The sequence below is a fragment of the Papaver somniferum genome, chromosome 3, assembly GCF_003573695.1.
Source record: "Papaver somniferum cultivar HN1 chromosome 3, ASM357369v1, whole genome shotgun sequence".
In the NCBI taxonomy this organism is placed as follows: Eukaryota; Viridiplantae; Streptophyta; class Magnoliopsida; order Ranunculales; family Papaveraceae; genus Papaver; species Papaver somniferum.
This window is the reverse complement of record NC_039360.1, coordinates 199,975,896-200,047,984: the sequence shown is the minus strand read 5'-3', so window position 1 is coordinate 200,047,984 and position 72,089 is coordinate 199,975,896. Positions and strand designations below refer to the sequence as shown.

The window sequence follows — 72,089 nt, the reverse complement described above, 5'->3', positions numbered from 1 at the left end:
CTTGCTGAAAAGGAACATGCACTTAGAGTATCTAATCATATGGTCGAGTTAAATGGATGCTTCTCTCAACTATTGCACTATAAATAAGAATCCTTTGACGACATTTACAAGTATTGTGGGTAACATCTTTCACTTTAGTCAACATTTGCACACATCACTTTTCTATTTCCATTCTCTTATCTATTCATGTGATTTCAGTATGCGAGTGTTGTGGAAAACATTGTAACATGTACGATGACTATCTTAGCAGAGTTTTGCAACCAGGTTAAATGTCACACGTACGTAAGTAATTGCTTGTTTGTGATGATTGGAATGTATGTGGGATGTTTGCATCTAAATAACTTATGCAAGCTAATTATTTGGCTTTCTACTTTGTATCTATCCTTAGTGGTTCTTCCAGGGCAAGAAATTGGAGTAGGTTTTGTGGGTATACCTCTTGTAACCCTCAGGAGACTATAACTCGTCCACTAGGGACACCTAGGGGTTTAAAGGCTTGTAATACATGCTAAGGGAAAAATAGAGGGTACCCAAATATACCTCAAGCTAAAACTTTTCCTACCTATAAGTCCTTTCTCCGAAAGTGATTGTCTATGGACTGAGTCGAGACAATACCACTAATCGGTTCACACTTAGTGTGATATTCTATGGATACGAGATCGAGACAATACGTCAACGAAGTATGTTTACTTGATACAAAGGTTCGGACTTAACCAAACACAATAGGATTGCTTATCAAGTAAATAGGAATTAACGTTTGTGTAATTTACTTTAATCATAATAAAACAATTATAATGCAGAAAATAAAAGTAAATGACACAACAGGATTTTGTTGATGAGGAAAATTGCGAATGCATAAAAACCCCGGGACCTAGTCCAGAATTGAAAACTCTCAGGATTAAGCCGCTGCACAAAATTACACTAACTTTGTATAGTTGAGACCAAGTAACTAACCCTATAGTCCACCTAGTTCCGTATGTATTCCCACGCCTCCAACTTATAAATAAGTCACGTACTTGGATCAATCCCTTTGGTTCGTATTCCAAACAGTAAGGGAACAAGAAATATGTTTGGTATCAACTTTATTCAACCAAATGATATGAGTCGGACAAAGGCTCTTCCGTTTATCTCAACATAAACTCCTTCGTCAGATCTAAATCTATCTTATGTTCAATCACCCAAAGGTAATCGATTAAGATTAAGCCAACAACACCTTTAATCCGAAGAACTGTGTTGATGTCGATCTACTCAATTAATTAATCCAATCTACCACAAGGATAAACCGATTATTAATTGGATCCTCTTTTACCGAAACAAGTATTGTGCACATCAAAGATTGTAAAACCAAGTCAGACCTTCAATATCTTCTTTGTCTTCAAATCTTCTTAAATCTTCAATAAAAACTTGCATACAATCAATTGAATCTCTTGTGATCAATCACGCATAGAACGGAGTCTGTTAACAATGGATTATCACAAGATCGTCTTTAGAACTAACAACAGTCTAAAGATCCCTGTCGAAACTCTGAACTAGTTTGAGTGAATCTTATATCAGAAGAGAAGATTCTCAAGAATAAATAAACTAGGTGCAATCAGATTTCAACCGCCGGTAGTCAATCAAATCAATCGAAAACAAAGATAAACCGCAATTATCTAGTTTCCCACAAACGGGTCGCGCTAGAGCTTCTCAATCCCAAATAAGACTTTAAAATGAGCGGTCGTAAGAGATTTCACCTAATTAGATTACTCTCCACTCCGATAGGCGGCTACACCAGTAACAAAGACAAAAGAGGAAGTATGTTGTTACGAAGGATTTGTTTGCTAGAAAGGCAAACTTCGTGTATTTATAGACAAAGAAGTTTGGACACCAAGGAATTTCCAAAACCGAAAATATTCTCAAGATATTCATTAAAGCACAAATTCGGTTTCCATAATTCCTGGAAATGCTCTGTCCAAAAATAACAATCAAAATCTCTCGGAAAATCTAATTAGTAAATGCACATTACTAATTCTGTAATTTCCCTACAAAGTGAATTTAATAACCTTAATTAAAAGATTCTTAAATTATTTATGTTTCGATCCTGAGATTCTCTTCCCTTAGTCGTTAAGGAATATCTTTGAACAATTATAAAAATAAACATTCACAGCGCGTGTTCAAAGTTTGTCGACATCTTTACTTTGTAAGTTCTCTTCCACACTTACAACCTTGAAACCGATTTGCCACACTTCCAAACAAGTTTAGAATTGGTTCATCTGACTTTCAAGAACTATGTGATTGATCAAACCAACATTCAATCACAATCATGGGTTTACGGTTCTACCAAAACAAGTTTCGGTTATACCTCCATGTGAGTACTACCCATAGTCACACTAGCTTCCCAAAGATTCGGTTGACTAGGTACTAGGACCGGTTCCCAACATATATATGGTATCTAACTTATATATGTTGCACATGTCCATAGGATCGGTTCCCCTTTCTGCTATAAACCTAGCTGCACCCCATACAAGGATCAGTTCCCCTTAATGTACTGCACCCCTTACTAGGATCGGTTCCCTTTCCCTTACTAGGATCGGTTCCCTTTCCCATTAAAAGGATCGGTTCATTTTCCCTTACTAGGATCGGTTACCTTTCCCCAAGGTCAGACATAATCCAATCATACAACGGTGATTACTTTAGATTGGTTTTACTAATAAAAGATATGCAATGAATAACAAAACCAATAACTCCTGGAAATTTCCTTTTCGGTTCACAAACAAGTTTATGAACTTACTTCCTTAGAACACATGTAAACATTGTTCCCTAGGATGAAATCCTCACCTCATACCCATACATAATCACAACAGCATTCAAATGATTATGGCGATGTCTTATCTACAAAGTTTAATGGTTAAGCAGTAAACCTCGTATTATATTCCTTAATACTATGTCTATCTAGAGTTCATATATACTTCGCAGTTATGTTTTCAATATGCACGACTTTAAAGATACGTTAGGGAATGAAACAATTCAAGTCAAATATCACTAACCTCAAGTGGAAGGATGATTGTTGTCGTTGTAGCTCCTTGATTATTCACATCTTCAAGACTTCGCAATACTTGTAATGTCTCATATCCTAATACTTTCAAGCTAACCTATACGAAGTTTAACTCTAGTACATAATCAAGCGACTCTTAACATGAGTTTTGATTCACTAAAATATGACAACCAAACTTGACATACCAACGCTTGGTGGGTTCAACCGAGCAATGCTCTAACAATTTCCCCTTTGTCAATTTTAGTGACAAAACTCTTACATCATATGAATAAACAAATTACAAGAATTCATTACACTCCGCTTGATTCCCGATTCAACAACACAGTAAAACTGCTTATATTCAATCCTTGAAAATGCCGCTGTTGACATTATATTAACAAAGCAAATACTCCCCCTAAGGATGATATGTATATATTCAATCCGCGCGTCTTTTTTATACCAATCAATATGACATGTTACTCCCCCTTAGTCCGTGCTTTCACTCTTTCGTTAGATAAAACATTCAAGTACCAATGTTCTTTCCCCTAGCGATGCCAATCAATATAAATATCAATGCCAGCATCACCTGTTTACTCCATATATTTCTCCCCCTTTTTGTCACAAAAATGACAAAGAAACGAAAAAATAAAGGACAACACGAAAAGAATCTTACAAATCTCAGAATAGACTTGCAAACCTGTAGAGTTAGGCACGAGGGTTCCACACATCATGTTCTGATAACCAATATCAAAACCGAAACTACAAGTAGTCTTATTTTGATATGTTACCAAGGAAACAATTATCCGAAACAGTTTTTCCCATTTAGTTTAGCAAACCAAAAACAACTAATCACATTAGTCCCTTTGCTAAACCGATTGTTCAAAAACAACCGCTTAATTCGATAAGACCAAAATAAAGATAAACTCCATTTTTCTCATCAGGTTCTAATTATCCATAAACTTAGAGCTTTCAATTTTAAACAAGCCAAACACTAGGTTAGTTAACTGGCATTTCCTTGTTTAGGCATTCGATTCGACTTGAATAACCGAAACCTCACTTTGTTAAGACAAACTAAGATCAGAATTAACTTAGTTTCTTATCCGGAATCGAATTGGACTAAACAACTCATGCCGTACACATATTATTTAGTTAAGCCATAAATAATTCATACAAACTAAAATAAATCAACTTGCATAATTATTCACCTCAACCGGAAGCAATTGAAACAACATAGATATTAAAAGCACCGCAATTGCACCGTAATTTTGTAAGCCTACACAATTGATACCATACAAAAGCAAGATAACAATAGTATTTCTTAACCGGAACCAATTGAATCACACACACATCAATTGTACCGAAATTTTGTAAGCCTAAATGATTGATACCACACAATAAAGCAAGATAACAATAGTTTTTCTTAACAGGAACCAATTGAAACACACATCCACACACACATCATGGAATAAATATCAATTGAACCTAAGTTTTGTTAAGCAAAAGAAACAAATATATATAATATAAACTCAGGCTTTTCTTAAACAGGAAAACAATTAACTAACAAGATTGTTACCTCAAATTTCGCATCCACTTCTCCAATATGATAGCATCTTCGTTCAGGGAGAATTGATATCGAAATATCACCACGTTGTCATCCTTATGCATAAACAAAAGAATAACAACACACCTCAACCTTTACCAGAGAAAGGTTGAAAACCGGTTTTAACATTTGCAAGCAAAAGTTGAAAACCGTCGAAACACATATGCTTTTATGCTAAACCAAAACCGATTCAACATATTTTGACTTTTTCACATACTGTTTCTATTAGAACCACTCATGATCCTTTGATAAATTCCACCTACTAGGGCTAGAACTTAATCCCGCTAAATCAAAAAGTCACCCAAATCATAAGGGTTCACAATATATGAGATCGAATATTAAGGTAGTAAAACTGAAATCAAACATCCCATACAATAAAGGGTTTTTATAGTACTGAAACATCATAATATTACACATAAACCCAGAACATATTTTTAAAGTCTTACAATACTTAAGATAACATGTTCAAAAGAAATTAAAAAAAACAAAAAAAAATATGGTTACAACAAGAACCAAACATAATTAGACACAAGTCTAAGAGCTTGAACTAGTGTCGCTCTGGTCAAGAACTTCATCAGATTCAGTGTCCTTATAGTTTTCAGCAATCTGAGAGAGTTCTGAAACAATTTCTGGATGCATGAGAGATGCCAAGCTGACTTGTCGTTCCAGACATTCATTTCTCCTACTAAGTCTTCGATAGTAGGTTTCAAGATCAATATCTTGCATAGAAGTGCTATGAGAAGCACTTGTGCTTGGTCCACTACGACTTTGACCTCTCATCCTATTGATGATAGTATGGTTATGTGACTTTCGAACAAGTCTTTGAGAGTCATTGGCAGCAATCTCACAGGTGCTGCAGATTCTTGTGATAAGACATGGAAAACCCATGCTTTTTCCATTCTTCTAGATTCTTATCATCTGTCTAATAATAAACCCACAAAAATCAAAGTTTGGAGTACCAATTACCATGTGATAAATTAGTTCAGCCACTTCTGAACTCCATCTCACTCTATGCATATTACTAGGTGATAGATTGGGTACAATGAGTTTACCAAGAAACTTGAGATGTTCCGGAATATTATCAAAGCAAAGACTATTACCTTTCCAAATACTTCCTCTGAGAATTTCAGCAATATGTTTTTTGTTGAACTCACTGCTCCTGGGTAAACATACATTCTCTAGATTGCAACTAAGAAGATATGCAACAATGCTTCTATTTATTTCAAAGTGACGTCTCCTAACCATTGTGAAAAACTTGCATCCTTTTTAATCCACACGATGTATATTAGTATAAAATTCTCTAGTGAACTCTGGAGACCCAGAATAGGTGCCGGAATGAATATCACCCCAGTCATTACGACTTTGAATTAACTCATTATAATCCTTCAGATCAACATACACATATTTCTTTTCACAAATAATTTGTTTATCATGCATTGAACCATATTTCTTGAAGCAACTACGATCAACAAAATAAATTCCAGTACTAACATCAAAATAGAGAGATGGAAGTGAATCGATAGTTACATCAGAAAAGTTCAAATATGGTGTAACTCCTCTATGGGTTTGACTATAACCTTCTCCTCTTGTAAAATCCCAATTGTGCATGTTGCTAGAATACACAAGTTCGAAATAGAGAAGAAAACATTTACAATCAAAGATAACTGTTGAAGTTCGGACTGCACCCTTGGTCGTGAAGATGACGAAGATGACAAGTACCCTTTGAAATATAAGTTGGATCGAATCAAATTTTTGTTTCGAAATTGGGATACAATCAAGAAGAAAAATTTGTGAGTTCGGATTGAACTGCTCTCTTTCATTCGGTTTGTACGAAGAAGAGAAGATGAGAAGAAAACTTTCTTTCTTCGTATATATCACCAAGACACGTGTTGTTTCATATTCGGTTTCCCAAGAACCGGTTTTCGGGTCCAATCGTAGATCCGAACCATTTTCGTCAAGTGGGCTATCCATTATGGGTTCTAAAAGCTTTGTGGTATTGAGGTATGTTGGATTTTCAACGATACTTTCATGAGTTTCGACAATTGTAGTCGTTTGTTTCTCTTTAGAAACACTATCTGTGAATTGTATGTTGACACAGATGTCTGGCATGTTTTCAACATCCTTTGGACTCAACTCCATATTTTCTAGAGAAAAATTCATACATTAGTCATGAAGATATTGACTTCTTTCAGACATTGGTTCTTTAGAGGCTTGTTTTATGGAATCCAATTCCAAAAGAAAAGTATCCACTTCATCCTGTAGCTTCTGGCTATCACTGAGAATTTTAAAAGTCTTTCTAAGAGACTCATCTTCCTTTAACTCGTAAAGTTCAAGTTCTAAAGAAATATCACTGATTTGTTTTTCTATTTCAGCAAACTCGATGAGTTTTCTACTCATTTTTCTTTAGGGTCTTCAGTGAGTCTGAGATATAATTGACATTCTTCTACATACCAAATTTCTTTGGATCGTAGACACTCAACAATTTCATTATCAGACATACCTTCAAACAATTTTGAGTCATATACTCTTGCCATCACGTTAACTGAATCATACATTACATTCAATACTTATAGGTTGGATCGCACTAAACATAGATTGTTAGATATTTTCGTGTTTTCCAGCTCTGATACCAATTGAAAAAGCGAGACTTCCCAAATATACCTCAAGCTAAAACTTTTCCTACCTATAACTCCTTTCTCCGAAAGTGATTGTCTATGGACTGAGTCGAGACAATACAACTAATCGGTTCACACTTCGTGCGATCGTCTATGGATACGAGATCGAGACAATACAACAACGAAGTATGTTTACTTGATACAAAGGTTCGGAATTAACCAAACACAATAGGATTGTTTATCAAGTAAATAGGAATTAACGTTTGTGTAAATAACTTTAATCATAATAAAACAATTATAATGCGGAAAATAAAAGTAAATGACACAGCAAGATTTTGTTGACGAGGAAAACTGCAAATGCAGAAAAACCCCGGGACCTAGTCCAGAATTGAATACTCTCAGGATTAAGCCGCTACACAAAATTACACTAACTTCGTATAGTTGAGACCAAGTAACTAACCCTATAGTTCACCTAGTTCCGTCTGTATTCCCACGCCTCAAACTTATAAATAAGTCACGTACTTGGATCAATCTCTTTGGTCCGTATTCCAAAAAGTAAAGGAACAAGAAATCTGTTTGGTATCAACTTTATTCAACCAAGTGATATGAGTCGGACAAAGGCTCTTCCGTTTATCTCAACAAACTCCTTCGTCAGGTCTAGATCTATATTATGTTCAATCACCCAAAGGTAATCGATTAAGATTAAGCCAGCAACACCTTTAATCTGAAGAACCGTGTTGATGCCGATCTACTCAATTAATCAATCCAATCTACCACAAGGATAAACTGATTATTAATTGGATCATCTTTTACTGAAACAAGTATTGTGCACACCAAAGATTGTAAAACCCAAGTCAGATATTCAATATCTTCTTTGTCTTCAAATCTTCTTAAATCTTCAATAAAAACCTGCACACAATCACTTGAATCTCTTGTGATCAATCACGCACAGAACGGAGTCTGTTAACAATGGATTATCACAAGATCGTTTTTAGAACTAACAACAGTCTAAAGATCCCTGTCGAAACTCTGAACTAGTTTGAGTGAATCTTATATCAGAAAAGAAGATTCTCAAGAATAAACAAACTAGGTGCAATCAGATTTCAACCAACGTTAGTCAATCAAATCAATCGAAAACAAAGATAAACCGCAATTATCTAGTTTCTCACCAACGGGTCGCGCTAGAGCTTCTCAATTCCAAAGAAGACTTTAAACTGAGCGGCCGTAGGAGATTTCACCTCATTAGATTACTCTCCTCTCCGATAGGCGGCTACACCAGTAACAACAACAAAAGAGTAAATCTATTGTTACGAAGGATTAGTTTGCTAGAAAGGCAAACTTCGTGTATTTATAGACAAGGAAGTTTGGACACCAAGGAATTTCCAAAACCGAAAATATTCTCGAGATATTCATTAAAGCACATATTCGGTTTCCATAATTCCTGGAAATGCTCTGTCCAAAAATAACGATCGAAATCTCTCGAAAAATCTAATTAGTAAATGCACATTACTAATTCAATAATTTCCCTATAAAATGAAATTAATAACCTTAATTAAAAGATTCTTAACTTACTTATGTTTCGATCCTGGGATTCTCTTCCCTTAGCCGTTAAGGAATATCTTTGAACAATTATAGAAATAAACATTCACAGCACATGTTCAAAGTTTGTCGACATATTTACTTTGTAAGTTCTCTTTCACACTTACAACCTTGAAACTGATTTGCCACACTTCCAAAAAAGTTTAGAATTGGTTCATCTGACTTTCAAGAACTATGTGAATGATCAAACCAACATTCAATCACAATAATGAGTTTAATGGTTCTACCAAAACAAGTTTCGGTTCTACCTCCATGTGAGTACTACGCATAGTCACACTAGCTTCCCAAAGATTCGGTTGACTAGGTACTAGGATCGGTTCCCCACATATATATGGTATCTAACTTTTATGTGTTGCACATGTCCATAGGATCGGTTCCCCTTTCTGCTATAAACCTTGCTGCACCCCATACAAGGATCGATTCCCCTTGATGTACTGCACCCCTTACTGGGATCGGTTCCCTTTCTCTTACTAGGATCAGTTCCCTTTACCTTACTAGGATCGGTTCCCTTTCCCCAAGGTCAGACATAATCCGATCATACCACAGGTGATTACTTAAGATTGGTTTTACTAATAAAAGTTATACCAATACATAAGTCAGGACTTTGTGAATAGTTCTACCAAGAACACAACAAGTTGTGAGCGGTTATACTCTATCACACATATTGGTTGTTCATAAGATATGCAATGAATAACAAAACCAATAACTCCTGGCAATTTCCTTTTCGGTTCACAAACAAGTTTATGAACTTACTTCCTTAGAACACATGTAAACATTGTTCCCTAGGATGAAATCCTCACCTCATACCCATACATAATAACAATACCATTCAAATGATTATGACGATGTCTTATCTGCAAAGTTTAATGGTTAAGCAATAAACCTCGTATTGTATTCCTTAGTACTATGTCTATCTAGAGTTCATATATGCTTGCAGTTATGTTTTCAATATGCACGACTTGAAAGATACGTTAGGGAATGAAACAGTTCAATTCAAATAGTACTAACCTCAAGTGGAAGGATGATTGTTGTCGTTGTAGCTCCTTGCTTCTTCACATCTTCAAGACTTCGCAATACTTTTAATGTCTCATATCCTAATACTTTTAATCTAACCTATACGAAGTTTAACTCTAGTATATAATCAAGCGACTCTTAACATGAGTTTTGATTCACTAAAATATGACAACCAAACTTGACATACCAACGCTTGGTGGGTTCAACTGAGCAATGATCTAACACTAAGTGTAACCATTTTCTCAATGAAAGAGAGTTGTTGTATTTAAGATTAGTTTTATTTAGTTTGATCGAGGACTAGCAAAATATAAGTATAAGGGAATTGGATAAGTGCATAATTCATATGATTTTAGTGGCCATTCCATACTTGTTTAAGCTATTATTCTTGCATATTTTCGTATTAGTACTCTTGTTTTCTCTTATTTGCCTTTATTAGGTGAATCATCCAAATAGGAGCTACAAAGTGCTTAAGATAGCTAGGAAGAGAAGTATTCCAAGTATCCAAGTCTAAGAGAAGTGGAAGAAATGCGACGAAAAGAAGCAAAACACTCAAAGTCAAGAGAAGGGCCAAAGACCAAGCTTAACTCATTCAAATTCAGGATTTCTTATCACCATCTTGAAGAGAATTGAAAGAGGAAAAGAATGCAAAAATAATGAGGTCATTCCATGTTCGGACGAAGAAGTTGTGGGCAAAACAAGTTTTTTTATCGAATATCGAAGACAAGCAAGTATGCAAACGGGTATGCATACTTATTTCCCTTGGATTTAACTGAAATTTAAGTATGCAAACGGGTATGAAACTGGTGAAGGCCAAAACTCACGGTTAGGGTCTTTATTTCATATTTTCGGGTCGGGTTATTGAACTGAATAGATACTTGTAGGCCAAGCAATGTAAACCTATTAAAAGAGGTATTAGGTCATGAATGAAATATCATAAAGAGGTCAAGAAATAGTAAGGCTTGGAGAGAAGAAACATCACACAGAGCGAAAGCTAGGGTTTCAGAGCGGTTCTTCAATCGTAACGATATCTCTTAATTTTTCTCATATGTATATCATGGGTGTTTCTACATCCATGAGTAGATAAACACCTATTGATTGAGGATGAATTCTAAGTCGTAAACAAGATTTGATTTATTATATTAATCTACTTTGAAGTTCTTCATATGATTATCATTTGTTTATACGATTATGAATATTTATGATTGATTGATGGATTGTTTAGGTGGCCAACTGAATTGATTTGTCGATTCAATCTATTGTTATTATTGAGTTAGGAGATAAGTAATCGTCGAATAACTTATACACAAGTAGAGAACACGAGACTTTACAGAGGGATTCTGTGGAGCAACTGTGTGTATAAACAACACTAAAAACTGGACCTTGATCTAAGAGCCTAACTAGTAGGATAAACCTATAAATTCACAAAAGTTAAAGCATTCGACCAAAATACACCTTGATTGATCTACTACTAAGTGGTTTAGACGAATAAAATTTGGTAGGCAAGAACTTCCGTATCCAGTGATATAAGGAATTAAGGGGATAACACTGATCTAGCCGTTATTCCATGGTTGGTGATAATCTATGATTAACGACGAGTAGGAAACTATAATAACTCATTGACGGTTTATTAACGAAGAAGGATTCCTTGATCGTATCTCTCTCTATTGATTACAATTCAACTTTATTTTCTTTGGTTATTTATTTTGTTTAAAATCTAAAAAAAAACCCTTTGTAACACTTTGACAACTAAAACTCACTGCTGTTCGTGGGAACGATCCTTACTTCCATTATATTACCAGTTAATTGTGTGGACATAAGTAATTTAATTTTATTCCACTTACAACAGCCATCAAACATCTTAAATGATTTATGTGAGACTATCATTTGATATATGCTCGGAATGTTTCGTATTGATCATTCGATCACTTGAAAATTGCTTTGAAGCTAATAGTTGGTGTGAGACTTCTATTCCCGTATTCTAAGAATGTTTCAATGATTGAAGTGGGAGTTAAGAGCTAAACCCCATGTCTGGATACATTACGGTTTGTGTACTTAGTGTATGAATTGTTTCGTCGGAATTCAATGCCGGAAGTTTGCATACCCGTTCGCAAACTTATTCAACTGTTTAAGTCAGGGTACTTAAGTTTGCATACCCGTTCGCAAACTAATTTAACTGTTGTAGTCCGAGAACCAAGTTTGCGTACCCGTTCGCAAACAGTTTCAACTGAGTTCGGTCTGAAGCTAAAGTTTGCGTACCCGTTTGAAAACTGTCGGCATGTGACTAATGTCCGGAACTTAAGTACGCATACCCATTTCGCAAACTTAAGTGGTTCAAGTTCTTAAACCGGTTAAGTATGATTTCATACTCATGAACAAATACATTTATAAATTAAGGAATGCAATCTTTGCAAACAGTGGCTAAATTGTTCATCAACTGATTCTTTTGAAATAATCCGATTTTGCTTCAATTGTGTCTTGTATACTTCTATGAGAATCTAAACAATTGAACAACTCTATGAGTAACACAATTAGATTAATTTAATTATCAATTGATCTACAAGTGTTAAGATAAACATGGTTAAGAGAAAAGTGTTCATATTGCTAACTTCGTTTAACTATTATTAAGCCAACTCAATATACACGTTTAGGTACGGTTACCCATATCAAATTGAAAGTATATTTCATTTGTGTGTAACAATCTAACACCATACAACGGTGGAAGGATATTAAAATGAATCTTAAATCAGGTTTCATCTAACGATGAATATTGATTGCTTTGATCCAAAGTTATCAAACCTTGATTTGAAGACTATATAGAGGAGAACTCTAGCAACTGGGAAACCTAATCTGCACACCTCCTGTGTGATACTAGTTGCGAATGGAGTCGATTCTCCTTTAACCTAGGCTTTTCCTAAAACCGTTATAGGTTAACGACTTAAAGAATTCATTGGGATTCTGAAGCCAGACCCAACTATTTTCTCTGTAGTTCCGTGTTCTGATCTGACTTTGTTCTATTGTATTGAAAACTATCTTCTCTAAGATTTGCTAGAGATTTATCTCTGATAGGTAATATATAAAAAGTAATCATAAAGCTCTTCGTCTCATTCTTTGTGATTCCACAATAACTTGTTTTACTACCATATAGTTAAGTTATTGTGAGGTGATTGATATTACTAGGCTGTTCTTCGGGAATATAAGACCGGTGTATCAATTGGTTCCTGTTCACCTTGATTTATCAAAAAGTGGAACAAAAACTCTTAGGTATTTATGTGGGAGACAGATTTATCTATTCAATAGACTTTTCTGTCTGAGACAGATTTGTTTATCAAGTCTTCGACTTTGGGTCGTAGCAACTCTTAGTTGTGGGTGAAATCAGCTAAGAGAATCAAGTGCGTAGAGTCCTGCTGGGATTCAGAGGCGTAAGGAACGCGACTGTACTTTAATCAGTACGAAATTGGTTAGGGCTCAACTACATTCCATTCCATAGTTAACTTGTAGTAGGCTAGAGTCTGTAGCGGCTTAATACAGTGTGGTGTTCAAATCTGAACTAGGTCCCGAGGCTTTTCTGCGTTTGCGGTTTCCTCGTTAAAAAAACTTCTAGTGTCTGTGTTATTTATTTCCGCATTATATTTTCTATATAATTGAAATATCACAGGTTGTGCGTAGTTCAATCAATTGGTAAATCCAACCTTTGGTTGTTGATTGAAATTGATTGACACTTGAACATTGGTATTTGGTACCGTTCAAGTTGTTTCTCATAATAATCAGGATCACGAATTTCTATTTGTTTGATTTGCTGATTACATTGAGAAACAGAGATATAACTCTTGGATATATTTTCCTTGATTGAGTCTGACTGTCTAGTTGATTCTCTTGGAATTATATTGGAGTTAGTACATACAGATTGCCTGAAAGAAATATTGGGTGTGGTTGTTAGACCCCCCGCTTTTTCGTTGGTATCAGAGCAAGCAAACACGTTTAAGACCTCATAAGTCTGTGTTTGTAGCAATCTGAATCTGTGGACAGAATATTGTCTCATTCTTATGCATACAAAAATGTCTTCCAAAGTTTTTGACTATGCCAAATGTCTTGGGATTATACCCCAAAGGATAACTCCTTTGATGTGACATTTGACACTTTGTCAGAAGCTGAAATGGAACTCACCATAACTTTAAAAAATCTGCTGAGATTATTTATTTTTAATATTCTAAAATAAAGTCTCTTGAATAAAAACATGCTCAGCTCATTCATGAACTTGAGAAGTCTCTTGACCGATAACGAGAACTCTACAGTACAGTTGAGTCCTTCTCTAACAATATCAAAAACCTTGTTCAAGAAACTACTCTACAACGTGAAAGGATTGGTGTTCTTAAATATATTATTAAAGAAGATTCAGTTACAGAAAAATGTTTGATCGAGACTCATTCATCATATCTGAACAACATTTGTGTTGAAAAAGAGAAACTGGTTGAATCACTTCTTCTAGCCCAGGAACAGTGCAAATCCTCGGAAAAGGAAAACTCTGTTTTAATGAGTAAACCTTCTTTTGTGTCAATATCTAATTATCATATGAGATTTTAGTACGTGAAGAAAATTACTCCAAAGGAAAAGTCTGCTGAGAATTGTTTACATAACTTGCAATCTTCTAATAGGGCTACGAATCTAAAACAGGTTCCTTCCTTTGTCTCTCTTCCACGAACCTGTTCCTTATGCGGGAAAAGAAATCATTATGATTCACATTGTTTTACTAAAAAGAACAGATTTATGATCTTCAAAATCTACTTCTTTTTACCATCGACAGAGTGAATAGTATGACGACATCTACGATGGACTTCATTCCTGCAGAAAACAAGAATTCTCATGCACAAGGTTTCCAAAGTCACCCCTCTAGAAATAGCTACAGGATTCATGTCCCTCTTAATGGTGCTAATATTTATGCTACAAATGTACACATTCCCAGTGCTATGAGAATAAGTCTGGTAGACCTAAATCTAGGAGATGTAATTTTCTCAATTCTGACCTTCTGGAACTGATCTCTAGAGGTCCTAGATTTAGTCCTCAAAAAAATCCTTCTGATGGATACTCAAAAAGGTTTATGTCTTATTTCTATGGAATAAGAAATAATCAAAGGAAGGTAAGGAATACAAGGCTCAAACATTCAGATGGTATTTACAACTCATCTCTCAACATTTATGGTGTGATTATATCTCACCTTGCTACCTAGCTCTAGGTAATTTCATCCTTATATCTAACTTGAGAGTCACAATGATATTTGCGAGATGCTCAAGTTTACTGTAGGTTACCATTCGTCTTGTGTTTGAAATAACTGTGTTCTTCTTTTGTGAATGTTGAGTCATATCTTGAGTCCTAGTAACTTTTGTATATTTTCTCACATGCTCTGATTTAAAGTAAACCTTTTTATCATTGAGCTATGAAAATATGATATATATGAAAACATAGTGTATATCCTTATTATTGGATCCCTTTTGATCCATTAACCTTCCATAATTGGTCCACGAACGTTCGTTTCTTATACTTGGGAGTTTATAGGGTTTCCATAATAAGGGTGTTCTTCTCTTGTTCGTAAACATATCTATATATATATATATATTATTGTTTCTTCCATCCCTAATTAAAAAAAAATGGAGAACTCCTCAAGACCTCAGGAAGTGGTGAATCTTGAGATGGAATAAGACATCAAAGGATGCGATTCAGTTCAAGAACTTGTCCTGAAAAAGATGATTGCAAGGAAAGAGTACAACTCTTGTATTGGTGAATCTGTCAAGGATTTAATTTTTTTTCATAATGACTCGAGGGTCGGATTTGCAAATCTTCAACTGCAAATAAATCAGCTTATTGATGGTCAGACCAAAATCCTTGAAAATCATAAGATCTTGATTAGGAATAAGAAGAAACTCATCGTGGACTGCGTCAAAGCTAGGCAGTTTGCCCACATTTTTGATCGAAAAGTTAATGTTCTAACCCATGAACATGGAGTCTCTATGGTCAAAAGAATCAAGGATACCAGTGATACCTTTTATGATGGAGTATTTCAAAGGTATGAAGTTAACAAAGAAACTTGATTTTCTTAATGTCTAGGAAATTTCTTATGAAAATTTATTCTTGTGTTTTAAGAAGGATAACTAGGGTTTGGAATAGCATATATTGTGATTACACATAGATATTGCCAACGATTTTCATCTTGCAATGTTTTTAGATTTATTTATTTAAATTCTAAGTTATTTGGAAGATGATTTTGCAGTATTAGTCTTTATTGGTTTCATATATTGCAAATAATGTTATGGGATATGTGTGTTTACGTCCGTGAACTATGATCGTCCCATATATGTCAAAATTTAAGTCTATTATGTCATTATGCAAATATTAATGAAAATAGAATGAACTTTTGATGTCAAAAGATTAAGTCTATGGTATCATTATGCAAATTTTGATGAAAAATAAAATGAATCTTTGAATATTCCGCAGTATTGATCTTTCCCTGATCCACTTCCATGTGAAAGTATTGTATGGCTCCGTAATTTTTTCTTATGTTGATCATTTCCAATTAAACTAATCATTAAGGTTTTTTGTGGTTAATTTAATTGAGTTTCTGGGTAATCATTCATGTTTCATGTGATTTGTTAATGTCCAAAGAAATCCTTCTTTTCTTGTAACAGTAAGGTCGCTTTTGTTGTTCTTTCGGGAATGACATATTATGGGGGAGAGTTCTTAACTGAAGTTGCTCTTAATTGCCAAATCTTTGTGGGGAGTACGGCTGTGGAACATTCAAGGAGTTATCTTGTATCTTTATAAACTCCTTGATGAATACACTAAGTTTCGACTATGTGAAATCATCGAAACAAAGTTGATATGTTCTGTTTTAGTCATGAAGTATCTCTTTGAGTATTTCATTATGATCCCGCTAGTTTTCGTACCTTTTCCAATTTATATTGACAAATAGGGGGGGGGGGGGAATTATTTTGTAGTTCACACTACATATACATATGGTTTACGGATCATTATGTAAGAGGGAGTGGTTTTCATTGTGATATGAAGTATTGACTAAGGGGGAGTGATACATATCACCATATTATTATTGTCAAAGTTGTAATACAATTGAACTTCGATACTGTGTAATAATACTATGACACTGTATAGCAATAATTGAGAACATCTGTTTTCTTATTGTTATGGCTACGGATCTTCAACAATTATGATGCTGAGTTGAACACGTTTAGAATCACTTGAGTACTTGGAGTGACGAAGAATTCAAGGAATGTTGAAGAACCAAGGAAATCAAGCATTTGGATGAGAAGATACAAAGTTTTTTTATTTTGTAATCCATATATATCAATAGTTTTGTCACTAAAATTTACAAAGTGGGAGATTGTTAGAGCACTGCTCGGTCGAACTCGCAAGCGTTTTTATCTTAAGCTTGTTTGTCAAGTTTATTTGTCAAAACTATAAGTCTTGATTTCTAGTCTACTTATAGCTATGTCTCGGATTAGGATAAAATGTGTAGTCGAGCTTTAGACTTCACGGCGTTCATCGATTCAAGACGAATAACTACTAAGGGGATCTTGTGGAACTTCATCAACAAAAGGTATGTGGAGACTTGAACTCATCTATCACTGACAAGACTATTTCTATTCTATCTCCTATTGAGACAAAAGTCGTATAGCTATATAGACTTTATATTATACACATTTGATATTTTAAGCTGAGTTTAACTCTCTTATATCTTTCTCGAAATATATGTTGAAAAGCTTTTTGCTTTAACTATGTTCATCATTATTCTTGACGAAAGTCAAAAGATGATCATGCGAAAATCACCTGGTAACATCTTACATGATTTGTGTGAGACAGTCATTTGATGTAGGCTCGGAATGTTTCGTATTGATCATTCGATCACTTTAAAATTTCTTTGAAGCTAATAGTTTGTGTGAGACAGCTATTCCCGTCTTCTAAGAATTTTTCAATGATTGAAGTGGGAGTTAAGATCTAAAACCCATGTCTGGATACATTACAGTTTGTGTACTTAGCGAACGAACTGTTTTGTCGGAATTCAGGACCAGAAGTTTGCATACCCGTTCGCAAACTTATCCAACTGTTTAAGTCAGGGTACTTAAAGTTTGCATACCCATTTGCAAACTGATTTAACTGTTGAAGTCCGGGAACCAAGTTTGTGTACCCGTTCGCAAACGGTTTCAACTGAGTTCGGTCGGAGCTAAAGTCTGCGTACCCGTTTGCAATCTGTCAGCTAGTGAACAATGTCCGGAACTTAAGTTCGCGTACCCGTTCGCAAACTTAAGTGGTTCAAGTTCTAAAATCGGTTAAGTATGATTTCATACTCATAAAGTATGAGGTTTATGATTACATAATCGTTATGAAAAAGACTACATCCACTGCCAACGAGGAGTCTAATTTATTTATTTATTTTTGAAGGAAAAATGCAATGCCTCTTAATTTTATTCATATGAAATTTTGATTACATCATAAAACAGGATATAACAATTAGTACTAAATTTACAGATTTAAGAAACAAAAAACGAAAATTGTACTAAGATTTTACTATCTGCTGAAGAAATTGGCATCCCGTTAATGGTTTTAAACCATTTCGTTTCTTGATCTTTTGAATCTTGATCATTGACATCATATATGTCATATGCTTCCATAAAAAAGAAGTAATATGTGCAAATTGATATCAAAGCGATCAAAGTCAGTCTTATTTGTCGAATTAGATCGTCTTCTTTTAAAACATGCTTGTTTATAATGCAGCACCACCACCATAAGACGCCATTAACGCTATTATATAAAAAATCTTGATAGCATAGATATGCCATCAGACCCATGAGAAAGATAAAAACCTAAAATCTTTACAATTAACCAAGATCGGGAACAACCAACTAGGAAAACTCCTAGTCCCATTTGTATTGATCATATTGGAACAGATGTTTACAGAATTCCACTTCACTTACTAAGATAAAAAAGAACGTTACCAAAAGTGTGGTGTTTGTTGTATGAATAGAATTTAGTAACCTTCTTTCAAAAAAATGATGAAATCGAGCTTTCATTGGTAATTGTGGTGCTTAGGATAACATCAACATTATATATATATATATATATACTTTGTGAGTAAAATAGGAAGAACTTGTCCAGCTTGTTATGCATATTTCCCTAATTATATTCATAATATATATACAGAAACATTTACAAAGGATGCAAAGATAATTTTGTATTTGCAGAGAAGACTGAATATCATAGTTTTTAAAGTGAATGAAGTGAAAATTGTAGTTTGCACCACAGTATACGTGATCAATTGTTTGTGCACCATATTTCAAAGTATAAACGACGTTATACAAGTGCGAAGAAGGAGATATTAATGTGCGATTACGGTTCTATTTTATGGCCACTTTTTTGTAAAATTAAGCATAACGCAAATTTGCAATTTGATAAAAAGATTAGAAATGGTTTGGTGGTAGTCTTTGGGACCTGAAAATCCTGAAATGTCCCTCCCTTTTAATATAATTATTTATAACTCCTTACTATCCTATTTTTTCAGGGGTATAATTGTCAAGCAAACTAGAATATAACATATCTAAAAATATGTGCCTTGGAATTTTACAAATTTTATCTCATGGAAATATTTTAAAAACATCTAGACAATGAGTATAAACGATAATTTCAAATTTTGGGTTTTTACTAAAAATTCGTAGGTGTTTATCCTTTAGACACAATTTTCGAAAATTAAACGCATAACCATTGCGCAAACCGCCACAAATGATACATAACACATTATGCATCCATATTTTTATTTATGCATGAACTAATTTCCCGTTGCAACTAATAAAACGATGTTCTACCCCCGTTTCAGGAAAAGTGATATTTTCACTTTAGGCACAAATTTCGAATATTACAGCTTCGATCGGCCCTCCCTACCGTGGTAGCGATGTTCTAGTTTATTAGGTTTTCCATCACTATCTTAAATCACCATTTTTTTTTGGGATTTACACCGAATATTCCATATTACTAAAATGAGATGTATTTTAGAATTATAATGAAATATGGAATGAATATTTTCATGTTTATCTAACTTTTTTTTTGAATATAATATACATTCCGAACATAACAAACTAAAATAAATAATGAGCTCTTAGGAAATATCCAAATAGTTTTTACTTTTCCACTAATTACTTAGGTCGGCTGGGGTGGCCCGGACGGTTGGATCATAGGTGTAACACAAAAAAAGGAAAAAACCAAAGGTTGGCTAGTTAAACAATGACTCAACATTTAGTGGCAACACTATCATGTTGATAAACTAAATTGTACATTTCAACATAAAAAAAAAAATCCAAATACCAAAAACAAAAAATAAAAAACACAACTTAGGAAAAAAAAAACAACAGAAAAGAAGCTACATAGATAACCCAAGGAATGTGTTAGTGACATGGACATCATGAGTACACGTTTCCGATTGTCCACCAAAATTCTTCAACGAGATAGCGCTCCTCATGTGAGGAATAATTTCAACCCATGTTTACCAAGGTAGTTTCCCCCAGATTTCCGTCCAAGTTCTGGTGAGTGTATTGTAACGCAATAAACGCCTATTCTGCGACAATAGGAAGTCGTTGTTATTTCCAAAGGCTATCGGGCCTTAAGTCGTCCATTCATCCCCATCCTCTTCCAAGAAAATGCTCATCTTATGATTCCAATTCCATTCCCCTCCAGGTGCCCATGTATGAATATTTTCTTCGGAAATGGGAGCCCAGAAATATATCATGGGCGCCAGATCAACCCCCTCATGGATGTAGTAAAATAAAAGGCGAACTCCGAACATATCCACTCACATAAGTGGTTTACGTCACTCTAAAATGTATGTATCAATCAAGATGTGTCTTTTCCAGATCTGTTGTTTCGCAAAATTCCACGGAGCAACATAATGATGATGACGTGTGCCCTAACCAGATTATTGTGCGATAATTAAGAGACTGAGGTGCGGTTACTTGGCGAAACCAATGCGTCATTTCGGTTTAAAAAAATATATCCACAAAGTATGAGGTTTATGATTACATAATCGCTGTGATAAAGATTATATCCACAACCAACGAGGAGTGTAATTGTTTTCTTTTGAAACATCCACTCACTTAAGTAGTTTACGTCACTCTAAAATGAATGTACCAATCAAGATGTGTCTTTTCCAGAGTTGTTGCTTGGAGAAAGTCCACGGAGCTACAAAATGATGATAACGTATGCCCTAACCATATTATTGTGCGGCAGTTGAGAGACTGAGGTGCGGTTACTTGGCGAAACCAATGCGTCATTTCGTTTTAAAAAAATATATCCACAAAGTATGAGGTTTATGATTACATAATCGATATGAGAAAGATTATATTCACTGCCAACGAGGAGTCTAATTTATTTATTTATTTTTGAAGGAAAAAGGCAATGCCTCGTAATTTTATTTGTATGAAATTTTGATTACATCATGATCAATTACATCATAAAACAGAAAGTAACAATTAGTACTAAATTTACAGATTTAAGAAACGAAAAACGAAAATTGTACTAAGATTTTACTATCTGCAGAAGAAATTGACATCATGTTAATGGTTTCAAACCATTTTGTTTCTTGATCTTTTGAATCTTAATCATTGACATCATATATGTCAGATGCTTCCATAAAAAAGAAGTAATATGCCCAAATTGATATCAAAGCGATCAAAATCATTCTTATTTGCCGAATTAGATCGTCTTCTTTCAAAACATGATTGATTATAATGCAACACCACCACCATAGGACGCCATTAACGCTATTATATAAAAAAAATATGATAGCATAGATATGCCACCAGACTCATGAGAAAGATAAAAACCTAAAACCTAAAGTCTTTGCAACTAACCAAGATCGGAGACAACCAACTATGAAAACTCCTAGTCCCATTTGTATTGATCATCTTGGAACGGATGTTTACATAATTCCACTTGACACCAATGCATCATATCGCTTTAAAAAAATATATATCCACAAAGTATGAGGTTCATGATTACATCATCGCGCTTATGCTTAGTATATGATTAAAGTTACTGTACACAAAATTATATACAGTAAAAATTGAATTTTGCACCACATTTTACATGATCAATTGTTTGCGCACCATATTTTAAAGTATAAAAGACGTAATACAAGTGCGACGAAGGAGACAAAATGATGATGACTTGTGCCCTCACCAGATTACTGTGCTACAACAGGGAGTCTGAGGTCCGGTTAAACTGTGAAACCAATGTATCATTTCTCCTTAAAAAAATATATCCACAAAGTATTAGGTTTTTGATTACATAATCACTATGATAAAAATTAAATCCACAGACAACGAGGAGTGTAATTGTTTTCTTTTGAAACATCCACTCACTTAAATAGTTTATGCCCCTCTAAAATGAATGTACCAATCAAGATGTGTCTTTTCCAGAGTTGTTGCTTGACAAAAGTCCACGGAGCTACAAAATGATAATGATTTGTGACCTAACCAGATTATTGTGCGACATTTGAGAGAATAATGTTCGGTTACACTGTGAAACCAATGCATCATTTCGCTTTAAAAAAATATATCCACAAAGTATGAGGTTTATGTAATTTGGCTTATGCTTAGTATCGGAATCAGGTAAATCTATGTTATTATTGATGTTGATTTAAGTTACCATACAAAAATATATACTCTGCGACACCAATGCATCATTTCACCTTAAAAAAATATATCCACAAAGTATTAGGTTTATGATTACATAATCGCTATGATAAATATTAAATCCACTGCCAACGAGGAGTGAAATTATTTTCTTATGAAACATCCACTCACTAAGTAGTTTACGTCACTCTAAAATGAATGTACCAATCAAGGTGTGTCTTTTCCATAGCCATGGCCGCTGAATTTAGGCGGCTGGTTGCCTAAAAGTTGCCACAAGTCTATCAGTTTGGTGGCAAACTTGGAGGGCTGAGATTGCATCTCAGGAGGAAGGATAACCGTCGATTATGACTACCTTCCGTAGCCATTGACGCCTTTAATGCGTGCCAGCGGCATTGCGGCATGGATGGCACTGTTCGTGCATGCCATTGGCAGCGGTGGCGCCTGACGTAGCCATGGCCACTGAAATTTTGGCACGTTGGTGTGGAAATCTTGCCTAAATTAGGGTTTGGCTTGTCGAAACCCTAATTAGTATATATGGCATGTCGCATGTGGTGAGTGGCCATGTTTGGAGCGTTTGGCATGTGTGACTGGTATGCGCGTTTGGCATGTGCGCGTTTGGCGTGTTCGGCATGCCGTTTGGCATGTTGGCGCGTTTTTGGGAAGCCAGTCGGCTTTGCGGCCATCTGGCGCGGTTTCTTTCTTTTCAACACTGTGTCGAGTTTAAAGCAATCTGATTGGTTAATGTAAGAGGGCCGGCCAGGCATGGGCGTGGCTACACTTTTGTGTGAGTGTGGAGGGTTTAGAGCGACCTGATTGGTCGATGGGAAGTGGGGCTGGCAAGCTAGGGCGTGGCCACACTTCCAATGCGCTGTGGCGGATTTAATCGCCTAGTTTGGCTAAGCATAGTTTTTCGACCAATTGGGTCTAGTGTATTGCGCAGGGCGTGAAACCCTGATTTTGCAAATTATTCGGGTTTATGAGTTTTTTGTGAGTTAGCACAATAATTGGCTGGATTTTGTATGCTGCCACAAAAATCCTTATCTACAGAATGCAGTGTGCTTTCCATCTGAGCATTTCGTGTGATGGCCTTAACTTTGGTATTTGGAGGTTCATGCTACTCCGCTTTGAGTGAACATAAATCCGTCATGACATACCGATATTAAGGGTTCTACCGGGGAACATAGCACAGGAAAGTACTAAATGAATCTTGAATTGGCGAGTTGCCAAAATTTACAGAGTGTTTGAGATGGTTGCTACATTCGCCAGTCTGGATAATATTTCATGTAAATATATTGAATGGCTCAATAAATATGCCGGTGGAGAGATTAGCATTCACGGCACCGTTTCCTCACAAAGTGACGTCACATTAGATGCGAGGTTTTACGATTTTAACCCTAAGCTAAAAACCACCATCAACATTAAGTCTCCTACTTAGCACGTAACAGTGGCATTGTTGCGGGGTAAGCATGAGATGGTGACCGACGAGAGTAAAACCGAAAGAGAAAGACGTGGAGATATTTCCAAGGAAATTCAACTAACTTTTGGTGGAAGGCATGAGGAATCTGTGATCCTTGTGTTGGTGGCTTTTGCATAAATTCGTCTTGGCCATGGGATGTTGGCACCAGTGCAGCATCTTTGGCTACTGGTTGAGGAATGGTTCATGGCACTGCTGGCTAGGTCATTGGTTAGGACGCTGTTGGAGTTGGCTTGGGTTGCAGATGGCACTTGTCAGGAACGGAAAGGTTGGCGCTGAGAAGGATGCAAGTTGTTGGTGCTGGCTAGGGCGTGGATCCGTTGGCGTTGCTGGCTTGGCTGGCTTGGCTTGGATTGGCTTGGCCATGAAGCCGTTGGCGCTGCTGGCTTGGATTGGGCGTGAAGCTGTTGGCATTGCTCAGGACGCGCGCTTGGGATGGAAAGATGGCGCGGGATAAGTAATAGAACGGTAGGGACGGCTGCTGACTTGGATGCCAAACCCTAATTATCCCGTACAAGCAAATATCTAATCCAGCTGGTATCACGCGTTTGAAGCCTTAATTCAAGGATGGTAAAAGGGTTTTCCTTCCCAGGCTTCATCAATCCTCTGAATATAAGAGGTGATCTTGAACACTTCGTTCATACAGATCATCGCAAAATCGTGTCCACCCTCTTCGCAAGTACTATCTTGTATTTCTTCTCCTAGTTCCCATTTTGTCTTCTTCATCATGTAGGTTGCCGGTGCAGACATGGTAATTTTTTTTTTTTTAGCATATAATTGGATCTTCCAGTGACGATCGTACCTCTGACTCTTCGGAGAGAAATTTTGAAGGCGACAAAACCCAGTTTTCTTCTCATGAGGAGGCATTAGACAGAATTGATTCTCTGTTCCGTGAGGCTGACGAGATTATACAAGGCATGTCTCTCGCCCATCTATGCAGAGTGCGGACGTGTATTCAAATTATCATGGCTTCGATGGATATGGAGGAAAAGTGGAGACATGATGAAGCATTTGAGCGTGTTGGGAGATCTCAGAATAATGAAGTTTCTCTACAACCCAGTGTTAGGGCTGGACGATTCGCCTCTCGGTTGAAACGGCGGAAGACTGAGTCCATGAAACTTTTAGGTGAGATCCAGTTTAATTACCCTGTCCATGATGGCATCGTAATCCTTGACTTTGATGCGGACGAACCGGGACATCCTTAAGAAGCTGCTGGAAAAGCTCCTGAGGAAGATGTCGACAGGGTTTGCGAAACTGGAGCAGCTTCTAGAGTGGACGCCGAAACTGCTGTCAGGGACGTTGAAGCGACTGCCGAGGATGCCGTCGAGGCGGAGGAAACATATGTTGGAGCCATTGGAGAAGTCATGGAAACATACGCTGGGATTGTTGTTGAAACAAACACCGGACAGGATGTGGAAGCTTCAACTGCCGAAGCGGCTTCTGGATGGTATGCTGAGGTCGCTGCTGTTGAGGCGGCTTCTGGATGGGATGCTGAAGTTGCTGCTGCTGAGGCGGTTTCTGGATGAGATGCTGAAGTTGCTGCTGCCGGCGAGGCGGCGTCTGGATGGAACGTTTGCTTCCAGAGAGGGTGCTGGGAAAATTGCTTGAAAAAGCTCTGATGGAGGCGTTATTGATCCAGGCGTCTGCCATTGACGACCAATTTTTTTCACTTTTTCTATTTCTTCCTGGCGTGTAGCCGCTTCTGATATTTCAAAGATTTACTTTCACTTTCTTGTTTTCATGGCGGAGTTAGGGATTCGCCAAGTAACATTCTGTTGTTCCGCTCTTATGGTTTCACATCTCTGAATGAATTAATAAAAACTTCATACTGAAAAGATCCAAAAACCCTTTATGCGAAAATAAGTCGCTCGACCCTCCCGGCCATCCAGTAGACGGATAGAACCCGTACACAAATAATATGGATGAAATTTGCCACAGATACTAGCCGGCCTGCTGCTTTCGTAGCCAATGCCTCCGAACGCTGACATCACCCATAGTAACTCAAAACATGGGAAATAACAACAATGGTTAAAGGTTCGACCGAACTGTTTCTTGGCTCTCCCTTGTAGCATCATCGTTGTCACACATCCCAAAAACCAGAGGAGCGTTAAGTGAGATTTGAAGACGGATATTTTTGAAGAAGATATTTGTTCTGCCGCCTGATGATCATCTTCCTTGCATATTACCTTCTTCAGTATTTTTGAATAGATTTTTTTTTTGTGGTGGTTTGGTTTCTTTGGCTTTCAATAGACGGGTAATGACTCTGTGAGAGTTTGGGTTTAATTGATATTTTTCCTTTAAGATGGTTTGGGAAAACCTTTTAAGGAAAGACGTTCTTTAATTGAAATTGAAAACTCTACTCATGAATGCAAACAGTGCAATCATTTTAGAGAAGTTACAAATATTGCATGAAAAGGAAAAATGCCGAAGGAAATGCTGAAAGGGGAACGCTGGAGGTGAAGGTAGCACAAAGTTTTAGGTATCGAAGGGTTTGAGCCATCGTGAATGAATCGTCACACCTTCCAATTTGTCGGCATTGATGAGCTTGCAGTAACCACCCAAGATAACATCTGCCACCAGATATGGCTCATCTTCCTTTTCTTTAGGCGGACCTGGTCGAGTGGCTATCTTCACTGTTATGTTTCCAACTTGAAACGAGGTCGTATTGACTACTACATCTCCAATTCGAAACGGGTTTGAGCGTCGTGCAACCACTTAATTTTTGAACTCGTCATCTTTGACTGTGACAGCTTCCAAATTTTTGACAAAGCACTTGAAAGGCTCAACGTCCCATTCACATCTCCTAATGATGCCTGGGTTGATAATCGGACCGAGTCCCCTTGCCTGACCGAGAGGAGGGGTAAATGGGTGCATAAAGGGTTGTTTAACCAGACTTACTTGGTTTCAGAATCTGCGGATGAACGTCGACGGGCTTTCTCCAGGCAATTGAGTTACATTGGTAAGTTGTTGATGCGGCTACATGTAATCTTCAAAGTTGGACGGATTGTTGGAAATTATTTCGGGTATCAACATCGGCAGAGGGGATACTCTTAACTTCGCTTTGTTGTCGTGTACCCATGCGCGCCCCAGAATCATGTCGTAATTTGAGAGTTCTTTGACAATGTGGAATTTGCCATGTGTTAGAGTGTCTCCCACCTTGATTTCAAGGTTGATATAGCCATATGCGTCCATCGCCTATCCTTCCAGGTTTTTGACCATGGTTGGGGAATGGGTAGCCTCCTGCTTCGAAACTCCCGCAGCTCTCAGAATTTTGATGGTAAAGATTTTGAAGTCAGAGGCCGCGTCGATTAATGTGTTGTCGAGCTCAGCGTACCTCAGATAAACCATGGTCAGCAGTCCCCAGTTGTATTTTCTAGCACCGCTTCCCGAGAGAGTTTGGGGTTCTGGCGTGGTTTCTTCAGTAGGAAAGAGTCGCTTGCCCGATACGACACGATTAAGGGCTGTAAAGATATCTTGACGCTGTGTCTTAGAGAGATAGAGAATTTCGCACACATGTTGCATCGTTGATTGCATAGTTTCGTGTACAGTGTCCCTAGAGACCATGCAAATCCTGACTAGAAGTGGATCTCTGTGAACTCTTTCATTGTCCAGTCGAAGCTCCCCTGCTTCTATCCTTTCTTTGAAGATATGCTTTAGCTTATTGCAATCACTGGTCGGGTGGTGGAAAAATCTATGGTAGCGACAATATTTAGGGTTTGCCATTTCCGCTTCGGTTGGTGGGCGCCTGGTAGGAGGTAGCCTGATGGCATCGTCTTGGATCCACGCTTCCAAGAGTTCAATCACTTCCTCGATTGGGAACGGGAAATCCAAGACATTTTCTCCAGCTTCTTGATGTCGCATGGGAGCTTTAGCGATGGTATTCCGTGGCGGAACTTCCTGTCGTGTTGGCGCTGCGCGCTTGGATTGCTATTCTGCAGCTGGAGCCTTCCTTTTTCCTCCTTTGTCTACCACGTTCATAGAGGAGGGACCAGTGTTGTATTTCTTATTGATGAGGCGTCTATTTCCTCGGGTTTCGCGTGTGTCCTTGCCTCTGGTTAGCCTGGTTCTTTCCAACGACGCTGGTGCTATTGTGGCCGACCGTTTCGCAGCTTCATGAAGTTCAGAGAATGTCTGGAATCGCAGATTTTCTAGTAAGGTGCGGTAGATGAGAATTATGCCATTGATGCAAGAATCCACTAATTGTTGTTTGGTCACACTTGGGTCATGACAATCCAGTGCTTGAATTTTGAATCTTTTGACAAAATCATTCGGATGTTTGTTGTTTCGTTGGAACATCCATCCTAGATCTGAGAAGGTAATTTGCTCAGACACAAAGAAGTACTTCTTGTAGAAAGCCGTAACCATATCAGACCAGTTGGAGATGCTGCCTGGTGTAATGCTATTGTACCATGTGTATGCTCTTCCAGTAAGTGATTTCGAAAATTCCCTCAAACGGAGAACATGATTGTATTCGTGCTCTCCCTGGGACTCCAAGAATAGAGAAACATTTTCACGCGCATTACTGGTGACGTCATACAAAGAGAATTAAGGGGAGGAGTACCCCATTGGAAGAGGGATTCTTTGTACTTCCGGAGGATACGGGGGTTGATGCTGATGCATGTACATGGAATCACTTTTGTCCCGGTTTAGGAGAAGTCGTTCCAAATCTTCTCGCATGACAAAATTGGACGGTTGATATCTCTTTGCTGGAGTTCCTCGGCGAGTCTTTTCGTCTACAAAGGTGTGCCCTGTTGATGTGCTGGCGCCAGGGGTATTGGAGATGTTCCTCGTTGGCTCTGGATGGCGTGATTCTTGTGTAGACGTTCTGTTAGTGTCTTGAGAAAAACAAGTACCTCCTTCTGTGTTGAGGCCATGTCCGTTTGGGATCTAGCAAGAACCTCCTGTTGACGGAGTAGCTGTGGCTCTGGTGACGGTTGGAGGTGTCATACTTGACGAAACAGTGGGAGCAGCAGCAGCGGCTCTGGCTCTAGTGATTGGAGGTGTAACACCCGACGGAGCATTTTTCACGGAAGAGGCTCTGGCTCCGGTAATCGAAGGCGTAACGCCTGAAGGAACATTCTCCATGTTGTTGGTGTTGACAGGTGGCGTATTAACACCACTAGAAGGAACATTAACACCGGGAATAATTTCAGCGCCAGTGTTCTCAGGGTTTGTTTCTGATCCGGACCTGAGTTCTACCATCTTGAGATCGGGGTTGAAAGATAGAATCGGGAATTGAGAAATTGATATTGTAACCGAGAGATTAATATCCCACTGTGGTCACCAATTGTTTACGGGTGAAAACCGTTTCTGCTGATTTTGGTAATTTTGGGTGTGTGGATGAGAAACGAGTCTAAACCCTAAACAATGTACTGCACGGGAGTACTTTTGATTCGAGAGATCAATCTGTACAATCCTGGCCTAAACCAATAAATGTCCGTTCCAGGCTTGCTTCGGACACAAAGTGAAGGAGAAGGGTTGGTCTTAGGGAGGGACGCGAAGAAAGTGTTGAGACCAGAATAGTTGATTCTGGAAGTGTGGGTGTTTCATGACTTGTATCAGAAAGTTGAACTGGCTAGCTGGATGAAAAGCTATCATATGATTTCTGGATGTTGTATTTTTCTCCTAACCAAAACTTGTTGTTTGGTGGAAATAGGTGAGACCTATTTATATAAGTCGCAACAAAACGTACCCTGGTCTCGTAGGAAGTGGAAATGATTGAGTAGTAAAAGAAGGGAGTAACGAGTAACGCCTGGAATTTATGTTTCCATAAAGAAGGATACGTTTATACCATTACTTATTGCCATTACTAACCGCCCCGCTTTATGACACTTTCCTGTAACGGGCTTATTGCACGCCGCACGCTGTAAACCGCCAGTTTGTGACATGTTTTGATGTCTCGAGTATTTTTGTGGAAAACATGTAGCACTTTTCTACGTGTGGCATTAGAGGTTTGCCGCAGGTAAATAGCATGTGATGCTATTAGGCTCGTCTTGGATGGCCGCCTAAAACTTTCCACGAGCTTGCCGGCTCGGTGGCGAACTTCGGTGGCCGAGATCGCATTTTATGAATAAGGGTAGTCGTTGATTGTGGCTACCTTGTGTTGGCGCCTGAAAATGGCGTAGTGGCGTTTTGGTGTACGCCAGTGGCATTGCGGCATGGCTCGTGCATGCCAGTGGCACAGTGGTGCAAGTGGCGCCTGGCGTAGCCATGGCCTCTGGATTTAGGCGGCCGGTCGCCTAAAGGTTGCCACAAGTCCATCAGTTCGGTGGAAAACTTGGATGGCTGAGATTGCATCTCAGGAGGAAGGGTATTCGTCGATGCGAATACCTTTTGTAGGCAGTGGCGCCTTTAACGCGCATTGGCAATGTTGCGGCATGGCTCACATGGTTTGTGCATGTCATTGGCACAGTTGCGTAAGTCGCATGGCGGCATGGCAAAATTTGGGATTTGGTGCCGTGACCAAATTAGGGTTTGGCACTGTGGCCGAAATTAGGGTTTAGCACCGTGGCCAAATTGGGATTTAGGTGCCGTGGCCAAAGTTTTGGCGGCATAGCTGGCATGGCTCGTGTATGCTAGTGGCGCAGTGGTGCAAGTGGCGCCTGGCGTAGGTATGGCCGCTGAATTTAGGCGGTTGGTTGCCTAAAAGTTGCCACAAGTCTATTAGTTTGGTGGCAAACTTGGAGGGCTGAGATTGCATCTCAGGAGGAAGGATAGCCGTCGATTATGACTACCTTCCGTAGGAAGTGGCGCCTTTAATGTGTGCCAGCGACATTGCGGCATGGCCGACACGGTGGCCCCTGGCGTATCCATGACCACTGAAATTTTGGCACGTTGGTGTGAAAATGTTGCCTAAATTAGGGTTTGGCTTGTCGAAACCCTAATTAGTATATATGGCATGTCGCATGTTGTTGATAGACACATTTTTGTGTCTAAGTTGTCCTCAATTTTCTATATTGTTGGTACTCAATTTCGTATTTATTATGATGTTTTATGTGTTTGTAGGTATTTTTGGGAAATAAACATTTTTGGAAATTTCGGCTCTAAAAGTTGCTCTGGGCACCCCCGGAGGACATTTGCTAAGCGGATTCCAAGTTTGGATAATATGCACCCTCATTCCCAGCACCCCGACTATGTTTAGCCCAAATTCATCTTTAGCACCCATCTTCCTCGTTTTAAATTCTGAAAATTGGCGGGAAAATGGAAGTAAAAAAACTGGCATATTAGGGTTGCGATTTTGAAGGCATTTTAGAGAGAATCAACGGTTGAAACTCTTTGGGATGACGTGATTGGGATTACCAGGCTTGGTAAAGGTCTTTGGTTCGATTGAATTTGGCTAGATAATCCGAGAGAAGAAAAACATGGCAGCACGTCAACGGGAGAAGTGTTTCACGGGATTTCGTGTGGTTGCAGTGAATATTAATATTTCTACAACGTTTCTGGAACGTGTGGTGGTATGTTTGGAGTGTGTTAGCCTACATGCAGCGCAAGAAGTAGATAAAGAAGGAAATAATCATGTAAAACGGAAAGATTTTATTCCCGAGTAATGAGAAGAATTAGAGACTTTACTGCGAGATTTCTTGTTCCTGTTTGCTACATAAAGAGTCATCTGAGGTCAGAGAAGGGGGAGGAGAGAATTGAGACAGTTTTGAGCATTACAAAGCCGAGAAAACCAGAGTTGCAGAGACGAGTTTTCTGCTGGTGTAGTGAAGAACACGAAGAACTTTAGACCCAATATAAATGTCGTTTATCAACAGTGACAACGACAACCTACCGAGGGTCGCAGCGCTACGGTATCATTCTGTAATAGTATCACTTGTAACAATTATAAGTGTTACGAATCTCTGTTTTCATACATTTTCATCCTTGTAAGCACATTTTGAGCAATAAAATCATACTTTGAGCGTGTTTCCATCATAATGAGCTAGACCCAATCCTTGGGGCGACGGAAGAAGCCATCTTTCCAATGAAAAAGTGGTAATTCTTAATTATTTAATTTGTGCAATTTTTATTTATGATTATTTGCCTAGATTGAAAATAGATTTTATGATTTTTGTTAAACAATTGTATTTTTTTTTGATGGAACATGCTTAGCCTAGGGTTTTGATGTCTCATAGTTTGGATTAACATTTCTTGTTTCTAAAAATCTACTTTGCAATAGTTGAGAATCAATTTGAACATGTGAAATTGCATGATTATAATTAGTATCACTTCGGTAAATAGCGGAATCCTAGCCCCAGTCTCTCCATAATTCTCACAACACTTTTACGAGTTTGTTATTTTTATTTATAAAAATAAAGTCTAAAAAAGCTGCTTTCACAAGTCTTGAAAGAACCATTACTTACCACTTCTACAACCACTGTAAAAATACCATCAATTTTTGGCGCCGCCGACGCGGACTTGTCTTTAGGCTAGAGTTTTTAGATTTATTTTTTAGGTTTTTGTTCTTATTTTATTTGTTCTTCTTTACGTTTTTGGGTTTTTGTCTTTGTATTACAGATCTTGGAATTTGGAGCAAAATAAAAATTTGCCAAAACTTTTGGTGAATAGTTTAAGATTTGGAGTCAAAGACAAAGCGAAAGAGCGAAAGAAAAGAAAAAAAAAAGAGAGAATTTTATTTTATTAGATTGTATTAGGAATCTTTTATTTTTGTAATTTTATTTTTCTTTTGCACTTTATTTTTGGACTTTGGACCCTCGGACTTTATTTTATTTTTAAACATTACAGAATGGTAGTATATTAAATATTAAACTGTTTGCAGAGAAGGATGGCGATTACGATATCGCCTCGGCCCCTCTCGTTCGTACATGACATAGGAGTCGTGGCCCGAGTCGACTACAACGGTTCATCCCCCGTCTGGTACGGGAGGTAAGTTTGTCGAAACACTCGCGAATCCCCTGTCAGTGAGTGATCGGTTGTCAATCGACAAATATAATTTCACTTCCTTACTCAACTACAATAATGTAGAAAGTGGTAGGAAAGAGTTCGTATCCACAGGGAGGCCTTTGTTGTTATGCAATTTTCGGTTTCTAAGATAACCAAGGGGGCTTTTTGTTTTAGCAAATCAAATAAAATAAAGTAAAGCAAAGTAAATAGTTGGAATAATCAATAAGGAGAAGATATTGGTCATTGGATAGTATCATTCACAAGCATGTATTTTTCATCATTGAATAGAATTGATAATTTAATTTCTTATTTATTAAAAGTCCTAGAATACCTTGATCGCAAGAGCATCCCGCTAATTCCTTATTTTCATCACAACCACATTAAAAGATGCATATGTGAATTCTTCCTAGAAAGCAACCCAAAGTGTAAAAGCACAATTAAGTTTAACTCCCTAAAAGCTTTAAGATTTATGGAATAAGACTAATCAAAGCAAACAAACGTGTAAGAGCACTAATTTGTTTTAACCAAGGTTATGATTCATATGTGACTAGTAGGATCTATCACTACAAGCACTAACCACAATTATGCTACTTAAAATCAGGGACAAACAACTTTTACGTATTGAAAACCCTAATATAGTTCTAGAGATGAAAGCAAATCGGATTGATTCCGGACTCAACCAATCAAACAATCAATCCTAAAACACTATAAACCATGAATCATAAACAATAAAGTTGAGACAAAACTAATCCATAGAATCAAATAACATGCATTGAGAAATCAACTTTTATACCATAACCAACAAGTGTATTTAGTTACTCATAATAATGGAGTTCATCATCATCATGATCAATAAAATAATAAAGAAGATGAAAGCAAAGCAAACCCTAGAAGTAGTTTTCTCCAAAGCTCCAAAAAGAATAATAAAACGTGATCTCCTAAAAGTTGTAAGAGTCTTTCTTTTATATCCCTTTGCTTCCCAAAATTAGGTCTAATCTTCAAAGTCCATTGGTTGAAAATCCACCAAGCCCATATGTGAGAAAAACCCATGTAGAAATCTTGCCGAAAATATCTCACCGGAAAACTGGTAAAGTGGACGGAACTTGACCGGGAAAGTCGCCGGCAAGTAGCTCAGGTGACCGGCAAAGTCCACCGGTCAAACATGTCAGATCCTCGAGTCAACTCAGTCAAAGTGACTGAGTCAGGGGGGAGTCATAGTTGGGTCCAAACCGATTCAGCTAACTGACTGGTGTAAGTTCTGGCCAAGGCCATTGCACAGGCCAAATCTAATCTGCAATCATTGCGCTTCATCTCTGCTGCTCCATCTTCCAGTTCTTTGGTGCATACTTATTTCAGCTCCACCTGCAATTGCTAACCACTGCCAATTCCATCTCCCAACTGGAATTGCACTTTCACCTGCAACTCATCTTCCTTGCATCACCATCTTCTCTCAGTTTCATTATCTCAGTCCATGACCAACTGCAGCACCAGTTCCATCTGAGTTGCAACAACATCCTCAACTGCGACGCAACATTCTCTACCTGCAATATCTCAGCTAACCAAAGAGTCACCAACATTCCTTCAATGCACCACCATTACTCAACCTGCAGTTCCATTCTATTGACTCTTCTCTACCAGCACAATTCATGACAACCCTGCCTCATAATCACTACAAAATTGCAGCTGTGACATGCCTGCAAATCCATCTCCTCATCTCAGCTGTACCTGCTATATCCTGGCAACAATTCACTCCATTTCTGCAACCACACATTCACTGACAGTATCACCTTGTAGTAGCTCAACAAACCATGATAACTCATTATAGTGGAAACACTTTGCACATATCATAACCTGTAAAAGCCTAGGCATACATCTACGCGAATCCAAGTCTTCCTTGTACTGCATTTCAGCTTACCACCAATTTCATTCTCCGTCTCCAACATCACCTGCACCTGGTACATCTCTCAACTTCAGTATTAACTTCTTGTTCACCACAACAGCTGCTCAACTCAATCACCGCACCTTCATCTCAGCTGAAACATAATACATCCTACCTGAACTGCAAACCTAAGCATTCATCTAAATCATTATGTGGTTTCAACTTCATTCTTTACCTGGTCCATTGCAGTAGCATCATAAAGTACAGCTCCAATATCCATGGGAAGCAACCACCACAACCACTCCAGTGCCTGCAATCGACTGTCATCATACCAAACAACATTTATCCTCCAAGCTACATCTAACACCATGACATTCCCTGGAAACTACACACACAAACTGCAACTGCAACATGCCTTCATCTCTTGTAAGAAGCGTACAATCTCAGCTTCCATCTCAACTGCTTCTACCAGCTCAACTCTGCTGTAATGCAACTTCATAATCCCATTATCAGGTCTAACCCCATGAACACCATCATCATCTCAGACCCATCTGTATCGATCCATGGCAGCATCATCTTCCTTCAAATTCGAGCTTCATTTCCAGCACAAACCCCACTCCATCTCAGATAATTATCACCAACTGCAACAACTGTTAAAACTAACATTTCTTCCATTTGTTCACTACCTCATATTCATGACCACCAACAAAAACCAATTACACCCCTACAGTTCATTATCAACAGCTGCAGTTCATGCCTGCAACTCCACTGAAACCAGCACCACCACCAATTTCTCTTATTCAAGCTAGTCAAACACCACCAGCTGAGCACCACTATTAGTCTTGTCACCACCAGATTCTACTTCATTGTAGCCTTGTTCTTCATCTCTTTCTTCCCCTGACCTAACTAATCACCAGGACAAAAAATATCAACCATCTGAATCATTTCAAACCCTAATTTGTAAATCAACAGAAAACCCCTCTCTGAGATCTTAAATTTCACACCTAGACATTCACAAATTCGAGATATGTTTCAAAGTTTCAAACCCATCTTTCTTCCAGTGATTAAACCCTAACTCTGTGTTTCTCCATGTTCTTCTCTTCCGACGAAATCACTTAGCAGAAAACCACCACGATAGCTCTCAATCAATCATATCTTCGATCTGATTCTCTCAGCAGTAACAACTTCTTCTCAATCTCTCTGAGTTTATTATCACCACCAACAACATCATATCTCTCGGTTTCAGACTGAATAATGAGAAGAATTACAACTTCTCTGAATTCTAAATTTGTGTAGGAGGTGGAATTGATATTGACACCCGGTACATTAGGATAAGGGACACCCAGTTCATCTATGGCCTGTCAGTTTCACAGAACTGACTTCCTATACTCTTCCTTGCTCAGTTGTCAGTTGCGGGGAACTGACCGTTCGTTCTTCGCCTACTTTGCGCAACCTTAGTCCGCTCCAAGTATAACTCGCCAGTGAATTGACTTTGTTTCCTTTACGCTCCAAATGGACGTTTTCTCCTTCTTTTGCTCCAAACGACTCCAAAATACCTAATAACTCAAATTCAAAATAAGATACATAATTTACAAGAAAAATAGCAAAGAAAGCATAAATACTAGATATAAAATTAGGTGTTTTAGACACCTATCAGTGACTTACTGTATTCCTTCGTTTGCATATATGCTGAGGATTTGAAAACTGCTGCTTTAATTTCCTAGTAAAGGGCAAGGACTGGCCATACAAGATAAGGGTTCAGATTTCATCACCGTTCCCTTCTTGACTGTCTTTAGAAATTTCAGCTTTGAAAACTTTACAATTAGTGAAGAAAGTACTCATAGTCCTTTGGTAGTACCAGAAATGGCAACTTTGAAATCTTTATATAGGTATTTAGAAAGGTTCAATGACTTAATATCTCAATGTCCTCATCATGGTTTAGAGATGGTTAGGTTAGTTCAGATCCTCTACGAGGGTTTAGATTGTTCAACAACAACCATGGTTGAGTCCTTATGCACAGGTGGGTTTGAGAATAAAACTGTTGATGAGGCGATGACATTTTTGAATGAAATCGCCGATATGACCCAACAATGGGAAAATAGTGGGGAACCCCAGAAAACAATTCTTCTAAGTAGAGGAAATGTCAATAGGGTAGAAGGATCTTATGAGTCAGATGCTAAAATAGCAGCCATAGCCAAAAGGTTAGAAGCCTTAGAATTAGGTCATTCTAGTGGTAATAGTGGTAGAATAGAGTCTTTTTGGGAAAGCCATACTGTTGAGGAGCAATCCAATGCTCTTTATAACAACACTAGATTCGATAACCGTCAGAAGTTTGTCCCATATTCAGAAACCTATAACCCTGGATGAAGAAACCATCCCAACCTTTCTTGGTCTAAGGGCCGGAATCAAAGTCAGTCTAGTAACTCTCAGGTTCCCCCAGGTTTTGGCTATACTAAGAATCCTTCAGCTCCGGCACAATTTCAGAAGCCTTCGGATAAGAAGATTATGAGTTTAGAAGAGTCTCTTGCTTTGTTAACTCGTAACACTGTGCAGTTTCAGCAATCTGTTGCTCAAGGTTTAGAAGAAAATAATAGAATAGATCAGGCTAACTCTCAGGCTATTTCCGAGTTGAAAACCCAGGTTAGTCAGACAAATGAGTCTTTAATAGAAAGAGGTAAGTTTCCTAGTCAAACTCAAACCAACCCTACAGGAATTAATGAAATAGGTGAAAGACCATCCGATCATGTTAATGCAATAACAACCCTTAGGAGCGGTAAAACGGTAGACAATAAGGTAGCCATGCCTAGTGGACATACTGTAGTTCCACCTTCTACTTCCGAAGAGGAGCCCATAGCTGAGGAAACTGAAACAATTTCTAAGGAGACCCAAGAAATTACTGATAGGACTACCTATGTGCCTAGAGCCCCATATCCACATTTGTCAGCCCCAACAAAGAAGGAGTCGACTTTCAACGAGATAATGGAAACATTTAAGCAGGTGAACATCAACATTCCATTATTAGAAGCAATTAGGCAGATGCCCTCTTATGCCAAGTTCCTTAAAGATCTTTGTACACGAAAGCGTAAGCTGAATGTCCATAAGAAAGCCTTTTTAGCTGGTCAAGTAAGTTCAATTCTTCTGAACCAAACACCTCCTAAGTGTAAGGACCCTGGATACCCCACCATATCTTGTGTGATTGGTAATCATGTAGTTGATAAGGCATTGCTTGACTTAGGATCTAGTGTTAACTTACTCCCATACCATGTGTATACCCAGCTAGGACTTGGTAAGTTTACACCGACCAAAATGACACTTCAATTAGCTGATAGGTCTGTCAAAGTACCTCGTGTGTCATAAAAGATGTTCTTATTGAGGTTGATATGTTCATTTACCCAGTGGATTTTGTTGTTCTAGATACCCAGCCTGTTCAGGACCCAAGTGCTCAAATACCGGTGATTTTGGGTCGCCCATTCTTAGCCACATCTAATGCTGTCATCAATTGTAGAACCGGACTTATGAACATATCTTTTGGTAATATGACTACTGAGATAAATGTATTTAATGTTATTAAGTCTTCTGAGATAGATGATTTAGAAATGGTGAACATGATTAGCACTCTAGTTCCTGATCCTTTAGCCTGCATTATGTTTGATAATCCATTATTTGATGAACCTTTTCAGTGCTTCGAAGGATGTAACCATGGAGAACACCTTAGTTGATGAGCCTATGCTAGAGATTTTCTTTGATAATCCATTATATGAGGATGTTGTTCGTTTAGATGAACAGTCCCCAAAAGAAGCTAGTATATGTGCTAACTTTATGGAACCTAGAACCTATCCCCATAGATTTTGGTCCATTTGAGGATATTGTTCACCCTAAGTTTAGGGGTAATGATGACTCTAGTGATAGTCATGTATCCCTAATTGAAGTCCCTAACTTGGGACTCGAGCTTTGTGCGTCTAAGATACTACTTGAGTTTCTTCAAACTCTGCGACCCGATCCTCCAGATACTGTCCATGAAGAAACCCAATTCTTAGAGACATGTCATTCGGTTGAACCTGTTTTCCTAGACACTTATATAGAGCCCAAAGAGACACCCCAGATAAATCTAGTTGCCTTGATGAAAGCCCTAGATCAAGTTATGCTCCGTCAGCTCATTTTTTTAATCCAAGATGGTAGTCTTTATTTTATGTCTGCTCTATTTGGTTCTGAGGACCCGCAACTATTTCGGCTATCGGTATATGACTTTGGAAGGTGACAATCCTTTTTGAGGTATTTTATGTCCAGCTAAAGACTTTAAATTTAGCATTTTCTGGGAGGCACCCACGCTCATGCTTACAGTAATATCCTTCCTTATTTATTTTTCCATCCAGCAAGTGGTAACAGTTTCTCCTTGTTCATGCTTTTAATTTCATCTTTATAACATTGAGGACAATGTTAGATTTAAGTTTGGGGGTGGGGAAGAAACTTTTTGTTAGCTTTTAGTTGCAATAAATAAACTCCAGAGCCTAGAAATTTATGCTTATTAAGGTTGGCACTAACCAATCTAAGTGGATGGGAACATCTTGGTTATAGGAGTTGAGGAACCAATCTGATTAGATGGAAACATATAAAGAGTCTATTCATAAAAGCACAGAGCTCAGGTATTAGAATTAAAAAAAACATGGTAGTTTCACCATATCTCGTTGAATCCTAATATTTCTATTTTTATTTTTTAAGTGATTTTGTGGGGCACACGATTCAAGTTGTTACCATTGCTAGGGTGAAATAGAGTGATTGAGATACCAAAAAAAAAGACCGGACCATCAGACCAACTGGAATAAATTCAATAAAGTCGACCATTGGTGCCCTTGTATATGCCAGTTGTGTTGACCTAGAGTTAGGTTTATCGACCACTGGTCCCCTTGTATATGCCAGTGTATTGATATTAGTCAGACCGGTATCTCATTCCATTAGGATAGGTTCATTTTGGCAGAGGCCTTCAGACAGATATGGGAAACACCGTTCACTTTAAACCATCTATTTTTCTCTTTATCCATCTTCTTAACCTTTCCATGTGATTGGTTGACTCCGGTTATGATGTCCAGAAACTATCTGGGTAGAGCTCTGTCACTTATATATGAATTTTAGTATGCTGAGTGCAAACTCGTGTACAACAATTGGAATTTTGCATCAGGGTACTTCCTCCTGTAGTCAATGAGAGTATGCCAACCAAGGAGATTCTTTAGTGCCTTCCAAGGTTCTGCGTAGATAACTAGGGTCTGGAGTAAAGGTTTTGCGGGTACACCTCTGGTAAACCCTCCCGAGATTAACTCGGTCACTAGGGCCACCTAGTGAGTTAGGATTTTTTTTCTAGATTAGATTTGCTCGAGGACTAGCAAATAATAAGTTTGGGGGTATTTGATAGACATATTTTTGTGTCTAAGTTGTCCTCAATTTTCTATATTGTTGGTATTCAATTTCGTACTTATTATGGTGTTTTATGTGTTTGTAGGTATTTTTGGGAAATAAACATTTTTGGAAATTTCGGCTCAAAAAGTTGCTCGGGCACCCCCGGAGGAAATTTGCTAAGAGGACTCCAATTTTGGATAAGAGGCACCCTCATTCTCAGCACCCCGGCTATGTTTAGCCCAAAGTCATCTTTAGCACCGATCTTCCTCGTTTTAAATTCTGAAAATTGGCGGGAAAATGGAAGTAAAAAAAACTGTCAGACTAGGGTTGCGATTTTGAAGGCATTTTAGAGAGACAACGGCTGAAACTCTTTGGGATGACGTGATTGGGCTTACCAGGCTTGGTAAATGCCTTTGGTTCGATTGAATTTGGCTACATAATCCGAGAGAAGAAAAACAGGGCAGCATGTCAACGGGAGAAGTGTTTCACGGGATTTCGTGTGGTTGTAGTGAATATGAATATTTCTATAGCGTTTCTGGAAGGTGTGGTGGTATGTTTGGAGTGTGTTAGCCTACATGCAGCGCAAGAAGTAGATAAAGAAGGAAATAATCCCGTAAAAACGGAAAGATTTTATTCCCGAGTAATGAGAAGAATTAGAGACTTTACTGCGAGATTTCTTGTTCCTGTTTGCTACATAAAGAGTCTTCTGAGGTCAGAGAAAGGGGAGGAGATAATTGGGACAGTTTTGAGCATTACAAAGCCGAGAAAACCAGAGTTGCAGAGATGAGTTTTCTGCTGGTGTAGTGAAGAACACGAAGAACTTTAGACCCAATATAATTGTCGTTTATCAACAGTGACAACGAAAATATACCGAGGGAACACGAAGAACTTTATGATTTTTGTTAAAAAATTGTATTTTCTTTTGATGGAACATGCTTAGCCTAGGGTTTTGATGTCTCATGCTTTGGATTAACATTTGTTTTTTCTAAAAATCTACTTTTGCAATAGTTGAGAATTAATTTGAACATGTGAAATTGCATGATTATAATTAGTAATACTTCAGAATTGGTAAATAGCGGAATCCTAGCCCCAGTTTCTCCATAATCCTCACAACACTTTTTATTCGAGTTTGTTATTTTATTTATAAAAATTAAGTCTAAAAAAACTGCTTTCACAAATCTTGAACGAACCATTACTTACCACTTCTACAACCACTGTAAAAATACCATCAATTTTTGGCGCCGCCGACGCGGACTTGTCCTTAGGCTAGAGTTTTTAAATTTATTTTTTAGGTTTTTGTTCTTATTTTATTTTTTCTTCTTTACGTTTTTGGGTTTTTGTCTTTGTATTACAGATCTTGGAATTTGGAGCAAAAAAAAAATTTGCCAAAACTTTTGGTGAATACTTTAAGATTTGGAGTCAAAGACAAAGCGAAAGAGCGAAAGAAAAGAAAAGGAAAAAAAGTGAGAGAATTTTATTTTATTAGATTGTATTAGGAATCTTTTATTTTTGTAATTTTCTTTTTCTTTTGCACTTTATTTTTGGACTTTCCTTTGGACTTTGGACACTCGGACCTTATTTTATTTTTAAACCCTACGGAAGGGTAGTATATTAAATATTGAACTGTTTGCAGAGAAGGACGACGATTACGATATCGCCTCGGCCCCTCGGGATCATACATGACATAGGAGTCGTGGCCGAGTCGACTACAACAGTTCATCCCCCGTCTGATACGGGAGGTAAGTTTGTCGAAACACTCGCGAATCCCCTGTCAGCGAGTTATTGTATTCTTTCGTTTGCATATATGCTGAGAATTTGAAAACTGCTGCTTTAATTTCCTAGTAAAGGGCAAGGACTGTCCATACAAGATAAGGATTCGGATTTCATCATCATTCCCTTCTTTCCCGCCTTGGGAAAACGAAACCAAACGCGAACCTAAGCCTAAAATTTGACTAGAACGAGACCTATAGAGTAACGAGCTTAATAGGAAAGTCATTCGAAAAATATTGGTTACTCTTTTAAGCATGTTTCAAAGTTCATGATTGTTTCTGTGAGTTGAATACGCCGCCTTGTAACTCCGGTGAGGCCTTGGGTATCAAAGCTCCACTGAGCTTCCCTCGTCTCGATTCAACTTACTTTAACTCGGATTGATTCCAGAGGGGTTTGCTTAAATTTTAACGAATTCCCTTTCGAAGGATTAAAAGATGGTCTAGAAACAATCTAAGTGGAGCCATCATGCTTTTTGTTTGCTAGAAATCAATAGGTTTGCTGTGGTGGAGTCAGCCTTGTTTGTGTTTGCATAGAACTTCCCTTCCTTTTAGGATTTATTTCTTTTTCTTTTGTTTTTCTAGTGTATGCCCGAGGTTATTAGAGAGCGGTCTTGGAAAAGAAACACTCTAGGTCGTTTGATTAGTGATAAACCTAGTAGTTCTTCTTGTGAAGGCAAGGAGCTCGAAGACTCTTCTTTTGAGAGCCCCGTCTTTGGAAATTTCAGTTTTGAAAACTTGACAATTAGTGAAGAAAGTACTCCTAGTCCTTTGGTAGTGCCAGAAATTGCAACTTTGAAAGCAATATGAAACTTCCTCCTTTTCATGGTATCATCAGATGGCACTACTCTCCTAACTATTTTTCATACATTACTAGAAACACTAGGGTGCACACTACTGTGCCATACTTTTTTGGTCCACTGTAATGTAGGAAATTTCATTCTAATTACTTCACAAGCAGAAGCCACAGAAAAAAATACCTGTAGAGGAGCCACACCAAATTCTTCTGTCACTTGTGTTGTCAGCAACAAGCAATTCATTTGCACCAAAAAATTGTGAAAACTCAGGAGGCACAATCCATTCACCATTGGTTAAGAGTTCAGCTACCTTCATATTGGGATTAGTCTGCATAAGAAGATTTCCTGGGAATATTTCACAAAGAGGTCTGTCTTTTATCCATGTATCTTGCCAAACTGAGATTTGTTGGCCATCACTTACTAGCCATCTTGTATTGTGCTCTACTTCATTTATAATCATTTTTATACTAGGCCAAATGGAGGATTTCTTGTAGTAAGTTATCCACTCTCCTCTGATGTTCTTAAATTTTGCTTGAAATAATTTTTCCCACTCTTCTTCACCATTGAGAATCTTCCAGTAGAGCTTCATTAAAAGAGCTTTATTGATAACTTCAAGTTTTCTAATGTCCAAACCACCTTCTGATAATGGAGATCAAGTCTTATCCCATTTTAATGTAACTGCTTTTCTCACATTATGATCTCCAGACCATAGAAAGTTCCTTATTATTCTCTCACATTCTTTTAACACTCTTGCAGGCCATTTATAAACAGACATATTGTAAATTGGGATGCTGCTTAAGACAAATTTCACAAGAATCAATCTTTCTTGGAATGATAATAATTGTCCCTTCCAGCCTGCTAGTTTATCTTGAAGATATTCTACACATTCCCAAACATGAGTATATTTGATGCTCCCAGGAACTAGAGTTACTCCCAAATACTTGTCAGGGAAGGAAACTAGAGAAATGTTGCATTCTGCATCTACATGCAATTTTCTGTTTTCACTTTCCCCCCCAATAAAACACTTGCTCTTTGTTAAACTGATATTTTGTCCAGATGATCTTTGATACTCATTCAGTTTCTGCATCAGCCTTCTTACATTTATTTTATCACAATTGCAAAAAATGAATATATCATCAGTAAAAAAGATGTGTGTTGGTTGCACTCTATTTCTGTTGACCATTGGAGTCAATGTCTTATTTAAAACCATTGAGATCAATTGTCTGCTGAGTACATCCTCTGCTATGACAAATAATAATGGTGATAATGTGTCACCCTGCCTGAGTCCTCTACTCACACCAAAATAACCAGCAGGCCCACCATTAATCGACACAGAAATTTTAGCAGACTTGAGCAAAATATGTATCCATTTAACAAAATTAACTGAGAATCCAAATGCCTTCATATCTTGAAATAAGAACTCCCATTTAAGAGAGTCATATGCTTGTGTTATGTCTAGCTTTAGCCCAAAATTGCCTCCTCTTCTTTTAATATCAAGTTCATTCACCATTTCAGAAGCAAGTACAATATGCTCTTGTATATTCCTTTCTTTTATAAAAGCTCCTTGTTGATGAGAGATTAATTTATCCATTATCAAACTCAGTCTGGAGGTAATAACTTTTGTAATCACCTTAAATCTAAAATTCATAAGACCAGTTGGTCCATATTGATTTGCTCTCTTAACATTTTTAACTTTAGGAAGAAGCATTAAGAAATTGGAATTCATACCAGTAGGGATGAAGCCTTTTGACCAACAACATTGAATGGATTTGATAAAATCTTCACCAATTATATTCCATGCACATTTGTAAAACCATCCACTAAACCCATCAGGGTCCATTTCAAATACTGCTTTCTTTATTTCTTCAGCTGATGGTGTTGATTCAAGAATCTTGTTGTCTTATTAATTCACTTCTTGAGGAACAACACTAAAAATATTTTCTACAATCCGAGTCTCCTGAAATTTAAATTTTTCTTCAAAATAAGACACCAAAATGTTAGAAATTCCTTGTTGACTAGTTATGAGAGAACCTTCACTATTTTCTAGTTCAACAATAGAGTTTTGAGCTTCTCTGATCCTCAGGTTTACATGAATTTTTTTTGAATTTGAATCCCCTTCTTTCATCCATGTTACTCTTGACTTTTGTTTCACCATTTAATTGTTTTGATGAAGTAAAATTTCTTGTTCTCCTCTAGCAGTTACCAATTTATCTAATAATGTTATATCTGCTGGATTTCTATCTGAGACCAAAGCAGCTTGCAAGACTTTATCTTCAACTTTTTTGAGCTTCTTTTTAATATCCCCAAACACATTCCAATTCCAGTCATTTATCACCTTTTTCAACCCTTTGAATTTATGAAAGAAAATAAAACTAGGATTGCCATTTACCTGATTTTGCCAATAATCTTTCACTAATTTCAGAAATCCTTCATGCTCCAACCAAACTTTAAAAGCTCTGAATGGTACATTTAATGGTTTAGGAATTAAGGCATTTGCTCCATAAAGAACATCATGATCATAAATCCCTCTCACACCAACTTTATAACCCCAACTAGGATGTAACTCCAACCATTTCATATTATAGAATGCTCTATCCAAATTGCATACAATTCTTTTAGTTCCAGCTCTGTTGTTGCACCAAGAAAACTCTAAACCAGTTTTGGGGGCTTGGATAAGTCCACAACTATGAATACAACTATTGAATTCCAGCATTGATATTTTTAGTGGACTTCTACCACCTTTCTTTTCCTCAACACTCAAGACTGCATTAAAATCACCAATGACCAACCATGGCTTATCTTGATTATTAAGTTCCAGCATCTTGTCCCACAAAAATCTCCTATCTACATTAAGAGAAGTAGCATGAACACCAGTAATTAAAGAACCACCTACCTCCACTGTTATTTCTTGTTTAGTATTTGAAACTAGAATTGGATCAGATATTAAAGAACTCCGTAGTAACCAAATATTTCCTTTACCAGTATCAGAAGAATTATGAATAACCAAATGCCTCATTCCAGATAATCTTAACTTTTTAATAGTATCATTTCTCACACTAATTTTTGGTTCAGCTAACCAAAATAATGAAGGCCCAAAATTAGAAACTAAACTTCTAACTTTATCAGTGGCTTTTGTTCTTCTTAAGCCCCTGATATTCCAGTATATAATATTCATTGAGAAGTATGAGATTGATGTTGGACATACACCAAACTAGGCATTTTCAGGATCACACTGCTCGGTATCGGGCCCTAGGTCATACATTCCACTATATTTGATGTTGGAAAAAGCAGAATTTCTTGACCTATTAAATATATAGTATCGAGAAATATATTATGAGTAATCATATACCGAACAATGCATGTTTAAGTTTACACTACTCGGTATTGACATTCTACATACATTCATTCTGATCTTCCAGATATTGAGCAAAACATATCTTTTGGTACATTCCACAGATTTAGGTTCTCGAGGTAGATATTATGAGTAATCATATACCGAATGATGCATGTTTAGGTTCACACTACTCGATATTGTTGACTTTTAGGTTCACACTGCTCGATGCCTCCATCATACATTCTGTTCTACCAGATATGGGACAAAACATATCTTTTCCTATATTCCTAGATTAGAGTCTCGAGACATGTATTGTGAGTAGTCATAGACGCATCGATGCATGTTTAGGTTCACATTGCTTGGTATTGAACTCCGTAATACATCCTGATCTACCATGATATGGGACAAAGAAGATCTTTGGTACATTCGTAGATTTAGAGTCATCAGGAAGATATTATGAGTAATCATAGACGCGAGGAAGCATGCCTAGGTCACAGTATTCAGTATTGAACTCCGTCCTACATTCCGAAGTTTCCAAATATTGGACAAAGCCCTAATCTTTTGGTACATTTGTAGATATTTTTAGTCCAGGATAGATATTACGAGTAATAATTAACGCGAAGAGGCATGTTTTGGTCCACACTGCTCGGATTGACCTCCATCATACATTGCGATATACTAGATATAAAAAAGCAGATATTTTGGTAAAATGTTATATTTAGAGTCTCGAGGTAGATATTATGAGTAATCATTGATGGAAAGATGCATGTTTAGTTTCACACTGCTCGATAGTGACATTTGACATATATTCCAATCTTCCAGATAGATATTGAGAAAAACATATCTTTTGGTACATTCCCATATTTAGAGTCTCGAAGTTGATATTATGAGTAAACATTGATGGATCGATGCATGTTTAGTTTCTTTTCCTAGATTCCCAGATTTAGAGTCCCTGGATAGGTATTGTGAGTAGTCATAAAGGCGGGGCGACGCATGTTTCAGTTCACACTACTAGGTATCGACCACAACTCCGATCTACCAGATATGAGACAAAACAAATCTTTTAGTATATTTCCATACTCAGGGTCTCGAGATAGATATTATGAGTAATCATAGACGCGACGATGTATGTTTAGGTTCACACTGCTCGATATTGACCACCATCATACATTCCGATCTACCAGATATGGGACAAAACGTATCTTTTGGTACACTCCCAGATTTAAAGTCTCGAGATAGATATTATGAGTAATCATATACGCGAAGATGCATGTCTAGGTTCACGGTACTCAGTATTGGCATTCAATATACATTATGCTCTTCCAGATATTGGACAAAGCCCTAATCCTTTAGTACATTGATATATTTATAGTTCATGTTAGATATTACGACTAATCATAAACACGACGAGGCATGTTCCGGTTCACACTGCTCGGATTGACCTCCATCATACATTCTGATATACTCTAATAGATACGAGATATAACATATATTTTGGTACAACGTTAGATTTAGAATCTCGAGGTAGATACAAACCTAAAGGTGAAACCTAAATTAGAATATAAATACAAACCTAAAGTTGAAACCCTAGACTTTCTTCATTTCCTTTTCCCTTTTCTATCTGCGTTACACATTAACTCTCTGAAGTACAACTACACTGAACCTAGGTCTCCAAATCCGAACACAAATTCATAGAAAATCGATCGTCAGAAAATCTTGATCCATCTGTTATTCTCCAAATCACGAGATCTGAAATTGCCCAGCTCTGTCAACAAACAGCGAAAACTAACAACAACAATTCAATCAACATCTATGGGTATTGGAAGGTGAGATTGTTAGTTTTTTTATTGTAATTTTTTTTGGAAGTTTCATTCATTTTTGGTTAGGGGCTTTAGTTTTGTGATTCTTTTCAGTTTCTGGTGTAAGGTATTGCGTCCCAACGGAGTTTAATTTATGATATTAATCTAATCTTCCTCAACAATAACTCAAATGGAAAAGATCAGTGACTTTGAAAGGTAATGATGTTAATTTATTTTAACATGATGATCACACGGATTGAATTCTGGTTCTAATTTACCCTGTAAAGTTGAATTCGGTTTCAATTTTACATAAAAACATTAGGTTACTTAGTGGCACTAGCCATTTTTGTATTTATTTTTGCCGAACAGCCCATGAATTGGTTAGACATTTATTTTTGTGAATGTTATTTTGATTAAACTTATACATTGGTTATCCTTTAACGGGTTATATTAATAATGATCGTATTGCAAATGCAGGATATAGTACAGGTGTTTGATCAGATACAACCTGGTGTTGCTCTATCAAACAAACATGTATCAGGATCCTTCATCAACCTCGGTTTATTTGGATACTGGACAACTAGGTATAATATTTCTTACAAACCGATTTTCGTTAGAGTTTGATATGTTTTTACTTACTGAAGTCGGTTTATTTGGATATTGGACAACTAGGTGATGAGATGAGAGTAACTGCCGAAAATTATATTAGTTCAAATGGCAGGACGCTGTTATATCCGCCCCCGACTTTGTATCTCTTGAACCAAGATAATCTTTCGTAGTTTCACTCACTACTGCCATAATTTGCATTTTTATTATGAAAAATGATTTATGAAGATGTTGGCCTCCTGTCTTATATTGGTGAGTGAAATTCATTTACCTTTTAGGTCCGATCTACCATGATGATGGTTTTATTAAAACCCTGATGCGATTGATATTCTCATGTCAATTAAATGTACATATGGATGCTGGCCTCCTGTCTCATATGGATGGATTTGATTTTCAACTGTACATAGATAAGCTTATTAAGGTATTTAGTGAATTAAATCTCAGTGAATTGTGTTTCCCTTTTTTTTATGTGAAATGTCCAGAAGTCAGTCAGACGCGATCCCAGGGATGCCCTCAATACCTATTTGATATGTTGGCTGACCAAGTCCTGGTTAAGCGGTGTACCTCATGATGAAACTGAGGAACGTTTGAAGTGATCCCAGTGGTGCCCTCACTACATTTACGAAAATCACGTAGTGAATGCCACTTTTATCATGTTTATCGTTCCTCCGTCGTTGTCAGGATTATTTCAACTGGACTTGGACAAATAACTATTAAATAGGAACTGGTGTCAGGAAGTTTTGACATGCTTGACTAATTTATACACGGGGAGGCTTAATTGGATTATAATGACACGTATAAGATTTTTCAGTGTTGTTATTGGATTAGTCGGTAGTTAAGTGCTTAAATCAATTGGAATGCCTTTTCTTATACGGTAGAATTTTATCAACGAAATAGGTGTGCAGAAGTTTCTGTTCATAGATCTCAGTCGAGTTTCTTTAGGGTTTTGGATTATCTGAATTACAAAAAATATTGGGTTAAGAGTTTTCATGTTTGTGATACAACTTTCCCGTTTTGGGGAGAGAGTTAAAGCACCAGCTGATCAACATTTGAGGAGAAAGTTAAAATACCAAACAAACGCATGGCTGAAAAATCACCTTACTTCTGATGTTCTTTAATGACTTGACTCTCCATTGGGTTTTTATAACGCTGCATAAGTCATCTTTCCTAATGTGTAAATTTCTTATTTAATGTAGATAGTCACTTCGTTTAACGAAGTTCGTTAGTTACGTATTCACTGTATAACTATATTATATTTTCCAGATAACACATTTGATGTAGAGAAAACAAATAAACACTTTCCCTACAATTACGGCTTGTAGGAATTGATTTTATTTTATTTTTTGGTTTACACGTCTGTTTGTGGGTGAAAACTGTTTCTGCTAATTTTGGTAATTTTGAGTGTGTGGATGAGAAACGAATCTAAACCCTAAACAATGCACTGCACGGGAGTACTTTTGATTCGAGAGATCAATCTGTACAATCCTGGCCTAAACCAAGAAATGGCCGTTCCAGGCTTGCTTTGGTCACAAAGTGAAGGAGAAGGGTTGGTATTAGGGAGGGAAGCGAAGAGAGTGTTGAAACCAGAATATTTGATTCTGAAGGTATGGTTGTCTATGACTTGTATCTGAAAGTAGAACTGGCTAGCAACATGGAAAGCTGTCAGGTGATTTCTAGATACTGTGTTGTTGCCGACCCAAACTTGTTGTTTGGTGAAAATAGGTGAATCCTATTTATACAAGTCATATATAAACATACCCTGGTCTCATATAAAGTGAAACGATTGAGTGGTGGAAGAAAAGAGTAACGTGTAACCGTCAGACCTTATGCATCCATGATGGAGGAAGTGAATTCATGTTACCGTCGGACATTATGCTTCCATGATGAAGGAAATGATTTCGTTTACACCGTTACTTTTTACCACCACTAATTGTCCCACTTCATGACACTTTCTTGAAACGGGCGCATTGCACGCCGCACGCTGTAAACCGCCAGACCAATACCCTGATGAGCATCCCCCAGTTTGTGATGTGTTTGATGTCTCGAGTGTTTTCGTGGAAAACATGTAGCACTTCACTATGTGCGGAAAGTCAAAGTCAAGGGACTTACCGCAGGAAAATAACATGTAATGCTATTAGGCTCGTTTTGGTTGGTCGCCTAAAACTTGCCACAAGTTTGTCAGCTCGGTGGCGAACTTCGTTGGCTGAGATCGCATCTCATGAAGGAGGGTAGCCGTTGATTATGGATACCTTGTGTTGGTGTCTGATGACGGCGCAGTGGCGTTTTGGTATACGTCAGTGGCAATGTGGCATAGATGGCATGGCTCGTGCATGCCAGTGGCACGGTGGTGCAAGTGACACCTGGCGTAGCCATGACCACTAGATTTAGGCAGTTGGTCTCCTGAAACTTGCCACAAGTCTGTCAGTTCGGTTGCGAACTTGGATGGACGAGATTGCATCCCATGAGGAAGGGTGGCCATTGATTATGGACGCATCTTGTTGTATAGCGAAGTGGCGCCATTGGCATAATGGCATGCTAATGGCACGCCAGTGGAGTAGCCGTGGCATGGAGGCATGCTATTAGCCGTGTCATGGCGGCATGCTAGTAATCGTGGCATCGCGACGTGCTAGTAGCCGTGGCATAGCGGCATGCCAGTGGCGTTGCGGCATGGCCACGCCTGTGGCGTTGTAGCATGGCCAAGGCTAGGGTTTGGCGCCGTGGTGTTGGACCCACATGTGGCAACATTGTCCCTGTTGCCACATCAATCCCACTACTCTAGGAAACATTATTTGGCTTTGGTTGGCGTAACAACTTTACGCAAATTAGGGTTTGGCATGTCGAAACCCTAATTAGTGCTTGTGGCATGCGGCATGGCGATACTTTTGTGCAAATGGTGCCATGACTATGCCAAAGGAACTATGGCAAGGCCATAGTGTGGAAACGGCCACAAGAGTAGGGATTGCCGTGGGTGGCTATGACGTGGCGCGAACCCTAGGGCTTCCCGGGTCCCACATGGCTTGTGGCATGTTGCGGGGTCGAAGTGGCATAATTTGTGCCACAACTAGAAAATAGGCTTTGGTTAATGCGTAGGCGTGCTTTTGACCAGAAAACCCTAATCTTAAGCTTTTCATGGTGTTGGCCACGAACATGAGGTAAGTTAGCACATAAGGCGCTATTTATGGCAGGTTGCCACGAAGTGGCATGTTGGCATGTTACCGCGGCAGAGCGGCATGTTGGCATGTTACCGCGGCAGAGTGGCATGTCGATCAATATGTTGTTGTGGCAGGGTGCGTTTGGCTTGCCAGTTAGTATGGTGACGCGACAGGGTGTGTTTGGACTTTAATGTATGGTGGCATGTTTGGAGCGACTTGATTGGCCAAGAAAGGATGTCCAAACATAAGGCGCGACTACACTTCCGGTGAGAGTGTGGCGGCTTTAGAACGACCTGATTGGTCGATTAAAAGAGGGTCGGCCAAGCATGGGCGAGGATACACTTCTGGCGAGAGTGTGTCGGCTTTTAGAGCGACCTGATTGGTCGATGGGAAGTGGGGCCGGCAAGTATAGGCCCAACCATAACTTATGTGCGCGGGGCAAGTTTAAAGCGACCTCATTGGTCGAAGGAAATAGGGCCGGTTTAGGATGGGGCGTGGCCAATGGAAAGTGGCGCCAACTGGCATAAGGCATGGCCACGCCTCCCTTTGCTGCTGCGGCTCCCTTTTTTTCTGATTCTGGGCAGGGTTTTGCACCTACTAATTCATGGCGGATTAATTTCCTAGTTTTTCTAGGCTTACTTTTGTCAAGCAAGGTCTGGTATACTGCACGAGGCGCGAAACCCAAACTTCTGCAAGTTAGTCAGGGCAATTGATTGAATTCTATGTGTTGACACAGAGTTCTTTTAAGTTCATTTCCAGAGATTAACATGCTTTTCTGATTGAATACCTTATGCAAAGACCTTATCCTTGATATTTGGAAATTCGTGCTACTCTGCTGCGAGTAAACACAAATCGTCATGCCATATCAACATTAAGGGTTCAGCCGGGGAACATAGCATAGAAGGCATTCAAAGGAACTTATATTAAGTGAATATAGGCAAGGCGCCGAAATTTACAGAACATCTGGGATGGTTGCTACATTCGCCAGTCTGGATAAATTTCATATAGATATATTGAACGACTCAATAAATATGCCAGCGGAGAGGTTAGCACTCACGGCTTTGTTTCCTTACAGAGTGACGTCACATCAGATGCAAGGTTTTACGATTTTAACCCTAAGCTAAAAACCACCATCAACATTAAGTCCCCTACTTAGCAGGTAACAGTAGTATTGTTGCGGGGTAAGCATAAGATGGTGACAGACAAGAGTAAAATCGAAAGAGGAAGACGTAAAGAGATTGCTAAGGAAATTCAACTAACCTTTAGCGGAAGGCATGAAGAATCTGTGATCCCTGCATTGGCGGCTTTACGTAATTCTGACCTGGCCATAGGATGTTGGCGTCAGCGCTAAAACTTTGGCTAGAAGAGATGGCATTGTGATTTGGTCCGCGGGAAAGCATTTGGCTAGTTAGGTCAAAGAACGTGGGGAGATGACGCTTCAATCTTGGCCATACGAAGATGGCGTTGCGGAATGGTGGAGATAGCGCTTCTTTGAACGGCTAGGATGGCGCCGCTTTGGATGACTACAGAAAGGTGGATGGCACTTCTTTGGCTTGCCAGGTCGATAGTGCTTCTATCTTGGAACGGTTGATGGCGAGGCTAGCTTGGAACGATAGATGGCGTTGCTGGCTTGGGCGCGAACTTCTGGAGTGGGAAGATGGCGCTGGCTTGGGACGCGGACTGTTGGCGCTGGCTGTGGAGCGGATAAGGTGGCGTTGCTTGGAACGCGGACTGTTGGCGCTAGCTTGGCCGCGTCCTGTTGGCGCCATGGAGCTTTGTCAGTGCGGGTCCGATTGCCTTTTTCCGTGTATAACCCAAATAAGAAACCTTCCTCCATTCGAACTCCCAAATGTGTTGTGCCTATAAAAAGGTGCCAACCATCCTCTTTATCCCGTATCATTGGTTTTGTCCACACATCTTGGAGTTAGCCGCAAAGCAGTGGCAACACAGCGTACGAGCATATTCCAGGTATGTATTCCAGCGTTCCTTCTTTAGCTTGTTCTTCTGTTTTGGTGTAAACCCTAGCGGTAGGTATGAGTTCCACAAAAAATAATTGATATGAATAACTTCTCTTCGCTAGAAATATTATATTAGGGTTAGCCGTAATATGAATGGCAACGAAACCAATTAACATGCTAGGTAATTGTTTGATCTCGGACAACTACATTCGCTCCTTCCATAGAACCTAGTTGTTAGGGTTTCCTTTTTCCATGAGTGCAACTTCCGCGGCAAGGCGTGATTTGGCCGAGAGCATGGCTCCCGTAGTGTTGGATGGTTTCGGCCAAGATCATTATTATTTTTCGCGGCAGCACACATATATCATCTAGCAAGCATCAGTCCCCATTCTTTGGCCGTGAGTACCATGACATGCGGCTAAAAGAAAAACTTCTTCATGAAAAATTCGTTGCTGCTCCCTGATTATTGCGTCCAGTTTTGATAAAATCTTCATGTATACTTTTCTTCAAAGTAGTAATTATCCTTCATTTTGCTCTGTTGTATCTACTTCAAAAGTGAAAGCAGTATAAGGGAATTTTGTTAGGATGTCACCTGAAAACAGTTCTGCCGTCGTGCCGATAAATGTTAACAACTCCAAGGACAAGCCAAATACGGATGATGAATTCTTCACAGAACCTTGCACAGTTGTAAGGACGCATCCCAGTCATGTGGCAACTTTTCTGACTGGCTCAGAGAACGAATGAAAGGTTCAGTCGATTTCACCATTGCGTGTGATACGGTTTTATCTCCATAGGAAAGAGTATCCGGCTTCCTCTATCGACTTTAAAATCTTCCAAAGTTCATTGCGCTCTTACGAAGGATGGATGATATTCTTAATAATTCGTGACCACGTCAAGGTTAATCTGGTTAAAGCGCAAATCATGAATGCTGTCATGGCGTCTGCGGCACTTCAGATTAGGAAAGACATTGCAGGTCTAATCACTTTCATCTCTAGATGGTGTATGGAGACTCATACTGCCATATGTAGGTGGGGCGAGATGACTACTCCCTCCGTCCCACTATTAAGTGACCTACTTGAAGTTTGCACAAATTTTAAGGCAAGCAAGGAAAAAGAGATTTTTAAGCATTTTTTACAATTATATCCTTATGGATAATAATTAATGAAATTTTGAAATTATTTATCTCTCAAACTACACCACGGATGTTTGCAAACTTTATACCATTGAAAAGCATTTTAAAACACATACTTAACGAATATAAACATGCCTATCAAATTATGCATATTTCTTATATTTCTTATAATCAATTAAAAGGGTAATTTTAGAAATATCTCATTGTTTAGTGATATAGATCACTTAATGATGGGACAAAATTAAAAACCAAATAGGTCACTTAATGGTGGTACGGAGGGAGTATTACTTTGGAGAGCGTAGCCGTCCTATTGAATCTTCCAGTGATCGGGAATCTTGATGTTGTCTTGTCCGAGGAGGAAGAGGAAATGCACGCTACTCTGGCTAGGAAGTCGTAAGAATATGTTCGGAAGGACAATGAGGAGAAGTGCTTTTATATTTGGTGGGTGTCTGAATGGTTCCCCAAGGAGCCGGAGCCGGCTTTGGTGCTGGATGATACGCTCCATGTCGCTGCATTTTTAGCCTTGTGGTTATCCAGAGATATTTTTGATGATGGCTCTGGTAGGAAATAAATAAGGAAAAATCTCATCAACTTTCCTATCAAATTGGTGAAAGGCTTGGCTCTTCCCATAGGCAGCTTGTTCCTTGGCTCCTTGTACACCCATCTGGATTGCTTAGCAGCAGACATGTATGCTTCTAATGAGCACATGAAGGTGGACTCGTATGTCCATGTCGCCTTTCTCCACGCATGGTTGTGGGAGTATTTTAAGCACTACGCTCCTAATCCAATAACTTCACTTCCTGACTCATATGACGGTTCTAGGATACTTCGTTGGTTGAAGAAGCGTCCAAGACCTAGCTCAAAACTCGTCGACTTTCTCGACAACGTGAATGCAATAAACTTCCATCCTTGGGTTCCGGTCCATGCGTCCATAGTTCAGACAAACACTTTTTCTCCCGTCCCGGACATAACATTGCGTTCTGATGGAGTGGATATAACCGTTGGAGAAGTCATATTCATGCGAAGCTGCATACCTGGATACATACCATCCCTTTTCAAGGAATTTTTGTAAGCGGTCCCATATAACAGGGTCGCTCTTCATATGCGATTTGATCAGGGGGTTCCATTCTGCAGTCCATCAACGCCTCCAGAAAAACTGTTGTCAGTTGTTTTTGATAGCAGTGCCCTGGCAGAGCATAAGAGCATTCCTTTTATGCTTTCAGGGATAAAGTCGTTGGAAACTCCTAGATATAATGCTTTCTGGCGGGGAGAGTTCCTTTCCATCCAGCAATTCGTGCAGAACGTTGTGACAGATCCACGCGGCAAGCCCTCCTCTAAATTTTTGGCGAAGCACGGGTTGTTGAGATTTCCTTATCTGTGTAAGCGGAAATCTTCTAACTCAAGTGAAGACAGTCCTCATAAAAAGGAGCGAAGGTCGAAAAATCGTTCAGGAGATTTTCAATCGGCTTCGACCGTCCCGGTGACCTTCAGTTCTTCCAACATGCAAGTACGTATGATTCTCTTCCTGAATTGCGTGAACATTCTGGATTGTTGCCACTGAAAATCTTTTCTTCTTTTTACTCAGGGTCTCGACAGTTCAAACACCTTCGCCAAGATTGCACGTGGTAAGGAAATGGCTTCTGAAGAAAAGGCTGGTAATACTGAGCCTTCGGCCAATGAGGAGGAAAGTGAAGAAGAGGATTCAGAATCCAGTGATGACGGGGAAAGTACTTCAGAGCGCAGCAACAGGTCTTCTTCTAGTTCCAGCTGGCCCACGGATGAGTCGCCACACCCTCTTTTTTTAGGCTATTTATTTATTCGGAATAAATACTCAATCGGTGTTGTCATAGGAAGAAGCCATCGAAGATAACCCTGAGATGGAGATTCGTCGTGATGAAGATGTGGTATTGTCTCCAACCATGGAAGTCATTCCTGCTAGCAGTCTAGAGATGGAGATTGATCTTCGTGAAGATGCTTCCCCACTTCAGATGATGGAAAATGCCCCCGCGGCTGCGGGTGCGATTGTTTCCAAGGAACCCCTGCTGATCGCGAAATCAGTTGCAAGCGCCACTTTCGACCCTCCATTTTCGACTCCTTATGAAGACCATGTGCTGATCGGAGGTTCAAGTGTACCATCTAAGTATGAGGCGTTGTATCCAAAGATATAGATAAGGTATGGACATATTGCGACAACTAAAAAGATCACCAGTCGATTTGCATTGGTTAAGCGTGTAGAAGAAGCCTTATCCTCAATTCATGACATGTGAAACGCGACCGGCCATACTATTTCGGGAGATGTAATTTCAAGTTGGAAGTTTCATCGGGATGTATGTGTAGACTTTGAGTTCAACGCCTCTTGGTTCTGTGAAGGTTTTTCCGATATCCAAAAGTTGCAGGCTGAAGCGATCGAAGTTCCCTCTGCGGATGTGATCAACCAATAGGAAGCAGAAGTCGAAAGGTTGTCTCATGAATTGAAGCTGAAACAGGCGGCTCTTCAAAGCGCGAATGATGCTTTCTCCAAGATGAATGATCCGTTGTTGAGTGATTTCCCTTGAATATCTTCTGTCTTCTGAACTTTCTTTTCTTAAGTTTTTTTTTTGAAAGGCAAAAGAAACGCCTGGTTTATGGTTTGATTTTCTGGTTTTTGGATTGATAGATGATTGTTTCTTATAAGAGTTTTTGGATTATTTTGGAATAATGCCCCTTTGATCAATTGATATGTCAAAATCTGAATTGAGAATGTAAGTAGCAAGATCATTCGATAAAATTGTGAAACCGTGAATGTTATATGGGAAAGGGAAAAATATGGGATGATATGAAATTTCGATGTGATTGGGTCATCAGATTCCATTTTAAATGTGAAAACCCAAACATTAGATCGTGTAAACATTGTCTGACAAAACTTACTCGCTTTAGGGCCTTTCACCAAAACTAAATCTTCAGGGAGTAAAATCCGAGTCTTTATGCGATGCCCTCGCTGCCGCGAGAAGTCCCCAGTCATTCTTTATTGTATGTGGAACGTCTTTATGTCGGTCCGTGGTAAGGCGGAGAATCTCTAGTCCCCAGACGCAATTCTCCTGAATCCTTCTTTCCTTGGACGATGCGTTTCAAAGCATTGCATTCACTGGTAGGATGATGGAATTAAGAGTTGAACTTGTAACCGAGAGATTAATCTCCCACTGTGGTCGCCAATTGTTTGTGGGTGAAAACTGTTTCTGCTGATTTTGGTAATTTTGGGTGTGTGGATGAGAAACGAATCTAAACCCTAAACAATGCACTACACAGGAGTACTTTTGATTCGAGAGATCAATCTGTACAATCCTGGCCTAAACCAAGAAATGTCCGTTCCAGGCTTGCTTCGGTCACAAAGTGAAGGAGAAGGGTTGGTCTTAGGGAGGGAAGCGAAGAGAGTGTTGAGACAAGAATAGTTGATTATGAAGGTATGTTTATCTATGACTAGTATCTGAAAGTAGAACTGGCTAGCAGAATGGAAAGCTACCAGGTGATTTGTAGATACTGTGTTGTTGCCGACCCAAACTTGTTGTTTGGTGAAAATAGGTGAATCCTATTTATACAAGTCATATTGAAACATACCATGGTCTCATAGGAAGTGAAACGATTGAGTGGTGGAAAAAAAGAATAACGTGTAACCGTCAGACGTTATGCTTCCATGACGGAGGAAGTGAATTCGTGTAACCGTCAGACATTATGCTTCCATGATGAAGGAAATGAATTCGTTTACACTGTTACTTTTTACCACCACTAATTGTACCACTTCATGACACTTTATTGTAACGGGAGCATTGCACGCCGCACGCTGTAAACCGCCAGACCAATACCCTGATGAGCATCCCCCAGTTTGTGACGTGTTTGATGTCTCGAGTGTTTTCGTGGAAAACATGTAGCACTTCGCTACGTGAGGCAAGTCAAAGTCAATGAACTTACCGCGGGAAAATAACATGTAATGCTATTAGGATCGTTTTGGCTGGTCGCCTAAAACTTGCCACAAGTTTGTCAGCTCGGTTGCGAACTTCGTTGGCTGAGATCGCATCTCATGAAGGAGGGTAGCCGTTGATTATGGCTACCTTGTGTTGGTGTCTGATTACGGCGCGGTGGCAATGTGGCATGGCTGGCATGACTCGTGCATACCAGTGGCACGGTGGTGCAAGTGGCGCCTGGCGTAGCCATGGCCACTAGATTTAGGCAACTGGTCGCCTGAAACTTGCCACAAGTCTGTCAGTTCGGTGGCGAACTTGGATGGCCGAGATTGCATCTCATGAGGAATGATGGCCATTGATTATGGTCGCATCTTGTTGTATAGCGGAGTGGCGCCATTGGCATAGTGGCATGCTAGTGGCACACCAGTGGTGTAGCCGTGGCATAGCGGCATGCCAGAGGCGTAGCCATGGCATGGCGGCATGCTAGTATCCGTGGAATAGCGACATGCTAGTAGTCGTGGCATAGCGGCATGCCAGTGGCGTTGAGGCATGGCCACGCCTGTGGCGTTGTAGCGTGGTCAAGGCTAGGGTTTGGCTCCGTGGTGTTGGACCCACATGTGGCAACATTGGCATTGTTGCCACATCAATCCTACTGCTCTGGGAAACGTTATTTGTCTTTGCTTGGCGTACCAACTTTGCCCAAATTAGGGTTTGGCATGTCGAAACCCTAATTAGTGCGTGTGGCATGCGGCATGGCGATACTTTTGTGCAAATGGCACCATGGATATGCCAAAGGAACTACGGAAAGGCCATAGTGTGGAAACGTCCAAAGAAGTAGGGATTGTCGTGGGTGTGGCGCCAACCCTAGGGTTTCCTGGGTCCCACATGGCTCGTGGCATGTTACGGGGTCGAAGTGGCATAATTTGTGCCACGACTGGAAATTAGGGCTTTGGTTAATGCATAGGCGTGTTTTTTACCAAAAAACCCTAATCTAAAGCTTTTCATGGCGTTGGCCACGAACAGTAGGTAAGTTAGCACATAGGGCGCTATTTATGGCAGGTTGCCACGAAGTGGCATGTTACCGCGGCAGCGCGGCATGTTAGCATGTTACCGCGGCATAGTGGCATGTTGGCATGCCGATCAATATGTTGTTGTGGTAGGGTGCGTTTGGCTTGCCAGTTAGTATGGTGACGCGGCAGGGTGCGTTTGGCCTTTAATGTATGGTGGCAAGTTTGGAGCGACTTGATTGGCCAATAAAAGGGGGCCGGCCAAATATAAGGCGCGGCTACACTTCTGGTGAGAGTGTGACGGCTTTAGAGAGACCCGATTGGTCGATTAAAAGAGGGCCGGACAAGCATGGGCGTGGATACACTTCTGGCGAGAGTGTGGCGGCTTTTAGAGCGACCTGATTGGTCGATGGGAAGTGGGGCCGGAAAGTATGGGCCCAGCCACGACTTATGTGCGTGTGGAAAGTTTAAAGCGACTTGATTGGTCGAAGGAAATAGGGCCGGTTTAGGATGGGGCGTGGCCATTGGAAAGTGGCGCCAGCTGGCCTAAGGCATGGCCACGCCTCTGTTTGCTGCTGCGGCTCCCTGTTTTTCTGATTCTGGACAGGGTTTTGCACCTACTAATCCATGGCGGATTAATTTCCTAGTCTACCTAGGCTTACTCTCGTCAAGCAAGGTCTGGTATACTACGCGAGGCGCGAAACCCTAACTTCTGCAAGTTAGTCAGGGGAATTGATTGAATTCTATGTGTTGACACAGAGTTCTTTTAAGTTCATTTCCACAGAGCAGCATGCTTTTCTGATTGAATACCTTATGCAAAGACCTTATCCTTGATATTTGGAAATTCGTGCTACTCTGCTACGAGTGAACACAAATCGTCATGCCATATCACTATTAAGAGTTCAGCCGGGGAATATAGCATAGAAGGCATTCAAAGGAACTTATATTAAGTGAATATAGGCAAGGCACCGAAATTTACAGAACATCTGGGATGGTTGCTACATTCACCAGTCTGGATAAATTTCATGTAGATATATTGAAAGGCTCAATAAATATGCCAGCGGAGAGGTTAGCAATCACGTCTTTGTTTCCTTACAGAGTGATGTCACATCAGATGCAAGGTTTTACGATTTTAACCCTAAGATAAAAACCACCATCAACAACTCAAATCCCCTAGCTTTTCTTTCCAACAATTCCCTAGTGTGTTTTCCCTGCCTCTCCAGGTGTAATTACACATCTAGTCTTTGACTTTGTCAGAAGATTCTTAACCTCTATAAATTATAGTGACTGAATATATGTGAAAATACAAATCTTCACCTAGCATAGGTGAAAAAATAAGTTTCCACACACCAACTTTATAGAAATGGTGAAACACGGTGTAATAAATTGCGTCTTTATTATAAAAATAAAAATGATGGAACACAGTGTAATAAATAGCGTCTTTATTTTATACTATATGGAATTATATTAAATATTGCAGGCAAAAACTTTCGATCCCTCTATCAGCATATGAGCATGCTGTTAATACACAGGGCCGCAAAGCAACCACCCGCGCCACCATCTTCTTCCATGTTCCGGCCATCAAGCGACACCTCCATAGCAATATCTTCTTAGTTCAAAACGAAATTACGAAATAATTGTAAAACAAATACTTATGTTGGTTTATGGATCGGTATTCTTTGTAAATCTATAACAATAGAAAAGCAACAGTTTAGGTTAAAAAATCAGGTACCTCAAACATCAAAACCAAACGTAAACCTAATCTTTTTGTAGCTGATCAAAAGAAAGAAAAAAAATAAACTTTTTGCATAGTTATTGCATGATCTACATAATATATTTGTAATATTGGTGATCAAAATTCTAACCAAGATCTATAACAAGAGTTATGTTTAGAAGGTGCTCTAAAAATTATTTTTTTTGAAGCAAAGGTGCTCAAATTATCAATCTGAAAAATGACCTTTGTGGTTTTTTTTTTTTATAAAAAATGCTTGGCAAACAAGAACTGCCCTTTTTTATTATTAGAAGACCCATATAAACAATGTCGGAATCCCTGTACATAAATCACCTACTTATTTGAGCATCCATAGATGAATATGCCATGACCGGTTGCTTTAATCCATAGATGAGATGATAAATGAATATAATAATGACTTATCAAAAGATGTTTGCTTTTCCCTATTTTTGACTAATCTAGTCTCGATCCATGTTCTCTAACTATTCTCCTTCTAGGAGCAGACTTCAGAAGAGTTGCAACACTCGTAATGAACCCACTAGTAAAACATTTGGAGTGGAGATTTATTTTCTTGTATGTGTGTCCAGGGAAACATTGGGTTCGCACCTTTACTTCGCCACCAGACTTGGAACTGGTTTACTATACACAGAATCTAAAACAACCTCATTTCTGTGTAGTAAACCGGTTTGGCGTTTTTACCTCTCTTTTAGTTTGAAAAAAAAATCTTCATCATCATGGGTGATTTTGCTTTTCATTAATTTAGGGAACTCCCAAGAAATGTCGTTTCCTGTTATTTATCATAATAAGCATGCGCCAATTTGCTCATAAAAATCTATAATACAAAACTTAAGGGGTTTTTGATCTTTGGATGGTCGGATAATATTTTGAGAGACAAACGTTGTATCCGACAAATCCAATCTCATCATAGCCAAAGACATCCGACAGATGTAACATTTGTAACCTCCTTCCATTATGAATTTGAATTTATTGGTCTTTAATTAGTGGTTCATCTCATAACTCAAGACATTTAAAAAAAAAGTACAAGGTTGTTGGGTGATGGGTGTCGTAGGCTCAACAAATTAATAATCTTATTTCCACATAATTAACTGGTAATATATTGGAAGTAAAGATCGTTCCCACGAAGAACAGTGAGTTTTAGTTGTCAAAGTGTCACAAATGGGGGTTTTGTTTTAGATTGTGAACAAAATAAATAATCAAAGCAAATAAAGTTGTATTGTAATCAATAGAGAGAGATATGATCGAGGAATCCTTCTTCGTTAATAAACCGTCAATGAGTTATAATACTTTCCTACTCGTCGTTAATCATAGATTATCACCAACCGTGGAATAACAGCTATATCAGTGTTATCCCTTAAATTCCTTATATCACTGGATACGAAAGTTCTCGCCTACCAGATTCTATTCAACAAACCACCAAGTAGTATATCACTCAAGGTGTAATCCAATCGAATGATTTATATTTTGTGAATTTATAGATTGATCCTAATAGTTAGATTCTTAGATCAAGTTCCACTTTTTGGTGTTTTTTATACACACAATCGCTCCACAGAATCCCTCTGCAAGGTTTTGTGTTCTCTACTTGTGTACAAGTTATTCGACGATTACTTATCTCCTAACTTAATACTAGCAATAGATTGAATCCACAAATCAATTTAGTTGGCCACCTAAACAATATATCAATCAATCATAAATATTCATTATAGTATAAACAAACGATAATCATATGAAGAACTTCAAAGTACATTAATATAAGAACTCAAATCTTGTTTAAACTTAGAATTCATCCTCAATCAATAGGTGTTTAGCTACTCATGGATGTAGAAACATCCATGATATACATATAAGAAACGTTTAGAGATATCATTACGATTGAGAATCACTCTGAAACCCTAACTTTTGATCCGTGTGTGATTTATTCTCTCCAAGCTTCACAATTCCGTGATCCCTTCATGATCTCTCATTCATGACCTAATACCTCCTTTAATAGGTTTACATTGCTTGGCCTTTACGTATTTAGTTCGGTTCAAGAACCCGACCCAAAAAATACGAAATAACGACTCCAAACGTGACCTTAGGCCTTCCAAGGTATGAATGCATGTTTTCCTACTTGCTAAGTACGCGTAACAAGTCCGCAAACTTCAAATTTCAGCAGAAATTTTCGGAATTAAGTATGCTTACCCGGTATGCGTACTTTACTGTCTTTGGTATTCGATAAAAACTTGTTTTGGCCACAACTTCTTCATCCGAACTCGGAATGACCTCATTATTTTTTCCTTCTTTTTATATTTAAATTCTAAATTAAAGATGATGATGAGAAATCCTTAATTTGAATGCGTTAAGATCGGTCTTTGTCCCTTCTATTGATTTTGAGCGTTTTGCTCCTTTTCGTCGCACTTCTTCCACTTCTCTTGGACTTGGATACTTTGAATACTTCTCTTCCTAGCACTTTTCAACACTTTTTAGCTCCTTTTTAGATGGTTCACCTAATAGAGACAAATAAGATAAAACAAGAGTAATAATACGAAAATATGCAAGAATAATAGCTAAAACAAGTATGGAATGGACACTAAAATCATATGAATTATGCACTTATCAAATTACCTCAGACTTAGCTTTTTCTAGTCCTCGAGAAAACTAGATAAAACTAATCCTAAATACAACAACTCCATCTCGTTGAGAAAACGGTTACACTTAGCATGTATAACAAGTCTTTAAACCCCTAGGTGTCCCTAGTGGACGAGTTATAGTCTCCTGAGGGCTTACAAGAGGTATACCCACAAAACCTACTCCAATTTCTCGCCTTGGAAGAACCACTAAGGATAGACACAAAGAAAAAATCCAAATAATTAGCTTGCATATGTTCTTTAGCTGCAAACATCCCACATACATTCCAATCATCACACATAAGCAATTACTTATGTATGTCATTCAACCTGATTTCAAAACTTTACTAAGATAGTCATTGTACTTGTTGCAATGTTTGTCACAACACTCGCATAATGAAATCACATGGATAGATAAGATAATGGAAATAGAAAAGTGAAGTCTGCAAATGTTGACTTAAGTGAAAGATGTTACCCACAATACTTGTGTGAATGTCATCAAAGGATTCTTATTTATAGCGCAATAGTTGAGAGAAGCACCCATTTAACTTGACCACATGATTAGATACTCTAACCGCATGTTCCTTTTCAGCAAGTACATGATAGTTTCCTTGGATCCTGCGTTCCACGCTTGCTTAGGCGACCGAGACAGGGACAACGTTTCACACATACTGCTATCCAAGTGTCAAGAACCTCATCAATAGTCTTTTTGACTTGCTATATAATGATGATATGGTTTTTTTTCATCAACTATGATTAATCCGCAATTCCGGACCTATCATTTATTAGTGTCGACAAAAGAAGAGGAGCCTCATATATGTTTTTTTTTCGACTCACTCTTTATGAGACAATTTTTTATGGGGATTTTATATACTCAACCAATGATTACCTTGTTACAACATCCACGACGGTATCAGGATCCCACCAAATCACTTTAGAGAAACATATAACTGCAAAAAAAAAGTGATTCAGTAATGATTAATTGCAAGGATGAATCTTTCAAACGACTACCATAGATTAGTTTCGCATTCAATTATGAACATAAATATTTAAGGATTTTAGAACGATAAAGTGGAACGCAATCTACAGCCGTAAGAACTGTTTCAACCTTAGAAAGGTTTAGAGTGTCATCCCAAGTAGCTCATAATTAACTCCAAAAGATAAAGTCTAAAGAATGCAATAAATCAAAGAGTATTATTATTTTATGTGTATATGCATAAAGTATGATACTAAATTCTCCCCCACACTCATTGTCCTCAATGTTCAAAACCGAAAATTCTGATTTCTGACATAACACCCTTGAAAAACTCGAAAACAGTACCAATGGGTAGGGAATGAGCAAAAACATTCTAAACGAAAGTTGTTCTCCTACATCTTTTCTATAAGTTTCCAAAAGTGCACATTATTTCGATAAATAGTTTGACTTTTATGGCCTCCGGACTGACTGATATGCAATCTGAAAAAGTTCTGTAAAAATACTGAAACTCAAATGTCCAGGCCTATCGCTCCAACTTAAAAAACTCCAAATTCATATTTTATTTTCGGAAAAGAAAGGTGAGTCTATCCTATTTAAAAGTTGGGGTCAACCACTCAAATCGGACTCCATATGAAGTCTCGAGAGCTATTTTCGTGACAAGTATGCAGTCAGAATTTTCTGACGAGAATTCGTCAAAACTTTTACTAAAGATATAGGACTTGTAAAATCTAAGATGGGAATGCAAGATATGATACACAAAACTAAGAAAACTAAAAACAAAAGGATAGAGATACAAAACCGATGGGTTGCCTCCCATTTAGCGCTTAGTTTAATGTCCTCAGTCCGACTTGCATTCCTTTCAACTACTCCTCCAGAAGGAGATAATCACGAAATCCTTGCACATCCATATCCACATATGCAATGCTTTCATAATATGGCTTCAATCTATGTCCGTTCACCTTCAAGTTTGTTCATCTCTAAGACTAGAAATTTCAACTGCGCCATACGGTCCAATCCATCTGGACCGTAGCTTACCAGGAAATAGTTTAACATGAGAATAAAATAAAAGATCTTTTTGACCCACAAGAAAACTCTTTCGAGAAATCATCTTGTCATGGAAAAGTTTCGTCTTCTCCTTGTATATACGATAGCTCTCATATGCATCATTACGTATCTCCTCTAGCTCGTTAAGTTGTAACTTCCTTTGTTTCCCCACATTGTCACAATCCATATTGCACATCTTTATCGCCCAATATGCCTTGTGTTCAAGTTCAACCGGAAGATGACAAGCTTTGCCATAAACCAACCGATATGGAGACATACCAAACGGTGTTTTGTACGTCGTTCTATACACCCAAAGCGTATCGTTAAGCCTATAACTCCAATATTTCCGTGTTGTGTTTATGGTTTTCTTAAGAATGGATTTAATCTCACGGTTCGAGATTTCGGCTTGCCCACTAGTTTGTGGGTGATACGGCGTACCAACCTTGTGTGTTATGTTGTACTTCTTGAGTAGAGCATGGAAGGATTTCTGAAAATGTGAGCCTCCGTCACTGATAACCACTCTTGGTGTACCATGTCTAGAAAAAATATATTCCTTCACAAACTCACAAACAACTCGAGAATCATTAGTAGGGGTGGCTTTAGCTTCCACCCATTTAGAAACATAATCCATAGCAAGAAGTATATAAAATTTTCCATTAGAATTGACAAAAGGACCCGTAAAATCAATTCCCCACACATCAAATACTTCAACAACAAGAATTGGTGTGAGTGGCATTTGATTTCGAGCACCTAGATTGCGCGTTCTTTGACATCTATCACAAGATTTGCAAAATTTAGATGCATCCTCGAATAGGGTAGGCCAATAAAATCCACTTTCAAGTAATTTGAAAGCGGTACGTTTAGAACCAAAGTGACCACCACATGCATAAGTATGACAAAAATAAAGAATAGATTGAAATTCAGAATTAGGTACGCACATGCGGATGATTTGATCAGAACCGTATTTCCAAAAGTAGGGCTCATCCCACACATACTGCTTGGCTATTTTATAAAGCTTAAGCTTTTGAAAATTAGACATTGTACTAGATACTTGTCTTGTAACCAAGTAGTTTACTATATCTGCGTACCAAGGTGTTGAATCTTCAATCGAGAAAAGTTGTTCATCTGGAAAACGATCTTATAAAGGAAGTTCTTCTTCAGAAACAACAAGTCTACTAAGATGATCAGCAACGGTATTTTCAACAACTCTTTTATCATTTATTTCATAATCAAATTCTTGCAATAGTAGAATCCACCGTATAAGTCTTGGCTTAGCTTCTTTCTTCTTTAATAGGTACCTAAGTGCTGCATGATCAGAATATACAACCACTTTTGAACCCACTAAATAGGATCTAAATTTTTCTAGGGCAAACACTATAGCCAAAAATTCTTTCTCGGTGGTAGAATAGTTGATTTGTGCATCGTTTAGGGTCCTAGATGCATAATAAATCACATGAGACAGCTTGTCTACTCTTTGACCCAAAACGGCTCCAACTGCATAGTCACTTGCATCACACATCAATTCAAATGGTAAACTCCAATCTGGTGACTTTATAATTGGTGCAGTTGTCAACAATTCTTTCAATTTATCAAAGGCATCCTTGCACTCCTTGTTGAAGTCAAAAATAACCTCCTTTTGCAATAATTTGCACATCTGCATTGAGATTTTGGAGAAATCCTGGATAAACCGCCTGTAAAAACCTGCATGACCAAGAAACGAGCGAATTTCCCTCACCGAAGTGGGATATTGTAAGTTTCATATTAAGTCTATCTTTGCTTTGTCAACTTCAATCCCTCGAGAGGACACAATATGACCGAGCACTATTCCATGGTTTACCATAAAGTGACATTTCTCCCAATTTAAAACAAGATTAGTGTCTATGTATCTTTTAAGCACTAGTTCAAGATTTTTGGTAAACAAAAATCAAATGAATCACCATAAACACTAAAATCATCCATAAATACCTCAATGATGCGTTCCACATAGTCAGAAAATATACTGACCATACATCTCTGAAAAGTGGCAGGCGCATTGCAAAGACCAAACGACATCCATCTATAGGCAAACGTACCAAAAGGACAAGTGAAAGTAGTCTTCTCTTGATCTTCTGGTGCAATAAAAATCTGATTGTACCCCATATAACCGTCCAAAAAGAAATAATGTGAATGTCTCGCTAACCTCTCTAACATCTGATCAATGAAAGGAAAAGGAAAGTGATCCTTTCGGGTTGCGGCATTAAGCTTTCTGTGGTCTATGCGCACTCTCCATCCTGTTTGAAATCTTGTAGGAACGAGTTCATCACCTTGATTTCTAAAAACAGTGACACCTGCTTTCTTAGGCACCACTTGAACCGGGCTAACCCATTTGCTGTCAGAAATTGGGTAAATCACCCCCACACTTAATAATTTGAGGATCTCTTTCTTCACGACCTCCATCATTGTGGGGTTAAGCCTACGCTGAGCATCACTTACTGGCTTGAAATCATCTTCCATTAGGATTTTATGCATGTACATGGATGTACTAATGCCTTTAATATCAACAATTGTCCAACCAATAGCAGTTTTGTGCTCTTTCAGAACCCTAAGGAGACGTTCTTCTTGTATTGGGGTGAGGTTCTTTGCAATAATCACCGGAAGTTCTTATTTATCACCCAAGTACATGTACTTTAAGTGATCTGTAAGCGGCTTCAATTTTCAAGTTTCGGTGCCTGCACAATAGAAGTTAAAGAAACCTCATTAATTATGGGTAACGAAATATAAGAAATATTACCTGTTTTTGCTTCTTGTAGTGCTGTTAAGGCACCACACATCTCCACCAGTTCTTTGGATATCTCAACGTCCATGTTCGTATGTCCATGAATGTGCAAATCAATGCTATTCTGTATCACAACTCCAAGTTCATCTTCACTGTTCAAATCAAACATTTGTTGCGCTACCGAACCAATAACATCAATGGAGAAAGCTGAGTGAACATCACTAGGATAGCGCATAGTTTCAAAAATATTGAACCGTATGATCTCTTTATCAAATTCCATAATGAGTGCACCACTTCAACATCAATCTTCGTCTTTGTAGTTTTCATGAACGGTCTCCCAAGAAGTAACAAAGTAGATGAACAATTATCTCTATTGTGCATATCCACAATGTAAAAATCAACCGGACAGATTAACTAATTCACTTGAACTAACATGTCCTCCACGACTCCCTTAGGATATATATTGGACTTGTTAGCCAATTGAATAGTGATCTTTGCCTACTTTAAAGGTCCGAGATTTAAAGAATCATAAACATCGGCTGACATAACACTTATGGAAGCTCCCAAATCAAGAAAAGCACGCTCGAATCGTCGGTTACCAATGGTAACGGGAACTGTGAAGCCACCAGGATCTTCACACTTTGTAGGCATCTTCTTTAGCAACATAGTTGTAGCACTTTCACCCACTTGAGTAATCTCATTAGCAATCAACCTATCCTTCCTTGTACACAAATCCTTCAAAACCTTGGCATAAATGGGTATGGTTATGATGGCCTCAATAAATGGAATGTTGATGTGTATCTTGCTGAAAATATCCATGATCTCCTTGTCTTGAGCTTGCTTCTTCGACTTGGCAAAACGACTAGGAAAAGAAGGTGGTATGGTAAAAGTGGGAACTGTGTCCTTAGGTTGGCCGTTTGAGGTTGGATTTTCCTTTAGGACAGTTTCCTCCTCTGCTTCCTTTTCGATATCGTTACTAACCTCTTTTTGTTGATTTGGCTCTTCAGTTTGTCTCCCACTTCTTAGAGTTACTGCATTAACGTGCTCTCTTGGGTTCACAAAAGGTTGTGATGGAAACTTTGTTGAAGCTTACGCCTTCATAAGATTCATATCAGTAGCCAATTGCCCCACTTGAGTCTGCAAATCTCTAATAGCGTTATCAGTTTTTAACTAATTTTGTTCATCTTTCTGTTGATTTTGTTTAACTGTTTCCTTTCTGTGTTGTAGATGCAACACCTTGCATGCTTTGAAGTATCATGTTGAACTTATCATCGATAGAAGTTCCCTGATCTTTATCTTGTTGTGGTTGTTGTAAGTGTTGTTGAAAACCACCTTGTCTTGCATACGGATTAGGAGTTGGAGCTTGCTTGTTAGCGTAACTGAAATTAAGATGATCTTTCCAACCAGGATTATAACTATTTAAGTATGGATCATACCTTGGCCTCTGATTAGGGAATAAAGCATTTACCTCGGCTTCCTGTTCGTATGATGGAATAATCACTGCTGTCATCCTTTGTACTACCTTCTCTATATTGTTTATCCGTTGCTCTGACTGTGAAGTTTCCTCAATATTGCTAACTCTTCTGACATTTGAGTCATTACTGGTATAAAATTGTTGAGCATTCGAAGCCATGCTCTCAATCAAAATGGTTTCCTGTGAGATTGTCTTTTCAGTAAGTGAACCACCATCAGCTGCATCAATCAAGTTCCTTTGCTCTGGAAGTAATCCTTCATAAAAGTATTGAATGATGAATGTTGGAGATATGTTGTGGTGGGGGAAACTTGACACTAACTTTTTGTACCTATCCCAGTATTCATAAAGAGACTCCCCAATAATCTGAATAGCACTACTAATCTCTTTACGAACGGATGCTGCCTTAGAAGCAGGAAAATAATTCTCTAAAAATAGCTTTTTCATCTCATTTTATGTTGTAATACTCCCTGGAGGAAGGTAATACAACCATTCTTCTGCCGAATCTATTAAAGAGAATTGAAAAGCTTGCAACGATGTTGTATCACTGTCTTCGGTGCTTTGCATAAGACTTGTCATATTTTTGCTGAAATTGTCGAAGATGACGATTCAGATCTTCACCTGGAAGTCCCTTGAACTTTGGAAGATGATGCAGTAGATTCGACTTCAGCTCCACTGGGTTAGTGATTGTAATACACAGTGGTTGTGAATATAAACACGGAGATGTCAACTATCGCAGCTTCCTCTCCTGAGGTGGAGGAGGTGGGTTTGTACCGTCGTTCACCATTGTTGATGTAGAAGGTTTTTCTTGGAACTTTGGACGTGCTTGTAACACCGTTCCCATATGAGTTTGTATTTCGCACCTCTGGTTTTTCCAGTCTTTCGGTGCCAGAGATTAAGTACCTGAAAACAAAAATCTAGAAAACGAAATTAAAAACTAAAAATAAATTCTAAAAACAAGATTAAAACTAATAAAAATAACAACTAAAGCTACCGACTGCTCCCCGGCAGCGGCGCCATAATTTGATGGGTGTCGTAGGCTCAACAAATTAATAATCTTATTTCCACATAATTAACTGGTAATATAATGGAAGTAAGGATCGTTCCCACGAAGAGAAGTGAGTTTTAGTTGTCAAAGTGTCACAAAGGGGGGTTTTGTTTTAGATTGTGAACAAAATAAATTATCAAAGCAAATAAAGTTGTATTATAATCAATAGAGAGAGATATGATCGAGGAATCCTTCTTCGTTAATAAACCATCAATGAGTTATTATACTAGCCTACTCGTCGTTATTCATAGATTATCACCAGCCGTGGAATAACAGCTAGATTAGTGCTATCTCCTAAATTCCTTATATCACTGGATACAGAAGTTCTCGCCTACCAGATTCTATTCAAAAAACCACCAAGTAGTAGATCACTCAAGGTGTAATCCAATCGAATGCTTTATCTTTTTTGAATTTATAGATTGATCCTACTAGTTAGACTCTTAGATCGAGGTCCACTTTTTAGTGTTTTTTATACACACAATCGCTCCACAGAATCCCTCTGCAAAGTTTTGTGTTCTCTACTTGTGTACAAGTTATTCGACAATTACTTATCTCCTAACTTAATGCTAGCAATAGATTGAATCAACAAATCAATTTAGTTGGCCACCTAAAAAATCTATCAATCAATCATAAATATTCATTATAGTATAAACAAACGATAATCATATGAAGAACTTCAAAGTAGATTAATATAATAACTCAAATTTTGTTTAAAACTTAGAATTCATCCTCAATCAATAGGTGTTTAGCTACTCATGGATGTAGAAACATCCATGATATACATATGAGAAAAGTTTAGAGA

General features: G+C 38.5%; 1 protein-coding gene across 1 annotated transcript; it reads right to left on the bottom strand.

Annotated features, from left to right (window-relative positions):
• Positions 1–35,565: 35,565 nt before the first annotated feature.
• On the bottom strand, positions 35,566–44,554 carry LOC113360520. The gene is made up of 3 exons (XM_026604025.1): positions 43,450–44,554; positions 42,898–43,350; positions 35,566–35,666 (listed from the first exon to the last, which is right to left on the bottom strand). Exons 1-3 carry the CDS (start codon positions 44,552–44,554, stop codon positions 35,566–35,568), a joined length of 1,659 nt encoding a protein of 552 aa, XP_026459810.1.
• Between the last annotated feature and the right edge of the window lie 27,535 nt (positions 44,555–72,089).

What these genes read in the sequence shown, in the direction of transcription:
- LOC113360520 (XM_026604025.1), bottom strand. Translation starts at nt 44,554, where the DNA reads ATGGACCCTGATGGGTTTAGTGGATGGTTTTACAAATGTGCATGGAAT. An exon ending in TGCAAGAGTGTTAAAAGAAT is followed by an intron (nt 43,351 to 43,449) that starts GTGAGAGAATAA and finishes CATTATCAGAAG; the next exon opens with GTGGTTTGGACATTAGAAAA. An exon ending in TTGGTGTGGCTCCTCTACAG is followed by an intron (nt 35,667 to 42,897) that starts GTATTTTTTTCT and finishes CCTGGTGATTAG; the next exon opens with TTAGGTCAGGGGAAGAAAGA.